We start from the raw sequence: 72,089 nt of genomic DNA, 5'->3' as shown, positions 1-72,089 counted from the left end.
GTACTAGCCCCTGGCTGGTAGCTTAGCTGGGGTCTCTGTCATCTTCCACCTGGGCCTACCTGCATGACTTCTTGGGCGTCCTCAGAATTGGGGTCCAAGAAGAGGAGTATTTCAAGCGGGTAAGTCCTAATGTGCAAGTACTTATCAAGCCTCTGCTTATTTTATGTGTGCTTGTGTCCCATTGGCCAAGGTTGGTCACATGACAAGCCCAGAGTCACACGAGAGACTACTGGGCGATATGCTTCATTGAGTGCTGTTGACGTCTGCCACAATTTTCCTTAAGAATTTCTTGTTCTCATTCTCTGCTTGTGTAGCTGTTTCTTTTTCTCTTCGTGTCTCTGTTTGTGATTCCTTCTACAATGTTAACTTCATAGTCTTGTAAAAGTTTCTTTTCTTAGTTTTTGGTCTTGATCCAATGTTTGAATAAAAATTTTAAGAAAGGTAAGGAAATTCAAATACATTTTTAAACAAATATAATTTAAAAGCAAAAAGATGATGTGAATATAAGAGATAAGGAGAAGGTCTTATCTTTTTCACTTTTTACTTATATTAACATGTTAAATTATCTCAAGATTAAACAAATATATGTCTTTGAGAAAACACAACATCTTGGTTTTTCTTTTTAGTATTTTTTCTTTTTACCTTCAAAACATTCAAGATGCTTAGAAGGAGTTTTTTATTTGGGAATGGTAGTGATTTACTCCTCTCTTTATGTAATTAATTTCTCCTAAGGTTTAAATTATAGAGAGGTGGCAATCAAAGTTTTTTCTGAAAACTTTTTGCTCTAATAAAAAGCCATAATTGTTCACACTATACAATGGTAACAGACTTTGATAATAGTGAACATCACTGTTTAAACACATTCTATTTTGGGATGGTGATGGTAAGTGAGGGAGATAGTGGATACTGAGTACATCTGCTTTAGTAATAGGGTGCGGATGATTCATATTTGAAATTTGTAGCTTGTACATTTTAAATATAACTTATTGGATAATCCTGACCTCCTCCTTCTCCCCCCAAAAGAAAACCACTGTTGATTCAAATATAAGTCACTACAGCCTTTTGCAGACTAAACTGATAGTATTAAACTTTGATTAACAGTAAATTAAAATTAAAGACCAAGCGCAGAGGCAACTGATTACTCTAACCAACTCAAGTCAATATCAAGGATGCACTGCTCACAAGCCATCCTGCTTAAGAATGTGTGAGAAGTCTGCTTAGTGCCTCACTGCTAAGCTATGTATGGAAGCCAGCTGATTCAACACTTTTCTTAGGAGTGCAACAAAATTCTTAAGAAACTTATTTTTCTATTCTTCTAGGAAAACCATTAGCATATGGAAAATTCCAGCACTTACTATTATGATTTTTACTCCCTAACTTCTGGAAAAACTATTTGTGCCCCAAAAGTATATTAGAAATATCCTAACTTCTAGGGTGGTCTGTTTTCCTTTTCTATAAAAATACACACATACACACACACTCCAAACTGTCTAGGCTTCAACATCAGGAGGGATAATCTACTTTGGGAAATTGGTTATAAAACCCTAAATGCATTGCAGTTGAATAGCTGTGAGATAAATTTTAATCTCACTAGTCAAACCGTGGCGAAATTGATGTCACTGGAAGTGATATAAAGTGTACTAGGTCCACCACAATAAAATGTTCATTGTTTCTGAATGCCACTAATTTTTGTGAATTATGGAAAAAAAAGTTTTCCTCTAAGACAGTGATTGAGGTGAGACAGGACAAACTGAAGTGGTTTTGAGTCCGTTGCTGTGTGTGAATGGGGCCCCAATGGATGTGACTTTCATTTTGCTACTTCTCAGTGAGTGGGTGGTCGTTGCCTTCTCTTTTTTCCCAGGAACTGAACAAGTATTTGGGTTTTTTTTTTTTTTCCTAAAGTGTTTTTTTTGTTTTGTTTTGTTTTGTTTTACTTAAACAAGGACCTGCGCAACTATTCACTAAAATCACATACCATATACACTACAGAGATATATTTGTGTGATTTCAAACTGTAAAGTCTTCTTGGTATTCTTAAATGCAGGAAAATTTTAAGTTTTGAATTAGTTAACAAAAACCCCAAAGTGAACACTTTTAAATGAAAAATCAACATTTAAGAAAATTCACAAATGCATTGTAAAAAACTTGAAAAATATCTTTAAAAGAAAGAAAGAGCAATTTAAAAGCTCAGGAGTCCACAATACACACTACTAATATTTGGGGGTATATCCACTAGGACTTTTTAAGCACATATATATAAGGGGTAAGATAATTTATTGAAATAATAATTTGTCTTTTGTTCTTTTGCTGTAGGTAATTTTCCCTTCCATTTTCCAAGATAGAGGCCAAGTCTTTTTTCCTTACCACAGGAAGTTAATAATGTCTTTTGTGTGGCAGGGCCAGACGTAAAAGTTGCCAGACAAAGAAAAAACAATACCCACTGAGAGCTTTTGTTGAAGGTAGATTCATGGAGGGTTGGAATCAGATCATCTAAGGAGACCAGGAGCTCTGGGAACTGGGTGAAGCTGGGGAGGAGAAAAGGTTCTGAGAGCTTCTCCCAGGAGGGGATAAGGGGATATGTATATGAGGCCTTCTCACCCTGCTGTCTCCCAGGACCCCAGGGACTGTCGGGGCTTCTGGAGGACTGGGTGGGTGATGTCTCTCTGAGGCTGGGTGCCAAGTACTACAATGCTCCATCCTGGTACTGATCCCTGGGTTCAAGTTTGGCATCTACCCAGCAAAGCCTCTGACTTCAAGGCACCAGGCAGGATGGGACAATGAACACACCCCCAGTGACCAGTTTGCACTAGAGCCCAAAGGGAACTAGAGAGCAAGGAGAGTTTCCCAAATATCCTGGCCTACCGGTGCCTCTGGGATTCTTGCATAAACCTAAAGAGGAAGAGGGCCCCACAAACTTGACTGAAATGAAAGCTTCCACCAGTCAAGTAGGTGGGCATTTGGAGGAAATACTGTGCTTTAGAGACAGATGGTAATGTGACATTTTAGAGTAAAATTCTGGGTCACTGCGTAGAAGAGTCCACCTGGGATGGCACCCAGGATGATTCACAACCTGTGGAACTGCAAACATTGGATTTGGTGCCCCAGTAGTCACTGGAATGGAATTTACTTCCATCTGAGGGCTCAGGGAGCAATTTAAGTTTATTTCAAGAAAATAAAGCGACTGTGCTGTTTCTTGAAACCTAGCACAGTGGTTCAGAGTATAAACTCTAAATTGCTGCATAGGTTCAGGTCATGTCTCTGCCAGTTATTGCTATCCATGCGACCTTGGACAAGCGACTTAGCCTTTCTGTTACTTGGTTGTTTCAGGTATAAGATGAGATCAATAATGGTACCCATGTCACAGGGTTGTTGTGAGGAATAAACAAGTTAGAACAATGTCAGGCACGTAGTGAGTGCTCAGTAAACCTTAACTGCTGGTGTCAACTCTTGTGGTTGTCTGGACTTGTTCCCACCACTTGTGAGTCCACAGCCAAGGTTGCTGAGCATGTTGTGCAGCACACATCTGCTCTGAAGATTCATTATTATCCCCAAAGGAGGTTGATTTGAATGAGTATTTATTTTTGCTGGGGAACTGCTGGGCTGAGATGAAGCAGACTCTCAGAAGGCATTGTGGCTTCTGGGCCCATCAGGAGACAGTATGAGAATGAGTTAGAAAGGATCTCATGGAATGCTTAAGAACCCCTCAGGGGCTACGGGGTGGTCAGCAGAAGGTAGAGGAAAGAAGGGAGAGCAAAGTCAGCCTTTTTCGTATTTGCTTATGAGGTGACTCTCTCTGGGATTCTTAGATTACAGAAGAATTGTAGAAGGTGAGCTCTAAGAGATCCACTTGCACACTGAATTTCCACAAAAATAAAAAAGCTATTCTTGGAGAATGAGGAGCACCCAGTGGATTTTTGGAAATAATATGTTCATTTGGAAATAATATGTTTTTTTCTTTTTGTTTCTGGTGGTTCTCAGGAGTTTCTCTTTTCCTTTGGTGTTTGAAGTTTCATTATGGTAAATCTAGAAATTGATTTTTTAAAAATTTATCCTGCTTGGCATTTATTGAGTATTTAGAACCAGAGGTTTGATGTCTTTCATCAGTTCTGGAATATTCTCAAATATTGTTATCTTCAAATAATTATTTCTGGCCCCTTCTCTTTTTTCCACATGGAACTATGTCTTGATATGTGTTAGACTTCTTCCTCTATTCTCCATATCTCTTATTTTCTCTTTGTCTCTTTGTGATACATTCTGGATAACACATCTATCTTCTAGTTAACTAACTATCTTTTGAGATATGTGTAAACTATTAAACCCATACATTTATCATTTTTACCATTAGATGTCTCATTTCTAGGAGTTTTATTTGATTCTTAAAAGTTTGATTAGCTATTTCTTATAGTTTCTTGATACCTGTGTATATTTTCATTAATATCTTTTATTTCTTTAAACATGATGAGTATAATGTTTTCAGAATATCTGTCTTGATATTTTTAGTTTCTGAAATTCCCATATTTCTGTCCCTTCTGTTTCTTTCTTTCTTTCCTTCCTTCCTTCCTTCCTTATTTCCCTCCCTCATTCCTTCCTTCCTTCCCTCCTTTCTTTCTTTCTTTCTTTCTTTCTTTCTTTCTTTCTTTCTTTCTTTTTTTCTTTCTTTCCTTATTCTTCCTCAAGGGCTTTATTTCTTTGTGTGGCTGGCTATTTTTGCCCGTGATTTGCACATTTTTATTGTCAGCTTATTTCCAGAAATTCTTTGAGGTCCAGGATTCAGGTGATTCCTCCAGATAGGATAGTCTTTGCTTCAGCTAAGCATGTGGGAATGTTACACTTCTTGGATCACCCTGAGTTACATTTATGAATTGGGTAATTTTGGTCTGCCCAGGTAGTATAGGTTCAGGCTGAAGAAGGCTACTTTCCAGTCCCTAATTTTCAACACTGATTCCCCCCGCTTTTCTCAGTGTTTAAGAAGAGGAGAGTTTATTTCTACTCACCTTTGAGCAGCTCACAACGTGAGAGTCCAAGTTTTCTAATCAGAGGAACTCTTCTCCCCTAAGATTCCCCCTTTCTGACTAGGCTTTGAATCTTTCCTCTTAGTCTTGCCTATCATGAGGCTGTGAAAACCAAGGTTTGGGAATTGTTTACTTTTCTGCCAGCTCACCTGTGCTTTTACGAAGATTTAAAAATCTTTTTTTTAACCTAAGACTTTTAGTTGATTTTAATGAAAGGATGAACCAGGTATCTAGCCTACTATATTAGCAGAAACTGAACAATGTTATATATTTATTTTAAGTGTTTCAGAAATCATGTAACTAGCACATCAAATCTATGATTTTACTGATATTTTACATAGTGTAATATTTGTTAAAATAAGGAGTGGATTTAAAATTGATTGAAAAGTAGCATGTTGTTCAGGCATAAATCCTGAAAACAGTAAGCCACATGAGTGCTATATGGACAGATGTCAAGAGTAGGTTTGCACTGATGGTGACAGTAGACTCAGAGACCACCAGGTTAGACCAACGTAACATAGTCAAAGGATGGAGAATGAAATCAGAGCAGCCACAATTAAGAATAGAAAGAGCAGCAACATTTCTCAGGTCACGTAGATATGCAAGCTTCTAGACCTCAAAATTTTCATCAGGAGGTCACATAGTTTCAGGTGATAACATGAGTCATTGAAGGGCACATCAGAACTTCTGGAGGCTCAACTGTCACCTCCAGGTCCACCTTAATACACAATGCTGGAGTCATTTATAGGTAGGCTAGTTTGGCTGTGCACTGGATCATCATGAGGTACCAGGTGCACCCCATCAGTTTCAGTGTTATCCAATATGTGGTAGGACTACAGAGTATATTTTAGTACAGAACACTCAGGCCAGGAACAGAGACCCCATTTATAACCTTCTCCCCATCTCACACTGGCCAAATATGGTTCAAGGATATTTTTGAACTGAGTGTTGTGACATGAGAACAAAGATCAGTTACTTAGACTTCTCTGGCCTCATATGAATAACTGAAGTTTTGGAGACACAGATCTAGTAGAAATAGAGTTTGTCAGGAATTATGGATATCAGGCAGGACCTCAAAGGGAAAAGATATCACACTCAAATTAGCATAATTTGAGGAGAGTTTATTTATAAAAGGGACTAATTACAAAGGTGTGTATGGTAGTGATGGGGAAACACAAGGAATAGTGCAGAAAGCTGGAGCTAGCAGAAGCAAGCTTTCAACACCCCTAAAGCTGAATGGACAGTGGGAAGAAGATATTACCAGAACCTAGAAGGTCACATACGGCAGCCACCTAGAGTGGAAAAGTGACCTGTCGAGGGACACAGGCTGCCCAAAGGCAAATTAGCAGCATGGGAATTAGGAAAACAATTATTCTGTCTTCAGTTTCCTCCCACTCTCAGTTTTCTGCTAGCCAAACCAAACTGGAAGCCAGAAAACTTGGGAACCCATGGATGTAATCCACGTAAGTCAGTTCTCCTAGATAGTGAGCAAGGTGCAGAAGGAGGGAGAGTCAATTTGGAGGAGGAATTAAGTGAAAGATTTCTGGCATATCAGAAGAACTGACCTATAATCCAAGATTCGTCAATAACAGCATCAATTTGTAAATCAACTGAAATCTTTAATATTTCACAGAGTAATCAGCAGTAAAATTTCTACACTCTTATTTCAACAGGAATTTACTCAGTGTGCCAATTGTACTGATTTTCTTCACATTTTGTAGTTGTCTTTCTAATTTCACCTACTTTATTCTCTTTGGATGTTATTCTGATTATAGGTCTTTCAAAACTTTTTCAAAATATTCCAGTTTTCCAGGATCTCTGCCACTAGCCTATTTTTTCCTCCTCAAAATTTCTGAACTGGCTTGGATAAAATCCATGTAGACAGAGTATTTATTGATATTGGGTCATACTAACTCATTTATCACTTCTGTCTTTCTGACTCTGAACTTAGTGCCGTGAAATATGTAGCCAGTTCAGAAGAATATTCACTAGGGTTTTACCCTTTTCAGGAATCATGTTGCTAATGATTGTATGGTGGCTTTTATTGATGTATATAATACACTTAGGTGTGTAGATGAGTAATATATAACTTTGATGTACTTTGGAAATTTTATTTAGTAATAGGATTTTTAAAACTTAGAACATTTGAATGTTGGACTATGTTGGGTTTCTGATGAGGAAATAGTAGTTTAAATGAAGTGGCACTAATATGCCATGTTGTAGAGACAATCACATAAAGAGGAGGTACGAAGGGGTTAATATTTTCTGATCACTTATCGTAGGCCAGTTGATGTGTTGGGTGTTTTACAAATGACATTTAATTGATTCACATAAACGTTACAAGTCAGATCATCTGTACTGACAGAAACATATTTTAAGCTTCCAGAAAAATATTATAGGATAGCATTTTTAAGGTCTTTACAACCAAAGTAAAGTAAATATTTGAGGTGAGAGTCTCTCTACACACTGGAAGTCTAGGAATCCAATTAATATTCAATTGAAAGACCTATGTGTCATGGGACACTTGAAGGTGGTGAGTCCCCTGGATGATTGTAGTGGCCTCCCAATTATTCTGTTTTCCCGGATGTTTCTTCCAATCCCTCTCTACACTATCGCCTGTGTTCTTTAGAAAAATTCAGTCTAGCCACATTGCTATTTTGCTTAAAACTTTAATTTCAGTAACTGTGATAGGACTTAAGCTAAAATCAAAATCCTCAACATGCCCCTATGAGGCTCTGGATGACCTCACTTTCTGCTTCTCTAGCTTCATTTCACATCATCTTCCCTACTTACATGGCCATTGCCTGGATTATTCTTATCAATGTTTATTCATGAAAAGCTCTTGTCCTTCTTTCAGGTTTCAGATTAAATGTCACTTCTTCAAGGAATCTATCACTTGTCCTTCCACTTCAGTAAGGTCCCCTGGTGCTTTCTCCAATAGCATTTTTCACTTTTCCTTCAGATTCCTTACTGCACTAAGTACATTTGTTTCTGTGATTGTTTTCATAATGTCTGCCTTTCCCATCAGATTGTATGTTCCATGAGGTCTATTTTGTTCACTGTGTTATCTCTGTACGTGGCACAAGGCCTAGCACTAACTAGGAGGCACTCAATAACCTTTGCCAAATGAATGAGTGAACGACTAAAGCACAGTCCCTAACCTCAAGGCATTTCATGTAACAGTCAGCAGAGTAAAGAAATAGTGTCACTGCAGCGTGGTAAGCGCTGGGAAAGAGGGCACATGCTAGCACACACAGAGAAGATCAGGAGGGTCCTCATGCAGGTTCAAGCCATTAATCCCTTGGAGAAAAGAAAGAAATCTTTCTTTTCAGTAAATACCATATTGAGTATGTGATAACTCAACTAGGAACAGGGGACTAAATGGTGGAGGTACTCAAAGGTGATAAGGACACAGTCACAGCTTTCCAGGCATTTATATCAATTTACATTATCAAGGACTAAGTATAAAGGTAAACAAAATGAAATGCAAAATGTAATAGAATCAAAAGAGAAGTATACATTAAGCTGTGTGAATAGTAAGAGGGGGGCAGATCACACTGAGAGGGATCCTTGATGGAAGAGTCCTTTGAAGTTGACCCTGAAGCATCAGCAGGACCTAGGTAGGTGAGGTTGGGCAATGGAACACAAAGGGAAAGTTGTATTCTAGGCAGAAGAGATTAGGTCAGAAAAGGTCAGGACACTAGCGGATGGTTTGAGGGAATGAGTTTTCTCAATTTGCCTGGGAGTATTGGTAGGGTCTTTGGTAGGCAGAATTCTAAAAATTCCCCCCACCCCAATTCAAGATTCCATTTCCTAGTCCTTGGAAACTGAGAATATGGTAAAATATCACAATTATGAATAGGTTACTTTACATAGAAAAAGGGGCTTTGCTGATGTAATTAAAGTTGCCAATTGGCTGATCTTAAAATGGAGAGATTATGCAGGTGGGCTTAATGTTAGTATATGAGTCCTTAAAAGCAGAGATTTTTCTCAGGCTGGTGGCAGAAAAGGAAGGCAGGAGAAGTCAGAGAGGTTCAAAGCACAAGAAGGATTCAGTGAAGCATTGATGGCTTTGAAGAAAGAGAAGCTGACAGCCAAGGAATATGGGCAACTTCTGAAAACCGAGAACAATCTCTGGTCAACGGTCAGCAAGGAAACAGACCTCAGTCCTACAATTGTATGAAACTGAATTCTGCTGACAACCTAAACACCCCTGAAAGTGGATTTTCCTCCAGAGCCTCCAGATAAGAGACAGGCTGGCTGACACCTTGACTTTGATCTTGTGGCACCTGGAGCAGGGTCCACATCTGCGCTCTCTTGGATTTCTGACCACAACACCTTGAGACAATAAAGAGGTGTTGTTTTAATCTGATAAATTTGTGATAATTTGTGGTTATGCATCAATAGAAAGTGAATCTGGGGGCATCCTGTGGACAATTTCAAATACCAGATTGAGATGTGCTTGTTAATTGGTGAGCAGTGAGGGAGAATGTCGTCAGGGACCTGCAGATTTAGGTCTTCAACTCTGGCCAAAGTCTGAATTAGTATAGTTGACCACTTGAGTTTCTCCCGCCTTCTCTCTTGCTTAGGAGTGGCCATGGACAAAAACGGTAGTCAGGCAGAGAAGGAAATCTTCTTGGCTCTCCCATAAACCTATTCTGTAGGTTTTCTTTTCCCTCTTCCAGATGAAGTTACTTCATCTCTGAAGGTCTGTTGAAGCTTAAGCCTGAGTCTCACATTTATTTTGTAGAAGAATGTCTAAGAGCCATGAAAGAAAAGAAAAAATCAGGGCTTTGAAGGCATTGCATGACTCATTTTACTCCAGGTTTTAGGGAATACTGTCCTCTCCGCCCAGAAAAACGTAAATCCTGAACCCTGAGCCTGACTTTGGAAGGAAAATCAGGGTCTGTTGTTGCCTTTGAGACCTTCACTTTTCCTCCCGGGGGTCTTCAGTTACAGCTGCTACCATCAAGCTGGGTTTCCAGGAGTTTATTCTTCTCTAGCCCTCTGCTCAAACATGGACAAAACCTCTTTCTCTTGCTTCCAGTAGCACAGTTTAGACAGACTGAGGCTTCAAAACGAGCAGAGAAAAGATAAAAAATATGCAGAGGATGTAAGCAATATACGCATTTTGGCATGCAAACCACAGGATTCTGAGTCTATCACCAGAGTGCTCCACTTTGCATCCTGTCCGGTGACTAGTGCAGGCACCCATAGTTCTCAGGACACTTCCTCACGTCCTGGCCCAGATCCCCATAGTTGCCACAATCCTAATGCCTCTCTCTTGGGCATAGTCCTGTAAATAATGTAAACATTGTCTGGTAAACACATTAATCTTAATGAACAAAGACTTCATTGTTTTCTTTTCTGATTATGAAAGCAATATTTGTTTATTGGGTAACACTTAAACAGTTTAAATAAGGAAGAAAATGACAAATCTCATAATCTAACCATCTGTTTACTTTATACACGGACATATTTTTAAAAACAGGGGATGATACTGTTCAGTAATTAGCTCTCCTCTCTTTGTTACAGATTAGATAGCTTGACCTTTCTTTCATCATCAAGACCAGGAGAGGTGGGTGCCTTCTGCCTCTCTTGGGATCTCAATTCTTACATCCTAAAGTCGAGAATCCAAGACATCATTCACCTTTTCAGCCTACTCTCTCTTTCCACAGAGGTGTGGCTTTGTTGTTATGGGCCTTCAAGCAGAGGACTCAAGCACGTTTAGTTTAGCCAGCATGACGTTTAAGAGAGTTGACTTTAAATGCTTCTAAATAGAAGTATGTACTGCCAGATTCACACATTTATTTCACCTACCTGGCTCTGTGGGCACTTCAGATTGTGGCCACCACCTTAAGGAGACAACTGTAATCTAAAATAACAAAATAATCAGTCTTGTTATAACATGAATTATATAAATATCTAATATGACATTGTTCCCTTCATACAAGCCCTTTAACTCTTTACGCATTAGGGAGGAAATAAAAATAATGGCCCATTATTGAAGGATTATGCCAAAAATATGGTAGAGGTATGGTTCAAATTTGGAGGCTGTGGAGTGGTCCTCTTGTCCCAATGCCTTCAGAATTCTCTATCCACTGCCAAGAGAAAAATTAAAGTTTTCATGTCCTACAGGTCTATGTTAAAATAGTAATGATTGTGGATGGAGTAACACACCAAGGCACTGATGTGCGCTAACATACTACTGAAGATTAACTGATTGTATCAATAAGTGTCATCTAGGATAATGAGGGGTTCTGGAGGAAATGGAACCCAAGATGAAAGGACAAAGAGAAGAACAGGTCCAGTTTGTAGTTCACTGTCTGAGGTTACATCCAAGCTGAGCCTCACAGTGAGGAACTTAAAGAGGGGAAATTAGTGAAAGAGAAGCCATCAAGAATGCTGAAAATAAATCTCACCTACTACACTGTTTTGCTTGAACTCAGTTCTGCTTCCCAGGCCTCTCTAATTTGTTCTTCAGCTTTTCTGGTGAAATGAATCATTATTCCACCGGTGATGATAACTGTTCCAAAGAGTAAACTTTCAGACACCACCCATCCAACCATCTAGTTCTCAAATATGCCAGAATATTCTTGGCCTGGGCTAGGAGGAATAAATGGATGAGGAGAATTAAGTGCTGCTGACTGGAAAATGATTTCTTAAATGCAGCCAAGGAGACATCAATTTTTTTTTCTCAGGAGGTCATTCAAAGAAGACAGAAAGACAAGCAGATTGACTTTCTCTGAAAGGAACTATAGCAGGGGCGTTCCGTAGAGTCCACTAAAGCTATCTGATCTATAATGTCCTTATATGTCAAAAATATTAGAAATATACAATTGAGATATTTTCTTTCATAGTTTAAAGTTTTTCTCGATTACAGTTTAAAACATTATGTTCCTTTGGGACATTTAAAGAATTTTTGGTGAAACATATTAAATTAATCACTTTAAATATTTCCTCCAAATTGGATTTGGTTATTTCATTTCCAAATTGTAAATTAAGAAGAATGTTTTTAGAGCTCTAATTTATATAATTCTAGCTTGGTTTTCCTTGAGAGAAACCTCCATGAAGTATATTATCCAGATTTTTAATTGTTATTCTGTTATTTTCATATCACGTTTGGGTTTCATAGTCTTCTAGACTCTAAAATAAACATGGATTGTGTTTCTGTAATCTCTATCTTTGTGTAATAAAAACCTCATTATTTGTCCTTAGTTTTAAAAAATCAAACAAGTCAATCAACCAACTGCGTTTCTTCAAGTGAAAATCAGTAATAACAATAAAATTTGCTTTAAAAGTCACCATGACTCAGGGCTTGTCTCCCGAAAAGGTCAAATTTGCTAAGCAGTTCTTTTCATTCCTATAGAAGTAATATCTACATTCTATAACTACAAGCGTAATACCAGGGAAGGTGAGTTTCAGTGCACATTATAGCAATGAAATAGCTTGTTCATTGGCAGCAATAATTCAGAATACATTATAGTACATTACAGGAAAAATTCAGCTTCATTCTTTGTGTTAAAGAGGGCAATAAAATTTGGAAGGGTGAAAATCTTCCTCTTACCTCCTCATGCTTACTTCTAAATATCATTCTAGGACACAGGATAAGTTCATCATTGTGTGTTAGAAGCATATGCAGTAAAGGACTTCTGTGGAAGAGGCTGCTTATGTGTTCATTCAAACTTGCTTCTTCATCTAGGCCACACAACTAGACTACATATCTCAGTGTTCTTTGCAATTTGATGTCACCAGGCAACCAAATTCTGTCTAATGCAACATGGATAGAATTGATGTATGCCTCTTTCATGTCTGGTCCATTAAAACTCTTGCACCATTTCCCATGCTTATTCTCTAGATCAAGTTTCTGGGTTTATGCAGAAAATCCAGCAGAGGATTCCCAGGCCTTAAGGAATGACTGAGCCACATGATGGGAGAAGCCTTGGTTCCTGAATGATGCTGACCAGGAACTCAGAATTAGACATTTTATGAGTGAGAGATGAACTTGTATTGTGTACATCACTGAGATTTAAGGATTTGTTACAAGTTAATTTACTTATCCTAGCTAATGTATCTGAGAAACAAGGTTAGAATCTCTGATATGAAGTTCTGAAGTCTTGAATTTTATTTTCTTAGTAAAACATCAAAGTTAAAGAAACCGGGTTTCTGCAAAACTTTGAACAATTCAGCCTTCTATTTACAAAGGAGATTGTGAAAGCTGGTAAACTTAAGACAGGTAAAAAAACTTCTCTTAACAGACAGTGAAAATTTAAAAACATAGAAAACATATACTAGATCTAAATCAAGAATTATTTAAGAAAAGGAGAAACTCAGCAAAATAAGTTAAATGGTCTTATTTTATAGTAAGTTGTGTGCAGAGCAATAGTAGTCTGAATCCACCCTCTGCTTTTGGTTCCCAGGACATGAAACAGCACTTGAGTAGAACGTCATTTAATTCTCAGAGGCAGCCAGGGCAAAGCAAGAAAGGTGAAGGTTGTCTTGGTGTTCCTGAAAGATATCAGGACGTTTTACCCCCTAGAATGTAAGTTCCAGGTTTGATTTCTTTAAAGAGAGGCAAGAACTTCAAGACAGTTGTGAAAGAATCTGAATGCAGAATCTTTTTGCATTTTTGTTCCAGCCTTGTACAATTTTATCACGTACACTTAAATTGACAGTATCTTTTTATAGTGACTTGTCTTTATTGAAAAGTTACTTAACTATTTTCAGAGAAGCAATGATTTTTCCCATTCATTTTTCATTCTTTACATAATGTTTAAGAAAAATTCATTTTCACAGTCATAGATATAATGGGTTTTCTAGCAGAATGATGGATTCTTGATAACCACCCATGTGGTAGTAACCAAATTGTGTGGCCTTGGCGGAGACTGGCTTCACAGCAGTGGTGTTCAGCATGCCATGGGCATCATTCACATTGTTTTACAGAAGAAATACTGGACGTTAGTGAATCCAGAGAGTGGGCTAAGAGGAGCTGGGTTACGAGAATGCAGACTCACGTTTTGATGGTGTTCACTCCACCTGCAGGGGCTCAGCTCCCTGAACTAGTCCCTCTGATGCTCAGAGCAGGCTTGGGAAGTTGTTACATCTGCTCTCCTGGGATGACCACATGCATCTCCTGTTTGATTCACCTTTTCCTCACCATTTCTACCTGTTTCTGCCAAGCCAGACACCATTAAGTCAGTGGGCACTGACATGGCTTCTTGTCAAGTTCTGCCTCTCCTCACTGTATCACTGGTCCTCCTGAAGATGGTTGTTACCTGTTGGGTTCTATTCCTCTGATGTGCTGAGGCTTTCAGAGTACCAAAGCTGTGCTCTGTAGTGAAGCAGACACATGAGATGCTTGCATTCTATATTTTACAGAAATTTAGCTGAAATAACTCCTTCAGGCTTTGATTGTACGGTACTCTTCCTTCCCGCAACTCACTCCCAGCCCATGGCAAACCCATCTCTGTAAAAAGGATTAAGGCACTAATTAAGATGAGGCTGGAGAAGTTCATGCATAAAAAGACTAAAGTGGGTCAGGATTATCTGCAAGACTCTAGTTTCCCTTTAGGATTGTTTATCTTCCAGGAGTCTCCTCAGTTTTTCATGCAAAGGTACTTCGACAGATTCAAGTTTGCCTACTCTCAGAAAGGAGCAAATCTTAAGCTCCTGATGAGGCTTGATAACCTAAAAATAAGCTTAATTACAACGTGACTATCTCCTTAGTAAAGTCTAGCTTAATTAAAGACAGTGCTCAGTTATCTCTTCCTGCATAAAGAGCTACTCCAAACTGTAGTGGCTTAAAACAACAACCTTTTTATTGTATTATGATTTTGTGTGTCAGAAATTCAGGCAGGGCTCAGCTGGGCAATTCTTTGGCTCTACACAGTGTTGACTGGGTTTACTTGGTGGTATTCAGCTCATGACCAGGTTGGACTGGAGGATCCAAATTGCCTTCACTCACATGCCTTGGGCCTTGGTAGGGGAACTCTCAGCTGTTCCCTAACCACTCCATGTAGTCTCAGGGCTGCTGTATTTGTTCTCTGCAGCAAGTAGTTGGACTTTTTACCTGGAAGAAGCCTATCTTCATGTGAGGATTAACTTCATGGGTCAAGTTGGCTAGATTATGGTGCCCAGATGTTTGGTCAAATACTGGTTTAGATGTTGCTGTGAAGGTATTTTTTAGATGTGTTTAACATTTAAATCAATAGATTTTGAGTAAAGCAGATTATCCTCCATAATGTGGGTGGGATTCATCCAATCAGTTGAAGCCCTTAAGAGAAAAAGGCTGAGGTCCCCCAAGGAAGAAGGAATCCTGCCTCCAGATTGCCTTTGGACTTGAGACTGCAGCATCAACTCTTCCTTGCATCTCGAGCCTGCCAGCCTGCCCTGATGGTTTTGGACTTGCCAGACCCCACAATCGCATGAGCCCAATTCCTTAAAATAAATCTCTCTCTCTCTCTCCTATTGTTTCTAGTTCCCTGGAGAACCCTGGCATACTCCAAAAAGAGCATTCCAAGAGACAGGAAGTGGAAGCTATCACTTTCTTAAAGGCCTAGCCCTGGGAAATGGAATATCATCCCTGTCATCAGGTTCTATTGGACAAGTCGTCACAGTGTGCATGCAGATTCTAGGGGAGGGGTACAGATCTCACCTTTCAATACAAGGAATGTGTGGCCATCTTTACCACAAACAATCGTGACATTTGTAAAATGTGCTGTCCCATTCTATTCTTATCCTAGGAAATGTGTATTATTATCCCTGTTTTACAGATGAGAAAACTGATGGTCAGAGAGATTAAATGGGAAAGATAGTACTTGAAGTGAAATAGTATGACACCAGGATCCTTGCTCTTAGTCACCTGATATGCTGCCTCTAGTGGTGTGGTGCTGAACTGGCTCTCCAAAAGAAAAGAGATGCTACTTTACAGTGTTTGCTAAATTATCTTGTGTAAATTATCCCTTTATGGCCAATTTCAAGTTACTAACATATTGTTACTGAACTCAGAGTTGAGATGGGATGTGCACAAGTAACTCTAGTGAGCCAGTATGAGCTACCTTCAGAATGCCACTGACCGGTTCCCCAAAATAGAGAAATATAGTTACTGGTCTTAATGCAGTGAGAGAGAAGTGGAGCTGAAGGTGGAGGGTAGGGGAGGGAGGAAGAAAGGAAAGGAAGAAGGGAGGAAAGGAGAGAGGGAAAGGAACGGAAGAAAGGAAGAAAAGCAAGAAAGCGAAGGGCAAAAAAAGAAAGGAAAGAAAAGAACAAGGCCTTTCTAATGGAAATCCTGACTATGCTCTATGTGCGAAAGGGGAGGAGAATAACTGTATAGGGGAAAAATGCTAATTCATTTTAAGAATCAAAATTTCACAATAAAATTTTCACAATCAAAATTCACTTTTTTTGTGTGAAAAGTTCACAATCAAATTGTGAAAAGTCAAATTTTCACAGTTGCATTTCTGTTATTTCAGGATTGCTCATCTACTTGGTCCAGGCTGACTTCTAGCTTGGTAGCCAGGGGGCCATTTGCTTCTCTGAGCCTTCATTTGTTATGTACTTAGGAAAGACACATTTTATTATTATCCCAAAGGAAATGCAAATGAAGTCAGTAAAATTGATCATCCCCTTCTCTTATCAGTTGGGCAGTTCCAAAGGTACAGAAAGCATTTTCAGCAAACTTGAATCTCTTCGGAATCTGAATTTTGTTCACCTCCTCAATTAAACACATGCCTTATACACAATTATTTGCCTTTTTAAAGCAGTTACTTCAGTGTTACATTAAATTATCACTTAGCATGGCATAATTAATCAAGCGATGACAAAGAGACCTACTTGATAGAAAATATTGTTGCTTACCTGCTCCAGAGCTTTGTTGATAAAAACCTAATTTGACTCTGGGCTAAACCTTGGCTGGTTCTAGCCAGTTGTGGAAACCCTATTGTTCTTGACAGTGACTTCTCTGGAAAAGGGTATATAGGGGCCGACCCTGTGGTGTAGTGGTTAAGATAGGCATGCTCTGCTTCAGTGACCTGGATTCACAGGTTCAGATCCCAGGCACGGACCTGCACCGCTTGTTAGCCATGCTGTGGTGGTGACCCACAGAGAACATAGAGGAAGACTGGCACAGATGTTAGCTCAGGGTAAATCATCTTCAGAAGAAAAAAATATGTCTCCTAATTGTTTAGGATAAATGATTCAGGGTTTTCTGGTCATTGCAGGCCAAAGCAAAGACCTCTTCACTGAAGAATGAGAAAATTGGGGCCCACAGATATTGCCTTTTTGACCATTGCACATAGCCAGTGGCAGAGTTAGAGCTAGGAGCTTCATGGCCCACAAAAGAAAGAAATCCCTTCTTCCCTACTCCTCTTCACCTGAAAAATGTGGAGAAGTCATTTTCAAGAGTTGGAGACTTACTCAGCAGGTCTGGGCAAAGACTTACGCCTGGGCCTGACGCTTAAACTTATCCCCCTCTGTTACTTAATAGAAGTGTGTACACAATATCAGGTTTCAGTATATATAAATGTATATTTCAGAGATAATTACCTTAGAATTATGACTTAAATATTTTCACCATTACAGATATTTTTTGAAATCTCATTCTATAATTGTAGCAAGATATTTCAAAGCATGTGGTGAAGAATATTAAATACTTGTCAGTGTGTAAAATGTATATTCATATGTATATACCATATTGTGTACATATATGATATATATCTTAGGTGTGCAGTGTTTAGTTGCAAGAAATTTTCATGCGATTCTTGCAATCAATGAAAATCTCTAGTGTCCATTAAACATATTGATTGATGACTTAGAGCTGCTACATGAAGGAGGTCATTTAATCCTCATAAGAGCCCTATGAGGTAAGTATTGTTATTGTTCTAATTTTAGAGATGAGGAAACTGAAGCCTGAAGGCTAAAGTGACCTGCCTAAGGTCACACAGAGAGTGTGGGTGACAGCAAGTATTGTCCATGATTAGTCCTGTGCCCCACCTTTGGAGTATCTTGCTTGGCAGAGCCTGGAGTGAATCAGGTGGGGACGGAGGGTGATGGCTGATGGGGTCTGTTTCCAGTGGGGCTGGAGTCAACCCTTTTAAGGGGCCTAGGGGCCAGGCCAGCAGGCAGCAGGGACTCACATCTTGGTGAGAGCCAGCGAAAGCCTCACTCCACCCCCTCACCCAGTCACAACGAGCTTTAGGCATTTCCAGCCAGAGGATAGAGCTTCTTTTAGGTCTAAAAGGAGATATGTAAAAAGGTAAATATATGGCCAACATCTGAAGGAGCTAGCTCTTCAACATGACCATTTGAGAGAGACTGATGGTCTGGGCATACTACCTTCAGCACACTGTCCAGACTCTTCACACTGGCTGTACCAGACATGTGAACTAACATAAATGTCATAGTGGCTTGCACCACCAAAAGGCCTGAAACACTAATAAGCCTGACAGTCTTGCTAATTTGTACTGTAATCCCAGACCACCATGGGCAGATTGATTACCTGAACACACTGGTCGTTTTGGACTTAAATGCTAGGAATTCCTGCTGACTTAATTCAGGCCACATGCAAGGGCCAATGGGGCCCAGATGGAAATTGTTCAAAGGGTCATCTTGTTTCTTCTACTTGGAAGTATTTATTAAAGACTTGAGTGTGTTTTTGCAGTTCTACTAGACCTGGTTTTGACACCAGAAGATGCAAAATATCCAGTAGCCACATGAAAGTCAGGCCTTTTAATTTATAAACATTTAATGACACAGGTGACAGCTAAGTCAATTTTTTAGAATTGTATACACTTCTTGAACTATTTACACCATCATTACTTGGCATTTTACTGTTTAATCTTGGTGTGTGGAATTATTGGGAGTTGATACTGCCAACAAAACAGTTGGTAACTGAAACTGTTAATATGGCATGCCAAAGTGAAGTGCCAGTACAAATGTAAATACTTAAAGGAGAAAGCAGAAAATCAGATACAGTGCTCTTAGACCTTTCATCCACATCTATAAAATAAAAGGGTCAGTATGCAAAGGGTTCAGAGATGATCTGGGGAGAATTTCTTTAGAGGGATCTGTTGGAGAGAGGGTGCTACTTCTTAAAATGAAGCTAGGGAAAAGGGTCTTTAAGGAGAAAACACAAGGAGAATGTCTTAGGAGAGAACTGGGTGCTGTGAATAACCATGTCTCCTCTCAAAGGTGTAGGGATGAGGCTGCATTACCGCTGAGTCTCACAGGTAAAGAAGAGGTTTATTGATTGATTGATTTTTTTTTTTTTGAGGAAGATTGGCCCTGAGCTAACTACTGCCAATCCTCCTCCTTTTGCTGAGGAAGACTGGCCCTGAGCTAACATCCGCGCCCATCTTCCTCTGAGAAGAGGTTTTAATGAGACCACTCCAAGAGTGAGGTCTTACTCTCACCTGTGAAATCTCCAGAGTGAGTGATGTCAGGCAACACACTAATAATTAGCAAAGGAGGGTAGCCTCATTTGGGGTCTGCACTCTCAGATTTTATTGGGTCTAGGGAATGTAGACATGTTACCCATGAATCAGATATGGAGAAGAAAGTCAACATGGGGACGTTCCTGTCTAAGAAGGCAGCCTAAACTGAGGGATCAATAGACATTAGCAGAGGGAAGCTGACAACTTTGTCGTATTTCTACAAGATGAGAAAGGACAACAGGAGGGGTAGGAGATGCCTTATTTTTAAAATAAAGTCAGAATTTTAACTATTTCATGGTTCTGGATATTTTAATGTCTGTATTGAGACCGTTACCTCCAAAGATAGGAAAAATCTAGTTCTACCAAATAAAATTAAGAGACAGTGGAAGACGAAATAATGTTTTAATATTACATCCTGAGAATGAGTTGTGTTTGTCCATACCACTCTATACAGTGGAGCATTAAATGCTGGTTTTCAGTAATCAAATACATTAAACTCTTTAGGAGGGTGATATATGCTTTGAAGTCTATCACAGGCACAGACTTATAGTATCTATTTATATTTTCAAAATTTAATTGTCATTTTAGTTTCTCAAAAGTTCAAATATTGAACTCATTAAATATTATATAGAGAAAAGAATCTTCTAAATGACTAGTTGAAATAAACTAAATAAATAAAATAAAATAAAACTAAATTAAATATGTCAACCACTAATATCTAAGATAACTGGTTTATTTTCCATTTCTAAGCCAACTTTCTTTTATATCTTCATAAAACCTACCCTCTTCACCTCTAGTGGCATCATACTTTTTCTTATGTTTGTGTCTCATTTTTAGTATGATTATATCTGCTGAGCATATATCATGTCTGATATTTCAATTAGACATTAAGACAGAACCTAGCTATTATAAATATCTCAAAACGATAACCTCTTTTCCATTAGTGTCACAGACTAATCTGTCATTATGTAGACATTATATTTAAGTACAGTCATAGCAACATCAAAACAATGTTTTATTTCTATGGAACATCTGCATCTCCTCATTCACAGTTACTTGCTGGCTCCTTATTTATTTATTATTTTTTCATTTCCCAGAGGATATCCGTGGCAGTTGCCTCTATATTTTTCTAGTAATAAATCCAAATACTTCAACAACCTCGTATTTGAGCACTTTAATTGCATCTTTGTTAATAGATTTCTTATCACAATATCTTTCTGATGTTTGTTCAGATGATATTTTCCTTAATTCAGGAAGTCAGAAAATAAATGGCTGCTGCTCTTCTTGCTGATATAATTTGCTATTATTTTAAACTGACTTGGAAGTAACATTTTCTTTTTTATTACTAGGGGAAGAACCTAATGCGCACTGTTTTCTCTAAGTAGATTAGAATCTCAGGATTTGCACAGAGAAAGTGAAGTATGTAAGTCTAGAAAAGAAAGGTAACATAAAAGGTGGGTGTTGAAGTGACCATGAGAGTATAAGTCTTCATGAACTTAAAGGAGAGTCCGTTAGGGAAGGAAGGGACCCAAAAGCACAGGGAAAGCACAGAAAGGAAGCCAGGGCTCACCCAAGGGAAGGGAAGGTTTACGGCTTTTAAGAAAAGGACATGACAAAAAAAGAGGGATGAGGAAATCTTTAATGATTCAGAAATACAGATTATATGTCACAAAATTTAAGGAAAACTTGTGAAAATATTCTATGAATAATCATGATTCTGGGATTGTGTTCACCATCATCAATTTTCTTGTTATAAGTAGATTTATCATTTTGAAAGGAAAAAAAAGCTTTTACAGAGCAGAAGAGGAGACTGTAGGTGAGCTGTAGTTAGCCAGGCAGGAGAGGCAAGCAGAATTTGCAACTGGACAGACGCTAGTGACAGTTAATTTCAAGGGCACAATGGTATAGTGGAAAGGTTTTGGAGCAAGGTCCTTGGGGCTGCTGTACTGCAAACGATCCAAAACATGAACTGGGCCTTTACCTTTCTGGGCCTCAGTTACCTCAGGTGGAAAATGAGAGATTTTTGTCGAAAAAACTTTTAAGCTAAAAAACTTTTAAGGTCCTTTTTTGCATTTTCAATTCAAGAAAAATGATTCTCGAAGTCTTATAAGATTGCAGATCTCTGTCAAAGATTGTGTCATGCATTTACAAGATGTTGTCTTAGAACCCTAAAAATGTAAGGAGCTTATTTAAAGAACGTGTGCACGATGGTACTGCAATGTAAATTGATTCAGACTGTGTAAATTATTTGTGTCTTACTGCTTATATCAGATAGGAGTGTTAGTCAAACTTGCAACTCTGACATAATTTATCACTCGTACTCAAGAAAATGGACTATCTTGCAGTGCTCCCATCTTGTGCACTGTGATGGGATTCAAGCTTAGCGCAAATTCCTCTATGGAAAAGTCCTTGTTGAGTCCAAAAGTTGATGGCTTAATTATTCATTCTTGACTTTGAATTCTTTATTACGTGTGTGTGTATGTGTTTACCAAGGATACAAAAGTAGTTTCTATTACACAGCTGTTAGAATGACTAAAATAGAAAACATTAAAAGCATTAAATGCTGATGAGAATATAGCACAATAGGAACTCTCTTTAATTGCTGGTGGGAATGCAAAATGGTATACAACTGCTTTGGAAGACAGTTGGGCAATTTCCTACAAAATGAAAGATACTCTTACCATATGATCCTGCAGTCACACTCTTTGGTATTACCCAAACGAGTTGAAAACTATGTCTATACAAATACTTGCTTGTGGATATTTATAGCAACTTCATTCATAATTGCCAAAAATTAGAAGGAACCAAGATATCCTTCAATAGGTGATTTGATATATAAACTGGTGTATATCCACACAACAAAATATTATTCAGTGCTGAAAAAAAAAGAGCTATCAAGCCAAGAGGACATGGGGGAAGCTTAAATACATATTACTAAGTAAAAGATGCCACTCGGAAAATCAGTACACTGTGGACTCCAAATATGTGACATTCTGGAAAAGGCAAATCATGGAGACAGTAAAAAGTTCAGTAGTTGCCATGAATTAGGGGTGTGGGATGGATAACTAGGTAGAACACAAAGGATTTGGGGGCAGTGAAACTATTCTGTGTGATTGTATAATAGTGGATACATATCACGATATATTTGTCAAAACCCATGGATCTACAACACCACGAGTGAATCCTAATTTAAATTATGGACTTTGACTGATAATGGTATTAATGTTGGTTTATTGATTGTAATGAATGTACCACTCAGGGGAGGAGACGTTAATGGTGGGGGAGGCCATGCGTGTGTATGGGAAGCGAGCATATGAGAACTCTGTACTTTCCTCTGAACTTTGCTGTGAACCTAAAATGCTCTAAAAAATGACATCTATTACAAAAAGTAATTTCTCCATTTTAGTAAATGGTATTTCTGTCTTCATTCTTGTTAAAACAAAATAAAAAATGAACAAACAAAAAACCCAACTCCAAAGTCATCCTTTACTTGTCTGTTCTGTTCATACGCTAGATCCCATCCATCAGCAAATCTCATTTGCTCTATATGTAAAATTTACTCAAAATCCACCTACTTCTCACCACCTCCACCACTACTCCCATAGTCCAACCCACCATAATCTATTGCATAGATTATTAAAATCACTGCCTAAAAGGTCTTCTCGTTCTACTTTTGGGCCTTCTTTTCTAAAAGGCATTAAAGTGTTCTTTTTAAAATAGGTTACACTGAACAAAAAATTCGATAGATGCAGAGAAAACATTTGATAAAAGCCAACCATCATTCATGATAAAAACTCAAGAATAAGGAATAGAAGAGGACTTCCTTAACCTGATAAAAGACATTTATAAAAAGCCTTACAGCTAATATCATGCTTAATGTTAAAAGACTAAATTCTTTCCCTCTAAGACTGAGAACAGATGAGGATGTCCACTCTCGCCACTTCTTTTCGACATTATATTGGAGATTCTACCTAGTGCAATTAGGAAAGAAAAATAACTTAATTCATTCAGATTGAAAAGAAAGAAACAAAACTCCATTTATTCTCAAATGATATGATCCTATACGTAGAAAATCCTAAGGAATTCACTAAAAAACTACTAGAACTAATAAATGGATTCAGTAAATTTGCAGGATACAAGATCAATACATAAAAATCAACCGTACTTCTATATACTGGCAAAGAACAACCCTAAAATCAAATTAAGAAAACAATTCCATTCACAGTAAGATCAAAACCAAGCACATCATATTTCAGTTGAGAAACTTCCAATGGTTTCCCTTTGTACTTTGAGTAGAATTCCAATGTGTTCATCATGCCTTCTAAAGCTCAGCAGTGGTCTTACTCCCAGCTACCTCTCGGACCTTTTCTCTTTCCATGTCCCTCTCACTCACTCTGCTTCAGAGTACCTGGTCTGCTTCTTCGCTTCACTTCACTTCGTTCTGCTGCTACCTCTTTGCTCAAATGTCAACATATTAGAGAGGGTCTCTCTCTTCACCAACGTAAAACAATACCGCCACCTCCACCCTCATTGGTCTTTATCCCTGTACATTGCTATACATACATGCATATATATACACACACACACACATACAACACAAGCACACATCCTGTTTGTTTATTATCCTGCAACATTTCACTTTGAAAATTTTCAAGCTTATAGAAAAGCTCCAAGAACAGTCAACACCTTATACTGTATACACCTGGTTTTACCTACTCCAGTGTGTATTTCCCAAGAACAAGATCATTCTTTTAAAATAATCATAATAAGGGCTAGCCCAGTGGCATAGTGGTTAAGTTTGTGTGCTCCACTTCAGTGGCCCAGTTTTGGATCCCAGGAACGGACCTACACACTATTTATCAAGCCATGCTGTGGCAGGTGCCCCACATATAAAATAGAGGAAGATGGGCACAGATGTTAGCTCAGGGCTAATATTCCTCTAAAATAGTAGATAGATAAATAAATAAATAAATAAATAAAATTGTTGCAATAAAATTATTTCATGCAAGAGAAATTGTATTGATCCAATTCTACTATCTAATCTTCAGTCCATATTTAAATTTCTCAATTGTTCTAATAATATTGTTTATGGCTGGTTTTTTTTTTTTCATTCCAGGATCCTGGCAAGAATCACTTGCAAAGATTCTAGCAAAATCATTACATTTTCTTACGTCTCTGTAGTCGTCTTTAACCTAGAACAGTTCCACAGTTTCTTTTTGTCTTTCATGTTTTTAACAATTTTGAAGAACATCTTTTAATTTCAATGTGTTTAATCATTTCCTCATGATTAGAGTCTAGTTCAGCACTTTTAGAAGGAATATCACAGTTAATGCCTCTGTCTCATGTCAGGAGGATGTAATGCTGCCTGGCTTTCCATGTCCCTCATTTTCTTGCTTATCTTGTTTCTCCCCATTAGAATAGAAGCTCTATGAAAGCTGGAACCGTGTCTCTTTTTTTCACTCTTTCATCCCTAGATCTCATAGTTTTGTTGGTAAATATTTGTTGAATGGGTGAATGAGTCCACAGGCACCAGATTTGTCTCCAACAGTTTAGAACAGCTGACTACCACAACTTGCCATCAGGCAGTGCCAGGCAGCAGGCCCACTGACCCTATACCCCACATTCTGAGATGATTGAGAGACCCCAGAATGGGCCACTGCCCTAGAATTTTGGATATCCATTTAGACAAACATTATTGATCATGTTTCCTAACATATGTATATCTATTTATTTATGCATTACACCCATATGCGGCTGATCTAATCTATTAGGTGCATTCTAAATGTACACACAGAAGGTGTTATTTTTTAAATGAGTTAAAAAGTAAGTATAGATAGAAGTTGTATTGTTTTCTTTCCAGACCACAATGGCTTATTTTCCCCATTCCTGGTGGGTGCATGAACTTTTGTTTTGGAGATCACTGTTTTTACCAATCCTTGAACAGAAATATTTTGGTGTGTTGAGTGTTCATTGAAGTCTCTTCACTGAATGGAGTTTTCGGCAGGGTCCCAGAATTCTTAGCAGGCTTCTGGACAGACAATCATATGTTGCCTTGTCCTGTCAAATCCAAACCTTATCTTTCGAGGCCTTTTTAAGAGCCTCCTAAAAGTTGCTCAAAGTTGATAATATTTAAGATAAAGATGCTCTAAATCCCAATTTTTGACTTCTAGATGTTAGGAAATTGCTTTAGTTCTTGGAAAATGGTAAATTCTCAGAGGATAGCCCTTCCAGACCAAGCTTTAAATGATGCAGCTCAGAATGTTACTAGGAATCTGAATCATCTAGCATGCCTTTGAAAATCAGTCCCATAATTATCTGAAGGGCTCCTGTAATTAAATCCATGTTTCAGGATGCTTAATCCAAACTGAAACATTCCAGAAGTGTACTTACCGAAAATAATACATTGTGACCGTTTAAATTCCTGGTGCTTTAAATCAGCTACACTACAGTGGGTCCTCCAGCATCTGGGTCTTTGTTCCCAATTCAAAGTCTCATTTAAGAAGGATAGCTTCCCCAAGTGTGATATCAATTCATGTCGCTGTTTCTTTACAAAAAATGTTTGCATGGCGTGTTCATATGCATCCTCCTTTTCTTCTGAAATTGCATGAAATATGTGTGTCTTCAAGGCTTCAGTAATTTACATTTTTAATATGTTTTAAAGTTATTCTTCACCACAGTTGTGTGATTCAGGGCACCATGGCTTAAGGAATAACTGAATCACCTTTGAAGGTACAAAGACCAAGACTTCCAGAGGGGTTAAGTCTATTTCCTTGTCAAACAGATTTCGGGGAAAGGATTTTGCTTCGTCTCCTGAATCACGTGTCTGTCAGCATTCTCAATGTTATTTATGGTGGTTGGGTGTTCAGTGAATGCATCATGACATTTGTTTAAATTCAGGAGATAGTTTCTTAATGTTTTTCTACATAATATTTTTAGAATTTAAAAAAGGCAGTTTAACATTTTGAGATTTCAGAAGGCACTGATGATATACTATTTACTTCAAATGAGTGTACAACCCCTAAGGGGAAGGAAGGTTCAGTCCGTGTTATAAATTATGTTTGGCAAATGTTATTGGAGAACATTTAAGATATTTTAGAAATAATTCCTGCTTAATCTTTTTTTGGGGACACGTTGTCATTTTCCCTGTGAGTCTGTGAGTGATTAAAAGTCTTTTGGCCCATCTCATTAAACGGAAATTGTTGACCCTATAAACAAGACATTTTAAAAGACAGATGTCCAGAGATTCATAAAGAAAAAGTAAAAAAGAAGCCACGAATTTAAAAGCATACACACACACATTTTTCATGTATAACCAGCAGCTGTAGTTGTTGGCATCTGCTCTGGGTGTACAGCATTAAACTTTACAGTTTTCTAAGCATCTCCAGTACCATTTTATACCATTTAGTTGTATCCAGCTCTCCATTATTGTTGGCAGGACATCCTTTGGAATGTCTGCTCCACTCAGGGGATGATCTGGTGCCAGCCTCTCATGGAGAAAAAGACAAAAAAGAATCTGTAATTTAAATAAAAAATAATGGTATAATAAAATTGGCAAGGAGGTAAATGTCCTTAAAATCTTCATATCCTGAACAAAACGCAATTTCAGAAGGGTAGAGCTTTCCCAAAACATTTAAAAGCTCGTGCTCTATGATAAAGGTTCTCAGAGAAAGATACCTTCCCCTAGCCTCAGTCAGAAGTTACTTGGGTTACTAAGTAAGTAAAACATATCAGAGACATCTAAGCATGTACTTTTTAAATTAAAAACTGGCTTTGATCAAAATAAACTAAGACAGAAATGGTCTTGGATATATTTTCCATAGAAGCACCTGCTTTGGGTGCAACCACACACAGAAGGATTTGGGCACAATAAATTGTCTAACCTATTCAAGAGATGATATTTTGGAGTTGTTCATGGCAACTTTTAAAGGCAATTTTTAGTGTTCTGTCTAGACTTATGTTCCGAGGTCAGCACACAGCCTTAGGATACTTTTCGTTGGTTGAAATCAGAGAAGAGACGAGGAAATTCAAACAAAAGCCCCACCCTCTTTAGTGAGGCTCTACCTCAGACTACAGGGCTTTTGGAAGAGCACCATTGAAAGAGGCCAAATATGTCAATATGAGCCAAAACAAATTGCCTTTGCAGCCAGGATTACCCTTGTAGTCTTATAATACATTTTAAAATCTAGGGAAAAACTATATTATGTTCTAAGAACATTACCTTTGTTATTTGAAACATAGGAGGGTCACTCAGGTCATTTGACAAAAATTATATCACAATTATCCTATCTTGTTTGTGAAATGTATATGTACATATATTTTTTTCTGGCAATGTTAAATATCTTTTTAGTCTAGCTACCTTTTGATTCACCAATATTAGGAACAACTTTGTGATACCCATGCCACTTTATGGGATACTTGAAATACTAACAATAATTAATTGTCCACCCTGACACATAGTATCCTGTCACTTGGTGACCTTGAGTGACCCCTAGAAGGTTCTCCCCCTCCCCACCTAGAGCTGGGCTCTACCTGAGCAATGTGTGTTCAACACATATTTCTTCTACTCAGCTCTGCAATTATAAAGTTGGAGCTTGAGACAAACTCCCTTTGATATTCTTAATCCAAATCTAACAGATTTGAACATGAAAGGCAAAATCTAAATGAAAGATTTTCATGCCTTAAAGAACCATTCCACTGAAGTTGTTCCCTGACATTTAAAACAAACATTGACTATTTATATTATATGTACTGGTCATATACTTTACTTTCTATCTGATTTAATCCTGCTCCAACTCCATTTTACATATGAGTATACTTAAGTTCTGAGTTGTTAAGTAACTTGGCCAAGAGGATCCAGCTACGAAGTGCTTGGTCAATACTTGAATCCAAATCTAACAGACTCTAAAACTCATTCTTTTGAATCATGGTGCTATGCTGTCTATGCTATGCTTTTAATTTTTCCTTTGACCCTACCATCAGTGTCCAAAAAGCTTATATTCCTTTAAATCAGGTGCTTTTTTAGGCCAAATTTTACGCAAAATTATATGTGCATTTAGGTATATGCATTTCTTCTAGGACCATGAAGCATAATTTCCATCAGTCCTCAAGCTTATCTGTGACTTAAACACGGTTAAGAACCCTGTTAAAGCAGCATTTTAGTAACTAGCAAAGAGTGCCTCCACCACTCTAAAGAATCAGATACATCACTAAAGACTTTTTAAGAATATGTAATATTTATGCAAATATACACATTGACATGTGTATAAGAAAAATGCATGGTTTCTTAGTACTTCTATTTCTACCAATAACATTTTATAAGTTGTTGCAGTTATGGTGTTCTTCAAATTTTAGATTTAGGTTATCTCGTGTTAGAAACCAGAAAGAAACTGTTGTGTTCCAAATTAGAAGTGATGGGAAATATGTAATTTATGTGCAGAATGTTACTCGGAAAACATTTTCTCCATGTTGTATATATTAGCATAAGGAGAAAACATGACATTCTTGGGCAGAGAGGCATAGCAATGCACAAAGAAGAAACTGATGAAACCAAAGTTTCATGAGTGCTTCTGTGATAAGCCAGATGTGTCAAAAGTAGTTAGTATTTCTTCTACAAAGAAAATTAGGGGGAAAATAAAGTTAAATGATGCCTTAAGATATGTAGACATGATCCTAACTGAAGTTTATTAAGAGTAATAAAATGCTGTTTTTATGAATTATGTCCATTAATACTGGCATTATATTACATTTCTTGTTCCAATCAACTTGTAGCTACAAGACATATTCCCTTCTCCCTGAGATCATGTCCCCCTCGCTCTTCTGTACCTTCAAATTCTCCTTTTGTCTCAGCACATAAACATGGTCTAGTCTTTCCCATCATATAACCCTCCCTTTAATAAGTCTTCAAGATATTACCTCTCTTTCTTTCATTTCATACCCATTATGAGTCTAGCTCATTACAATGCTCTTGCTCGGGTTATCGATAACCTCCTCAATGCTACCTTCTATGGCCAATTTTCAATGCTTGTCTTAAATAGTGGCTCAGAAGCATTTGACACTATTAAACGTGCTCTCCTTAAATTTCTCTTTTCATTTTGTTTCTTTTCTATGGTGCTTCTTCAGGTTTGATCATGGCTGCATTTTAATCTCTATCATGGGCTTCTTTTCTTTCGCCAACTCTTTAAATGTTGGTTTTCTTAAGGGTTCTGTTGCTAACCTTTGTCTTTTCTCATTCTAAATTGTCCTCTCCCACCTTCACATATCATTCCAAACCTTGGTTTCAACTGCCACCTAAACCATGAAAACTTTTTTTTATAAACAGGATCATTTCTTAGCAATAAAGTAGGAAACTCATCAAGAGGACATGAAAATCCCAAATATTTATGAAACTGATAAGTGAGTTTCAATATATGGAAGGCAAAAAGTGATAGAATTGTAAACAGAAATAGATAAATGCACAATTTTAGTTGGATATTTTAACACTTCTTTCTCAGTAATTAACAGAAGAAGTAGACAGAAAATTAGTAAGTATGTACAAGACTTCAACCAACTTGACCTTCAACTGACATTTATAGAACAGCAGCAGAGTAACAGCAGAACACACATTCTTGTCAGGCACACACTGAACATTTACTGAGATGGTCAATGCGCTACATTGTAAAAAAAAATCCCAATAAATTTAGAAAGATTGAAATCATACAGAGAATGTTCTCTGACCCAAACAGAATTCAATTAGACATTAATAACAAAAAAATTTGAAAAATCCTCAAATATTTGGAAAAAACAATGCACTTTTAAATAAGCCATTTAGCAAAGAAGAAATCACAAGGGAAACTAAAAATATTTTGAACTGCATGAAAATAAAAATGCAACATATCAAAATTTATGGATTGCAGTTAAAGGAGTAGTTAGAAAAGATATAGCTTTAAATGCTTGTCTTAGCAAAGAAGAAAATATATAAAATCAGTGATCTAAACTCCTACCTTAAAAAGCACAAAAAGAGGAGAAAATTACATCCAAAATGAATAAAAGGAAAGAAATGAGAAAATCAATGAAGTAGAAATAAAGAAAAATAGAGAAAACAAATGAAATCCAAAGCTGGTTCTTGGATAAAATCAATAAAATTGATAAGCTATTAGCTAAACTGAATAAGAAAGAGAGAGAAGACACCAATTACTAACATCAGACATGAAACAGGAGACATCAGTATGTATCTTACAGTAATAAAAATAACAATACAACAATGTCATAAGCAACTTTATACAATAAATTTGGCAACTTCAATGAAATGGGAAAAGTTCTTAAAAGATGCCAATTACAAAAACTAATACAAGAAAAAATAGGAAATCTAAACATCTCAATACTTATCCAAAAATTTGAATTTATAACTCAAAACTTTCCAACACACACACACAAAAACTCTAGGCAAGGTGGCTTCATTGGTCAATTCAACCAAATATTTAGAAAGAAATTTTACCAATCCTAGTAACACTGTTTGAGGAAATAGAGGAGTTGGGGACACTTTATGACTCATTTTATGAGTTCATCTTTACTCTGTGTCAAAAACCAGATATTAAAAGAACAGAAAACTTTAGACAAATATCTCTCCTGAACTCATATATATATACATTCTCAATAAAAGCAAAGTATTCTTGGTAACATATAAAAAGGAAAATACATCATGGTCATGTAGACTGTTTTCCAGAAATCTAACGTTTGTTTAGCTTTTGAAAAAGTCAGCATAATTCATCCTATTAAGAGCATTAAGGAGAAAGTCATATGACCATATTGATAAATGCTACTTGGAAACATATTTGCCAGAATTCAATGTCCATTTATGTTAAAAACTCTCTGCAAACTGAGAATAGAAAGGAACTTTCTCTAAGTATGTGAGATGATATGTTAATTAGCTTGACTGTAGTAATCATTTTACTGTGTACATATATACATCAAATCATATGTTGTACACTTTAAATATGTATGATTTTTCTTAAAAAATATATAAACCTTTAAATCTATACCAAGCTAATAGGTAGAAAATGTATCTCATTTTAATTTTTAAAATCTGTGATGGTGAATACAGTTTTCTTATATTTATTGGCCAGTTGCATTTCTTTTTGTGAAATGCCTCCTTGTATACTTTGTCTTGTTTCTATTGAGTTATTCACCTTTATCTTCCTGATTTATGAAAGCTCTTTATATATTAAAAACCTTAGACCATTTTCTGTCAAAAAAAAAAAAAACACCTGAAAAAAGGCATCTAAGAATAACTTAAAGCTAACATCATACTTACTAAAAGAAGACAACATTTTCCCATAAGATCAGGAAATGGCAAGTAGATTTGTTCTCCAGACTTCTTTTTTGGGGTGGTTGGGGGGTGAGGAAGATTGGCCCTGAGCTAACATCTATTTCCAATCTTCCTCTTCTGCTTGAGGAAGATTGCCCTTGAGCTAACATCTGTGCCAATCTTCCTCTATTTTGTATGTGGGATGCTACCACAGCATGGCTTGAAGACTGGTGTGTAGGTCAGCACCCAGGATCCAAACCCGCAAACCCTGGGCTGCTGAAGCAGAGCACATGACTTAACCACTATGCAATCGAGCCAGCCCCTGTTCTCAAGATTTCTACTCAACATTGTACTGTAGATTCTAGCCAATGTAATGAAGCAAGACAAAAAGTAAAAAGCATTCATATGGGAAAGGAAGATTATATAGATAAAGGAATCTACTGAAAAAGCTGCTGCAACTATTCAGTGCATTTAGTAGAGTTGCAGAATACAAATTGCAAAACGTCAAACATATTCCTATACTAGCAATGAACTAATGGAAAATTAAATTTTAAAAATATCACTTAAAAAGCATTTAAAATATAACATATTTAGAGAAAGATAAGACAGCATATGTGCAACCATGTACATTGGAAAATATACCAAAAAATACCCTTGGAGAAATTAAAGAATGCCTAAATAAATGTAGCAATATACTATGTCCATGAATTGGAAAGTTCAATATTGTTAAAATGCCAGTTATCTTTAAATTGATCTCCATTTAATGCAGATCTGATAAAAATCCCAGTAGGAATTTTTTTGGTAGAAATTGAGAATTTGATTCTAACATTTATGTGGAAAGGTGAAAGAAGTAGAATAGCCAAAACAATTTTGAAAATGAAGGACAAAGTTGGAGGACTTAGACAAACTAATTTCAAGACTTATTATAAAACTGCAGTTATCAAGAAAGAGTGGTATTGGTCTTAGGATAGTCATATAGATCAATAGAACAGAAGACTAATTCCAGAAAGAGATCTGCCCGTATATGGTTATTTGATTTTTGTAAAAGATTCCAATGTAATTCAAAGAGGTGAAACAATATCCTTTCAACTAACAGTGCTGGAACTGAATATCTGTTTTGAAAAAATAATTAACCGTAAGCTTTCTTCATACCACACTCAAAAATAACTCAAAATGGATATATAACTAAAAGTGTATAGCGGTCTTAAACGTCTGCAAATGTAACCTCCCTTTAAAATGCTGAGTCCTTTTGAGTATAGACCAGCTTTGAATATGACCAGCCTTAGCAACTCTCTCCAAGAGAATATAGGTGACTGTGTGACTTCCGAGCCTGGGTCAAAAGATGTGTGACGTCTTCGTTCTGGCTCTTCCACTCAAGATGTTGTTTGAACCCAGCCACCATATTGTAAAAAAGCCCAGACCACATGTAGGTGTTCTGGCCAATAACCTCAGCTATGATCCCACATGAGAGACAATATCAACCACCAGATATGTGAGTGAATGAACCTTGAGATCATTTCAGCCCTAGCCTTCCAGCTGCCCCAGCTGACATTGAATGGAGTGGACATGAGCCATCCTTACCAGGCTTAGCTCAAATTGCAGATTCATGAGCCAAATGAATGTTGTTGTTGTTTCAAGCCACTAAATTGTGGTATGTTTTGTTACGCAGCAATAGACAACTAGAACTATGTAAAAGCTAAACTATAAAACTTTGCAAAAGAAAACAGGAAAAATATTCATGGCTAGGGTATGGCAAAGATTTCTTAAAGGGACACCAAAACATAAGCCATAAAAGAGGGCCGTACGTAGAGGACCTTCCACAAAACTTCAATTTATATCACATATACAATTTCACATATAGTAAAGATCTTCCTGGATATATGTAATAAAAATTTTTCCAGAATATAACATAGAAAAATGTACCAATAGAATCAACTTTTTTAAACTCAGCTTTCTCAAATATAGATAAGGCATTCTCTTTTTTATCTACAGGGAATTGTTAAGCATGAGCAAAACAAGTATCTTGTTTTCTCCAGAGAACATCTACATATTAATAAAAAAATTTATATGCTTTTTCAATAAATAGCCTGGATAGGATTTCTATCCCTGATGACAGCCGAGTATCTGGGGTGTACCCCTCTACTGTCAACCTCACTTAAAGGACGAATTTGCATAGTTTGTGGACCGGTATTTCTTATAGAGAATTGTGAGAACCCCTTATAAAAGCTGGGCAAAAATTTCAAATCAATTCCAAATGTTTTATGCTTCACTTAGTGTTTATCTTGAATTTTTTATTCATTACTAAGAAGAATGGGCTGTGTATGCATAAAGAGTAATATCTTAAGTGTCTAAATTTTAAAATATATGTGCACTGTGACTGCCGACAGGCTAGTCTAATGACATTTTGAATTATGTTTTTATTATGTACTATTATTAAGAACTGCTTAAGTTTACTTTTCATTATTATGGAGTTAGGCATTTCATGTTGTCCATTGTTAATATAGGTAACAGTGTGGACTTTTCTAGGAATGGAGATGAATCTTTTCTATCAAGATGAAAACTACAAATGACTATTTACGCGAAAGCAGAAATAAATGGAAAGTTGAAAATTTTACTTCCTTCTAGAAATTTTTGAGAAAAGCAGCAGCTACGTTCAGTTAAGAAGGCTTTTAAGTGGAATAATTTGTTGGATGAATCCCTACAAAACCAGAAGCTTCAAAAAGAGAGACCAGATTAGAGGAAAAGATGCATACTGTTTCTAGGTTGATGGCACACAAAAACTTCACATTCCATGTATCTGAAACGTCTTTTTCTAAATCAGTTCTTGTTTGGTATTGTAGACCCACAATATACACTGGGACATATGACACAAATCTAGAAGTTATAATCTTTCCTTTCAGTCACCTGCCGAATTTATTTGCTTACCTTCTTGTTAATTTTACCTCTGAAATCATTCTTGAATCCATCTCTTCTTCATCAAGCTCTCCCTTTTTCTTCTTAATTATAATAAAACTTTTCTGTATAGGTTCCCTAAGCTTAAATCTACAAGGCCAGGCTGCTAACATAAATAACAAGTAAAGTGAAGGCTGGGGCAAACAAGAGAGTTTAAGCCCTATCTAAACATAGCAGCTGCTACTCAACCACATTGCTACCGTGAAGGACTATGGGCCCAATTTTGCAAATTTGCTATTTTTCCAAGAAACTCTTCGGCATACACACACACACACACACACACACACACACACACACTGTAAGAAAGCTCATGAATTCTAACTTGGCAGTTGTGCTCCTCCAGGAGCACTGTTCATCCTCTATCATGTCCTGTGCCTCAAAATGTTGACCTTTATATTCTATATCCATGTGATCCCTTGGTTGGGCTAATGGGATGTACGAACAGACAATTAGAGTGAGGGGAAGAAAGTGAGGTCAAAGCATTTGTTCCCTTGGAACCTCCCTACATATACTGGCTGTGTCCCTATACTCAAACCCACAACTCCTGTCAGGTATCTCTCACCATACGTTTCTCTAGGCTCCGGTGACAACTTCCTCTGGCTGTTCTGAAGGCCTTCGCCAGTCTTGGTAGCTGACAGTCAGGTCAGAGTGTGTGGCCTATACCATCAAGCTCAAAAGGGCCTCATACTTGGAGTTTAATGCTCTCTAAGTGCCTTCTTGAAATTCTTAATAATTTTATCTTTGAATTTGTGGTTTATAAGTGAAGTTTGATGAAACAATGGAACAAGTGGTGGGGGCTGAGAGTCTCAACTCAAGCATGTGCTTCCTACCACCTGCCTGAGTACCCTGGACAGGTTCTCAGCTGCCCAGTCCCCCGCCTCACCCCAGGACCTTGACTTGGCATCCCCCTCCCTACCCTCACTCAGACTGCTGCTGCAACCCACTGCAAGGCCCTCTGGGCCCCACAAAGCCTCCCTTCCCCATCTACTTCAGCAACCACTGCTGCTCTTTGCCCACAATGGGGGCCTAGGTGTGGACGTGAGAGAGGGCTGGGGCTTGGGGGGATATGGTGGAGGCTGTCCTACACCCTGGACTGGCAGCACCACAGGCGGTTTGGTGGGGTGACTCAGCAGGAGTGAACCACTTACCCATCCTTGATCTAGGTACTGAGTGTGTCCCAGCACAGAAATTGTCTTCCCTTGGGTGTTGCTTACCTATTATGGGTTGGAGAAGTGGAACCATGGGAAAGGGAATTGACCTTTCCAACCCTGGCGGGACATGGCACATTGGTGTCATGGCTGGCAGAAGGGGAAACAGCAGCAGGTGGGCTGCATGTGCTAAACTGTGGGGCAGGCTCTTGGATGACTGTGAGGGTCTGCACTCACCCAGTGAGTAGTCCGCTGCCTGAAGGAGTATGATACTAAATAGCAAATAAAACGCACAATGAAAGGACAAGAGAGAGATTATGGAAGAAAGGAAAAAGTTTGATGTTTTAATAACTTTGGCAGTACTTTTTCCCTGTTGTTTGAAGAAGGGGTCCCATACTTTCATTTTGCTACGGGCACCACAAATGAGGATCCTGTTGAGAATCCAAGGTTCTATTAGTCACTTGGGGCACCAGAGATATGGTCTCGAGACAAGAAAATTGGGAAGTTTGAATTGATACTCTTGTGCAAGTCAGGACCATTAGAAGGCCACAGTCTGTGAAAAAGAAAACTAGGGGAAAAAATCTATTGCAGAAAGGGAGACAATGTGGGAAATCTTTCATCTCAGCCTGGGCTTTGGGTAGAAAACAATAAATTTTCCTTGACATATTTTTAAAAGATAGACATACTCTCATGCAGACTTTGGGTTTGAAATAATTTCACTTTGTAGTTAAGGGAAACCTCCAATCAAGAAATTTACTCAAGGATCCCAGAGCGGTAGGGCAGTGCCTAGGGTCACCTGACAGAAGCAAACAAAAATTCTTACCTCAGACCTAGCAGGATTTCCATAGTGAAAACCCAGACATTCAAACATAAGTTCACAATCCAAAATTATAAAACACAATGGAGAGGAGTAAGTAAAAATAGAACAGAATAAAACTAAACAAAACAACAGTAAATAGGAGAATTAGTTCCATAAGAGCTTCAAACATTGAAATGATCTCATATACAGTGTAAAATAGTTGTATGCAAATTGTTTAAATATATGAAAAATACATAAAAATCTGAGCAAGGATAATATATTACAAAAGATAAACAGATACATATTTGCAAAATAACTAAATGGAACTTCCACAAAAAAAAAATACCATAAAATTGAAAAATAAAAATGTAACTCTTGGAGAGATAAAATAGCAGAGGAGACACAGCTGGAGAAAGAAGTGTTAAACTAGAACTCAGAACTTAAGATATTAACTAGAAAGCTACACTGAAGGGGAAAAGATGGGAAATATGAGAATGTAATTAAGCAATATTCCAAAGAGAATGAGAAGTTTTAATATTTGTTTACTTGGAGTTCCAGAAAACAGAATAGCAAGAATACAGGGAGAGTCAATTTCAAAGAGATAAGAGTTGAGAGTTTTCCAGAACTGGTGAAATAAAGTAGCACAAGAATCACAATGAATCCCAGTAAAATGTAAAAAGAATATATATCAAGATATAACGTATTAAAACTGAAGTAAAATAGGGAAAAATAAAAGATCTTAAAAGCACTTAAAGAGAAAAACAGATTATCTGCAAATAATCTGTTTAGAGTGATGTCAGAATTATCAACAGAAAATAGAAAACAACTGTCAAGCTAGGACATCATATTATTTTACATTTTCATTAAAGAAGAGTGTTGAAGCAAAGCCATTATCAGACAAACAAAAGAAATGACTTATTACTTACAGAAACTTACTAAAGGAACTCCTAAAGGATATATTTAGAAGAAAGGACAATAATCCCAGAATGAATGTCCTAAATCCAAAAATTTAGTGAACATAAAAATTAAAAATATGTGGATAAAATCTTAGAAAAAATGACTCTATACAACAACAATGATAATATCTATTTGAAAAATAAGATAATGGACAAAAATAACATGCAAGGTAGGAGTGAGATGTTTGGGACTTAAGTGTTTTAAAATCCTAATATTGTATTAATTACTTTTAGATTTTATTAAGTGTATATTATTAGAAATAAAAATGTTCACTTCACACTTAAAAAATTAAGTTCATAGGAAAAGCTATGAATTCTAAAAAAGTCACTCAATAGCATAGTGTGGGGGTTAATTTTATGTATCAACATCTCTAGGTTATGATGTCCAGACCTTTGGTCAAATACCAGTCCAGATGTTGCTGTGAAGGTATTATTTTATATGTGATTAATATTTAAATCGGCAGACTTTAAGTAAAGTAGATTACCCTCCATAATGTGGGTGCGCCTCTTCTAATCAGTTGAAGGCCTTAAGAGCAAAGACGGAAGAAAAAGAAGTTCTCAAGACTGCAACGTCAAAAACCTGCCTGAGTTTCCAGCCTGCTTCCCTGTAAAATTTGGACTCAAGACTATGACTTCAACTCTTACTTAAATTTCCACCTGCTGTTCTGCCCTACAGATTTCAAACGTACAGCCTCCACAATCACATGAGTCAGTTCATTAAAATAAACCTCTCAATCTCTCTCTCTCTTTCTCATCAGAATGGGACATTTTAATACACTCATCTCTCAGTATTTCAAGTATCAAGCAGACCAAAATTAGTATGGGTATAGACAATTTGAGTAACATAATTAACAATAGGACCCTGCACCTAACAATTAGGATATTTACTTTCTACTTAAGTACACATGAAATAGTTACAAAAATTGACTGTATGGTAAGTTCTTAAGGCAGATCTTACAATGTTAAGGAATTGGTATCATAAAGGCCACTTTTTGACCACAGAACAATTTTAGAAATCTATAAAAATACCTAAAATTTATTTAATTAACTCAAGACATAGTTTTAAAAACTCATGAGTTATTAGGAATCAAAAATAGAAAATCCTTGGAACTAAGTGATAATGAAAATACTATTTCTCAAAATTAGTGGGATATTGCCAAGGTACTTGTAATTTATAAAATTTATGTATATAATAGAAAAAGAAGAGCTGAAAAAATAATGCACTATGTGTTTAAACTTAAAAAGTTAGAAGTACAACAGAATAAATGAAAAGAATACGGAAAAAAATAATGAAGAAAGCAGGAAATGATATAGAAACTAAAAATTGCTTTAGATTTGTTTGGAATTAACATATTTGTAGGTCAAAAATAGTTGAATATTAGCAATTATGGTTTAACTTAAATATAGTGAGACAATTATCAAAACCTAAAGTTGAACCTTTGGAAATATGCGTAAAATGGAAAGAGAACAGCCATTGGTGGGAATGAAGCAAGGCTGGAAAAATCTCTTCTTGTCATTTGCTATTTGTATGACATTGAACAACTTAAGTTTTCTGACCCCCAATTTTCTTAATAGACAAGTGTGAACAATAATAATTGTCTTCCAAATATTATGTAAGAATTTAATGGGACGTAAAATGCTTATAATATATGACATAATTTGCTACGTATATTTAGTTCTCTTTATCTTAAATTACAAGATAATATTCATTCATCCATCTATTCTTTCAAAAAGCAGAAACATCTGCTAGATTTTACTTCTAGTATTAATTTAAAAAACAATGTCTTTAAACCCATTTTCTATAGAGGAACCTCAAAGAAAATAAAATGTGAATACAGATGATTTGTCCAATGCAGATCGCATTATAATTAATGTCATTATGTTCAACCAAATTATGTTGCTAAGAAGCTGTAGTTCCCAACCTGGTAATGAGACACCCCCCTTGTAGCATTTTAATATGGATTAAGAAGAAAGAAAGGGGAGAACACATAACAGAGAAAAAGACCCTCAAATACAGCCTTAAATCGGGAGTTAGATTCTAATTCTGTGCCAATTGGATAGGCCTCCTTCTGCCTTCACTGCGCAGCTCTCCATATGGCTCCAATTTTAAACAAAGCCACTCCCAACAGGAGCTCTACCTCAAAGAAGCCTGAGAAATGGCTGAGTGTCAGAGTCTTCAGGGTACTGAAAATACATTTGCTCTGACAGGATCTCAAACACCTGCAGTTATTTCAAAGGAATTTTGATCCAACAATAATTCACATAATTTATCATCTGGAGATGCCAAAAATTCTTTGAAAAACTGTGTAGTTAGCAAAAGGAAAAAAAAAAAAGAAAGAAGTGATGATGGGTGGTAGTATTTTCACATAGGATGTTTTTACAGGAATCATTAAATTCCTATGCTTTTTCTTTCTAGTCATTGCTTCCTCATAGTTGAAACAGTGACTTGATTTACTTTTGCAATTTTATTGTGTGTTTATGGTTAACACATACAAAGGACTATTCTTTTATTTCAAGGGACTTGGATTTTCAGTTTTGTTTTTATCTCAAGAGAGAGAATATCTGGGAGTCTCACCTTAAAAACATTGATAATTTTTAGAAATTCTGTGATTTTCCTTCTAACAAAATCACACTGAGATTTGAAAATATTTCGTGAATAAGTGCAGAAACATGTTTAATCAGAAAGAATAAGGATTTGGATTCTGTATAATCACAGTCATAAAATAAACTCCTTTCATCCAAAGTGAGGGCACTGGGCAAGCTGGAGCAGAAAGGATGCTGTGTTGCGATTCCCTTTGTGAAAACAATCAGAAGTGCTCAGGAAAACAAAACTATGTGGAGAGAGGGGCAGTTTGGACATTGTGGATTATAGAGAAGAATGCTGATTGAGACAAATTAGGGAACTATTAGGTCCATTCAGCATTCAGGATGAGCAAGAGAATTAATGCTTTCAAAAGCAGAGGAATGCAAAGTGGAGTTGATTGGAACAAATTTATAAAAAGCCTCTGGGTCATCATTATGGAAAAGTTAATTAGAAAATTTGCTTATAAAAGTTATTTTCTTCTAAAGTTATTTAATGAGTAACTTTGTACTAAATAGAAATACTAATATTAAATAGAATGAAGGCAGACAGTGCTATGTCTAAATAAACACATTTTAAAAACAAAAAAGTATTGATTCTGTTGAGAGGTGTTTACTTGCTTCTCTTTTAGCAGCTGATGACTGAGATAAGTCTAATTTCTCTGTTGGGCTGGTCCCCAGTGGAAACCACTGGGCACACTGTTGTAGCCTTCAGGGTGAAGGCTAAGTTTCTTGGAGAAATAGGAAAATCTCTACATTTTCCTGTTCTCAGATTCTTCCTGCTTGATAGAAATGATACTTCATAAGAGCAGCATTACCAAAAATCAGTGTTGTTTCATTCAGGTTAAACACCTGAGTAGAATTTTCAGTTCTTCATCCTGAGAAACCTGACTTTTCATTGATTTTGGGTGAATCAGGATTCAGAAAGGGTGGTTAAAGGATGTAGCGTATGCAAAAATAAAGTGCCCATTTTCGGATTGGATCCACTTGCTATAGAAATTATTGCCAACATCTTTTTCATTTGGCTCTTCCAAACCTCAAGATTTGGCTTTCCTACTTGGAAAAAAATATAATTGCATGACCATGAGCTTGGGAGACTTTGTTCTGCACCTCAGAAAACCAAGATACACCCACAGATATGAATGAAAGAGCACGCATGGCCTAAATGGATCTCTCTTCCAAACAGGTAAAGGGAATTAGACAGTAGAACATTGAAGCAACATATTTAAACAAGTGTTTCTTCTTCATTCTTTTTGTTTTTAAGTCCAGATTGACCTACCAGAGAGCAGAACTGAAGAATGTTGTGGTTTTACTTGGGAGGTGGCTTCAAAAGCCTTTTGCTGCTAAATAGTTTGAATAATTTTTACTTTATTTTATGATGGAAAAATAGACTTATCGTGAGTAACCCTTTAGCAAAAACCCAGTCCAATGTTTCAAATGGATATTATAGAATCAAGTGCTCTAAGTTAATCTTCAGCTTTCTGGCTTCAGGGAAAAAAAATGCCATGTCCATTCTGAAATGGAACCAAGTTTAAACACAGCTTTCTCTGCTGCTCCTGGGTGGTTTGACAGAATTCTAAACTAAAGACTTGTGCACTCACAGCATGACCAAGATTGCCTCCCCCCCTCCTGCTGTTTCTTTATGGTGGCCCTTGATTGCAAACCTGCTATTACAGCCTTCTGGAATCCTTAACCCTTTCAAAGTAGTTTTTCTTCTCTGTCTTAGTTTGCTCCATATTTCAGTATGGGTCTCAGAACTTGTGATTTTTGTAGACCTGTCATGTAACCGTAATGTTCATAAGCTTCCATGGTGCAACAGTGGAGTTTACTAAATTTTAATTGTTAGATTGTATTCTTATTGTTATTAGGGCCTGCCTTAGAGTTTATGAACAAGAGTATTGGTTCAGAGCAAGGGTTTGGGGACCAGATAACGTTATTTGGGTGTAAATCTCAGCATCTCTTGCTAGCTCCATGACTTTTGGAATGTTTGACCTCTCTGATTAGTTTCCTCATCTGAAAGAGTTGAGAATGAAAGCTACCTCAGAGAGCTGTGAAGATTAAATGAATCAATGTATAAAAACACGTAGAACTGTGCTTATCACAAATGAGCTCAGCAAATGTTAACTCCTAATGACTAAAGGTAGAACGTGACTCTTAAGATGTGGGAAAGAGTAAACTTTTCAAAATTTAAATGACTCTCAAAATCCTGTAAATGATTGAAACTATCTAGCCACATTGGTATATCATATTTAAAGACTAAGATACGAGGTATTCATTTCCTTATACGTACAGTAAGAATAGAAAAATTTTAACTTTATATAGAGCTAAGAAGTAGGTGGAATTAACCTATCATAGAAGAATTGGCCACATGAAAGTGTTTTTTAAGAATTATATATAGATATTGAATGAGAGTGTTCAGTCCTAGGAATGTGAAATCCAATCATACTCTGAAATAGGCAGGGAACTAGCTTCCTGCTGCCCCATAGTGGCAGTTGATGTCAGTGCAGTCTCCTTCTTGCAGGTGGCCAGTGGGACTCCATGAGAATTCACTAAGAGACTGCTAGAGAGGTAAACATAAAACCTACTGTAGGGTTATTGGTAAAGACCATTGGGGAAAACAGATGATAGGAAAAGAAGCAGAAGTGTCAGAAAGAGCTGTCCTGGGAAGTGTGTTGCCTGGGAAGATGCCATTAACCCAAGTGGCATGAACAGAATAACCCTAAATTGCTTGAGAGTCAACATACATGGCTGTGCAAATTGGCCCTGGCAAATCTGCTCCTTTGTTTTATCTATCTATCTAGTTTATTTTTCAAGTAGTACTACTCCTGTGCTTGGAGCCAATGTAAGTGAACTTGGAAAGCTGGTAATTTGGTGACACAAAGCCATTATATTGAAAAGAAATTATCTTTTATTTAGAAGAGAGGTTGAGTTATAGGGCAAATTCATGGCACTGAAAGCTGCAGCTGTCTTAATCTCTTCTCTGCCTTCCTGAGCAATTCAGCTCTGCCTCCAAACTTGCATTTCCTACTCAGTAAGCAAAAATTATATGATTAACTAGACTACCCATTCTTAGAAAGCAATTTGTGACCAACTGTTGTTGCTAGGGAACGCCCTTTTTCCATGCCAGGCAGCTTATATAAGTATTCACTCCATACATGCAGGTCCTGGTAGGTAGATTCTTCTTCATCTCATTGGAATTTCAATCAGGTATTTGGGAACTGTTTGACATTGGTGCCTCAGATATTGCCTGGCTCTGCTCTTTCCAGGCTTTTAAAAGTGAATTTCATCATCTCAATCATTCTCACATCCAAAATGTCAGATTTGGTCCATTTTGACTCTGTGGGTATCACTCCTTCCCCCTATGCTTTTCTCTCTGTTCTCCTGATGCTGCCAAGCGCAAGCCCCTATTACACCTAAATTTTGCCACGGCCTTAAAACTCACTTTCTTCTCAATCTCATCAAGAAACAGTGTGGTAGAGTAGAGATAGTAAGTGCTTTCAAGTCAGAAAACCCTCGGTTTGAATTCCAACTTCACTGCTTACTTTGCTGTGTAATCTTTGGCAACTGATCCTAATATTCTTCATCTTAAAATGACAAAATTATAATCTCTTCAAAGAGTTATTCTTACATAAGAATCGATCACAGTGTTGATACTTACCAAAATGCCAGTTTCCATTTTCCTTTCTCCTCTCTGTAGAGAATTTAAGAGCAGAGCAGAGCAGTGGAAACTGTTGCCTTGGATACAGGTAATAAAGGACTGCATTTTAAATTGCAGGGAATTTAAAGCAACAATATAAATGACTAAAAGATCGTTTGCTTGTTATTACATCAGGCACGTATAACTAAACAATGTCAGTGATAAAATGTTTCTCCTCTAAAAAATCCTTTGTTGGTATAGGTTCTACAGAATTGCTGCCGTTGCTATTGAATTTCAACAGCAACTTCAGATTACAGTAACTTCAAATTAGCACATTTGTATTACTTATCTTTTAATAAACATTGTATTGTACATAGACATTAATCCAGAGAACTTTCCATTATGCAGTCCGCCCCTGACACATGCAGACTAAGCTATGTGCCTTTGTTCCTTGAGTGCTCTCATAACAGGTTGGCAGTGTTCAAGCATGCTTCAGGAACAGTTTGGATCTTCCAGCCCTGTGGCATTACATATTCTTACATTTAAACAGTAGAGCTGAAATAAACAATGATAGCCCAGGGTCTGTAAAGATAAAAAAGCAGACTCTGAGTTAGTTTCATTCTGTCAGTCTATTGGGAACATTTGGAGTTTTTATTTGTGTTTCAATTTTCTAAAATTATTGTGAAATAAGATTTTTATGAATCTCTGCAAAACTTACCCTTACGTTTAAGGCTGTGACTGTCTATAAAATCTTGGTTGCTTCATGTGAAAGAAAAATTTCAATCTTAAAATTAATAAAATATATTCTTCAATCAACTCTGAATAAAGAGAGATAGACAAATCTGGCTATATTTGCTATTGACCAGGGATATGCAGAAAGCTCAATTTTGATAAAGTTGCAAAAATTAGGGCTCTTAATAGAAACTTTAATGTTAATACTCATTACTGTGGCAGACCAACATGTATACATAAGATTTTTCCCTTTTTCCAAAAATACATTTAAAGACATTAAAACGTTTATATATGTATGTATGTATATCTATTTTCTCAGTAATATTGATTTCACTTTTAATTTTTTTAGTGGTATAATTATATCACAAAGTTGTAGAAAAATTCTTAATTGCTGTTCTTCTTTCCCATCCATTATCATTATTTCATCTCATGGCTGTTACTGAAAATAATTTTGTCATAAAGAGGAGGTGATATTTAAAAGTGTCCACTTTGCATGTCAAATGTGGCAGTGACCCATCTTACCTCTAGGCCTACTCTCTTCATTCTGTTTATACATTGATACAGTTATATTTCCTGAAGCACAGATCTGATCACGCCATTTACTTGTCAATTATTTTCTGGGGTTTATTCTTTGTAGAATAAAATCACATGAAACTCCATTAGTGTCTGGCACCATGCCTTGCCACCTCTTTGAGAACATTCTCTCCTCATCTTCTTTTCCTGTGTCCCCTGCTCTAGCTACTTAGAAGTCTTCACATAAATCCTCTCAGGTCCTGCCTCACCCCCCTGTGCTTATTGTCACCTCAAGCCGGTACGCCTCAGACCCTCCTCTCTCTACATTTCTAATCCCAGCCTGGACTAGAATCAGATCTATGCTATCCTTTCATGAAGCTTTCCTGATGCCCTCAGGAAAAAAAATCCTGCCCTTTCACTCTGAATCCTCTTAGCTCTTTGGGCTGTGAGGATTTCCCTATGCTGAATTCTTGTGTCTCTCGTGGTCTTTGTACACTTCTATTTTTGTCATAATTTGTTTATATTTCTTTTTTCTCTTTCTTGGAGTAAAAGCTCCCAGAAGGCTCCCATCGTCTCTTACTGATCTAATGCAGACAACCATCACGCCTCCCCGGGTGGAGCATGCTGCCTCTTCTACATCTAGTTGCCCTTGCTGTGCACACTGAGATACTCGAATTTGGGCTCTTGCCTTAGCCTGGGATCTGGCAGAGCTCTGAAGGTGAACATACGATTGTGTGTTTACATGTGTAACTGTTAGATTAAATGAGCTGAACTCAAAGGGATTTAATGAGCCACTGTCTTTTCAAGCATGTCTAGTGGGCTAGTTTTTCTTGTTCTTGGATAAAATTTTAGCAACTTTCATAGATTTTCTGGTCCTTTCCAATCGTAGCTACAATCCTATTGCAGAAATTGAAAAGTCTTGACAATGCTAAATTTTGTCTGAGCCATTTCCTACTGGAAAACAGTGATGGTTAAGAAATCCGCCTCACCCCCTTTTGTGTTCTGGGAAAGCACTTCTTGCAAATTACCACCCTTCCCCATATGACTTAGATAAGACAAATGGATGCCCCCTTGTTTACCTATGACAAAGCCAGGTGCAGACCTGCAAATTCTCATTCTTTGCCTCACAAATGATTAGCTGATCTGCTTGTCCCCACTGATCAATAGGAACAAAATTCTTTGTTCATCAAATTTTGGTTAAGTTTCTCTCCTTCCTCCAGGCCCCCGAATTTCAACCCATCCTCAGCCTGAGCCACATGCAGCGTCTCCTGAGAGTAGACTGGCTTCCAAGTAAAACATTCTCTGCTCTGCTCTCCAGCCACACCACCCCTTCATCCTGCTTCCTAGCACCTGGTTCTCTCCAGCCTTGTTTACTCCTCCCTATAACAGAAAAATTCTTTGCCTAAACTTTGGGATGCTTGCAGATCTCCTGGCCGGAGTGTTGTCCCTACTGCAGTAGTTCCCCTGCCCCTGTTGCAATAGTCCTTTCTTCACCCTGCAATAACCCTTTCAAATAAAGTCTTTCCTTATAAAATCCAGATTTGTTTTTTATTTGACATTCCAGTTCATTGTAACAACCCAAACTGCAAACTCTTCTCTAATTTACAACTTCCTTCTGCCCCAGCTTGGTGTTGCTTTAGATCTGGAAGGCCTGTGGCTTCTTTCCCCCTTACTTTCTCAGCTCTTCACCACTTACTAGCTAAGGTTCTGGCCCCTTCCCAGCTGGTGGGGGGAACTCCAGATTTGTGGAAAGAACTTCAGCCAATATTGTTGAGATTTGGTATTGATCATCTCTGGGCTTTTTCTTCTTAGTACATTTTTGGAGATTTCTTGGAAAGTTCTACCGCTGCGTATATCCAATGCCATCCTCTCCTTCCAGTGGGTCATCTCAGCCTCCAGGCCACTGAAGGCCACCTTTCTGCTGGGTCATTTGCTTACCTACTTCCTTCCCTCCAGATAGTACTTTTGGGTGGAGTCTCTTTCAAAAGGACCCCAAACCAGTTTCCTCCTGTGGTGCCATTTCTTTAGAGAAACACCTCTCACTCCCAGTGCACCCCAGTCTATCTTTCTCTGCCTCAGTCACTTAGTGTCTTTGTATTTCTCAGTCATGAGATAGAGCCTAGCTTGCTGTGCCTGCCAAGTACTCTGAGTGGATCCCTTATAGCCCTCTCACTTGGCTTTACCCCTCCCTCTGCTCTTCTCTTCCCCACATGAAACAATGAGGGAAATACCTCTGCCCCACACAATTCTCCTACCTTGTGATAACATCCTTCTCCTCCTTCAAACCTCTTATATGACCTCAAGCCACATGATGAGCAAAGAAATTCAAAACCAGTTTCTGCAAATCCTGCACAGGAGGTATAAGACCTTCATTTGGGTCTTGATACCTACCTTTGGGCCTTTGCCAAAACTATACAGAAAAACATCCTCTTACATATATTGAAGGATATTTTCTTTCTGGAGCAATTTGGTCAAAGTGGTCACCAAATTCTCAAAATGGTCTCCAACCCGGGGCTGGTCCTGTGGCGCAGCAGTTAAGTTCGCACGTTCTGCTTCAGTGGCCTGGGTTGCCAGTTCGGATCCCAGGTGCAGACATGGTACCGCTTGGCAAGCCATGCTGTGGGTAGGCGTCCCACATATGAAGTAGAGGAAGATGAGCACGGATGTTAGCTCAGGGCCAGTCTTCCTCAGCAAAAAGAGGAGGATTGGCAGCAGATGTTAGCTCAGGGCTAATCTTCCTAAAAAAGTAAAAAAATATAAAAAAACCCCAAAAGTCTCCGACCCAAAGAATGGTAAGATTGATTGGTCGTACCAGATGGCCTGTCACACCCTGTGACATCTCACATGTTGTTCACTCAGTCTTGACAGCTTTTATTCCTTTCTCAATTTAATACCTTTCTATTCACCATTCCATTGAGTAAAGATGCTTTCTCTTTTCTGAAGCCATTCCTTCCCCTGCGCCCTCCTGCGGAACAAATTCTTGCCTTCCATGTGCTTTACCATCCGCTTTACCCAGACCTCTGTAGAGTACATCATTTTTAGTTAATCTTTTAATTCAACAAATACTGAGTGCCCTAGGTGTGCCAGGACCTGTCTCCAGCTGTGAGGACACAGCAAGGAGCAAGGTAGACATGGTCTCTGGCCTCATGAAGCATTGTTTCTCCTGCTACATCAGGAGCTCAGAGAGGGAGGGGTTTCCATTCATTAATCTTTTATGCTCAACAAGTACCTTATAGGAAGTGCTCAATATACATGTTAATGAATGAATTAATGAATAGACACACAAACCCTTAACGTGTTGGCTTTTTGGACCCTGAATATGACAAGTTTGTTAAAACTGCTCAGGTGAAAACATAACTGTCTCAGAAAAAAGAGAATAGGCTCATGAGGCCTGAAAGAAGCTGGTGAAACCAACTTTACATTGAAGACTCAGAATCTGCTGGCCTAGTAGCTTGTGTGGTCTTGGTGTGGCTGCTAGCCTCTGGGGCTGTTCCAGAGAGAGAGAGAGGAGTAAGGTCTGCTCATTTATTTTTGTCCCATTCTTTTGCATTTACAACTGTAGAGCACTGTTGATAAATTGTTGTAATACTGGATTTACTCAACAAATACTTGGTGAGTATCTACAACACGGGGAAATGTGCATTTAGCGATGGGGATGATCAAAGAATAATAAAGCAAATTCTTTACCCTAGAGTAGTTTACAACTTGATCAGAAAAAGAGAGGCAAAACACTAACTGTAGGAGATAAAGCAAAATATGTGTCATAAGGAAAGTGTAAATGTAAATGTAAGTGTAACCATAAATTTGTAAAGGATGGAGGCTCCAGAGGTGGGAAATAATGACTTGGATGACGGTTCTGAAGAAAAGAAAATATTCACAGAGATGATGCCTTTGGAGCTGAAACTTGAAAACTGTACGAATTGTGAAAAGCAGAGCTCTTCAGGTAGAAAAGAGCAGGAAAAAAGCAGGAAGATGGGAAAGCACAGCTTATATTAATCGATCTGTGAATATTCACGTGTGTACATTTCTCAGCACTATTTTCCACGTACAGTTTGTCATTGGTTCTTAAGCACTTACTTTAGTCCCTAAAGAACAAAGTGATGTCTTTAGAGCCTATGATGCCCCTGAAGACCCTATAGAGTGGTCAATCTGGGATGTGTGTAAAGGCTCTGGGAGCCCAGGGGCTCGTCTCTTTTTTTGATGTCTGCTTTTAGTGGGAAGCATAGCATGTAGACAAATTTCTTATTTAAAACCAACAAACTATTTGCAACAGTTTTCCTATTATAGCTAAAGTCTTATCATGTTTTAAAATTGCCATTGACTTTACATATAGATGCACTGAAACCAGAATCTAGGTCAGTATGTTCTTGGGATCATATTTAAAGCCAGTGACCACCGTCTGCCCTGCCTGAGAAGGGTCACAGCTTTATCACTCACATACTTGACTCAGAATCAAAATAGTTTTCCTCTTAGCTTAGCCTTGTTCTCCCACATTTATCTGCATTCTCCTGTGTTGATTTCTTCATGTTTTTGTCAACCACCTCTCCCTAGATTTTTTCTTTTTGGCATACTTCCACTTTGTAGGCTGTCTGCATAAAGCCGGGAAAATGGCTACTTGCCTGATTTATTTCTCTCAGTCTTTAAATCTGCATGGATTGCTGTTCAACAGATAAGGCTAATTCATATTACTTATTACCCCTACTGTGGTGTGGCAGTCATTGGGCTAATTGACTTACATTGTGTAATCTTCATCATAATCCTTAAAACAGACAATACTAGCCCATAGATGAGGAAACTGAGGCTCAAAGAGATTAAGTAAATCCCTTAGCAATGGTCAAGGCAGGACATTCAGACACACTCTGCCTGCCTTTGAAGACTGTTCTTTCATTGCACAGTCCTTGAGCTTTGAGATGTATGGTTAAAGTTGGGTGTAGTAAAACAATTGGCCATAAGTTTAAAAAACTGGTAAATGCTTATGAAGAATATAAACTCAAATAACTATTTATATTCAATAAATAGTCATTTTGTTTAGGCTACCACTAGAAACTTTAATATTATAGATCATCTCCCCTTTTTACACATTTCATGTCACTAAGCTCAAATAACAGAACTAGTTATTTCTGTTACATACATGGTTAGTTCTGTAAACACAGCTCAGAAGTTACTTAGACTCCTAGGCTAAGCTTGGAGACTGTCTCAGTCTCACTGCCTCCTCTGCAGATCGGGAAACTGAGGAGGGGAAGGCTGAGTTGTTGCCTGAAGATGAGTTCCTGACCTCTACTACAGGACTTTTTGTTACTAATGCATACAGAAATTCTTATTTTAACAATGTTGAGTCTTCCAATCCATGAACACAACATGTCTTTCCATTTATTTGTGGGTTCTTTTATTTCCTTCGCCCATGTATTGTAGCTTTAAGTGAACAGGTCTTTTACCTCCTTGGTTAAGTTTATTCACAAGTATTTCATTCTTTTTGGTGCTTTTGTAAAGGAGATTGTTTTCTTAATTTCCTCTTTGGATAGTGCATTGTTAGCGTATAGCAATGCAACTGATTTTTCTATGCTGATTTTGTATCCTACAATTTTACTGAATTCATTTATTAGTTCTAACAGGTTTTATTATTTTTTTTGGAGAGTCTTTAGTTTGCTATATATAAGATCATGTCATCTGAAAACAGACAATTTTACTTCTTCTTTTCTGATTTGGATGTATTTTATTCCTTTTTCTTGCCTAATTGCTCTGTCTAGGACTTCCAGCACTATGCTAAATAGAAGTGGCAAGAGTGAGCATCCTTATCTCATTCCTGATCTTAGAGGGAAAATTTTCAACCTTTCGCTGTAGAGTATGATGTTAGCTGTGGGCTTGTAATATAGGCCTTTTATGCTGAGGTACATTCCTTATATACCTAGTTTGTTGAGTGTCTTTACATGAGAGGATATTAAATTTTCTCAAATGCTGTTTCTGTACCTATTGAGATGATCGTGTCATTTTAGTCTTTCATTTTGTTAATGTTGTATACTATATTTATCGATTTGTGTATATTGAACCATTCTTGCATATCAGGAATAAATCCCACTTGACCATTGTACATGATCCTTTTGATGTGCTGTTGATTCTATTAGATAGCATTTTGTTGAGGATATTTGTATCTATGTTCATCATGGGTACTGGTCTGTAGTTTTCTTGTATTGTCTTTGACTCGCTTAGGTACCAGGGTAATGCTGGTCTCATAAAATGGATTTGGAAGTATGCACTCTGTTGGTAGAAATGCAAAATAGTGCACCCACTATGGAAAACAGTAAGGAGGTACTGCTAAAAAAAATAACTACTGTATGATCGAGAAATCTCATTCTTGTATGTATATCCAAAATAATTTAAATCAAGACACATGGATGGACCTGGAAGATATTATGCTAAGTGATAAGTAAGTTGCAGAAGGATGAGTTCTGCATGATTCCACTTACATGAGGCATTTAACATAGTCAAACTTACAGAAGCGGAAAATAGAATGGTGATTGCCAGGAGATGGAGGAGGAAGAAATGGGGAGCTGTTGTTCAATGGGAATAGAGTTACAGTTATACAAGATGAATAAGTCCTAGAGATCTGCTGTACAACATAGTCGATAGTTAGCAATATGATGTTGTGCACTTAAAATTTTAAGATGGTAGATCTCATATTTTAAAAACAGAAATAATTATTTAGAGAAAACTCCATTCAATTCAGTGGTGAATTATTCTATAATCAGCTATAAAATACATATAAACATAAAGTACATGATTTTCTCCTCCATTTATCTTATTTACGTGTTGTATCTCCTCTTCTTGGTCTGTCTAGACCATTTCTTTCATTTGTTCCTATGTACGGAATTCTTATTCTAGTCTCACGTTTTCTCCTTGGCATCCATAACTGTTCAATTGTTTCTTTAAATACCAATCTCAGTATATTTCTAATTTATTTATTTTTGCAACTTTCATAAATTATATTTAAGTTGCTCTCTATTCATTTTTTGGTGTGGTTTACCTTTGTGATATCATATCACTATTAGTGATCCTTTTGGGATTATCCCTAACATTTTGATATTTTTTATCTATTCTTTTGAGTCTTTCTATGTTACCTTCTATGTATTTAACACTAGCTGTCACTTTGCCATTGTTACATGACCTATAAACATTCAGCTTTCATTTCCATAAAGTAAACATTGCTGCTGTGTTTCATCTTTCCTAAATATTAGCAGCATAGGTGCTGTGCCTAAAAAGTGAGCTGTGGGTTCAACATCTGCCTCCATAAGTAATTAGCTGGGTACCTGTGGGCAAGTTACTTAATCTCTCTCTTCTTTATTTTCCTCAGCTGTTAAATATGGATAATAACGATCCCACTTTGTATATTTGTGAAGATTTAATAAGATAACACATTCAAAACCATCATTACAAAATGCATTCCCAACTTAAAAATCTATCCAAAAACATTCACTTTAACCATATTCAGGGAACAAGAAACAGGGCTTCTCCCCTGCCTCTCTATATAATTTCACAAAAATCTGTGGAACAGTGATAAGAATTATATTTAGAATCCTTCATAATCCTACCACCACTTTATCAAATAAATCTTTTTTTTAGTTTTACATAATAGTAATCACAGGATGGCTACAATTTGGAATTCTTTTTACACGTGGACCGATTATCATAAACATTGCCCACGGTATTAAATTTCATGAGCATAATTTTGGTGCTATATAATGCTCCCAGCAGTTGGTAATTTGTCATTTATCTTAATTTTCCCCCTTGTTGTCGGACGTCTACGTCGGGCAGCAGAAAGTGCATGGATTTTGAAATTAACATAATTGATTTGAATACTGATTGAGCAATATTGGGCAGGCTATTTAACATCTCTGTGCCTTAATTTTCATATCTATAAAATGAGAATAATTATTCCTATCTCTCAGGATTATTTTATTTAAAAAAATATACAGGCAAGGCCATGATGTAAAGTAGTTACCAAAATGCGTATCTTTTATCTCACCCCAAAATAATTTCCATCCATGTCACTCCAACTTTTGCTCAAATATTATTCTTAGATAAAAGATATGTCTGATAGTATGTTAAGAGAATAATTGTACTGGATATGTTATATTTTACTAAGAAACCATTGCCAAGCCTAAACTAAGCTCAGTTAGAAAATTTTTCTTTTAAATGTTTTCTATGTATTCAAAATTGACCTTTTTAACTTAATCCATAGTATTGGATTGCTGTCACAGCAAAAAAGAACAAGCAAAAACTGATTTCTTATTCATATTATGTTACATATCTATTTGATATAACAATTATCTATTTCATTATTTTGTCTTCAAACATAAAGGATAGTGGCAGATTTAGAAGTTTGTGACTTTGCCTATATATTTTTTACTATATGTTCCAATAGATTAAGGCAACTTTCCAATTGATTAAATCAACTTGATCATCCTTTTTTTAACCTAGAAGAAATTGCATCAGAATTTTTACAATAAATTCACAATTGGGGTAGGTGATAATTATTCAAATCTGCTTCCTTACTTGCCAAAGGTATATTGAGATATCATTAATTTTCTATGTCATTTCTCAGAGGATTTTCCAATTTCAAAGATATCTGTTGATAAAAGGGAAAAAATATTTACAATAAACTAAATTCCTGGAATTGCAAATGAGATCACCAGAGTACGAGAAGTGAGTTTTGGATCCATGCCAAATGCTACTCAACCCTATCTAATTTTTTGTTTCTTCATGATTCTCTCTCAGAATATCATTGCTTAGGGCATTGAGTAATTCTCCTGGGTAGGGTTTTTTTTTTTTTCTTATCAATATCTGACCTATAATACAAATGGCATTGAACTAGCAGTTAATAAAATATATCACATCGTACATTTTATCTCTGAGAAGACATTAGCATGAAATGTTTTCATCTAAAAGTATGTGTAAGGATTGACTTAGAAAAGTTATTGCAGACTATTAAACACACAAAAGTTCTAGGAGGTGTAACATGTGCACAGCTATTTGAAAGACTAAAAGTCCATTTTAATTGAGAATACGATGATTGTATTTATTATTAGATATGAAGTATGTTAAAATTGTTCCTGAAAGTGTTTGTTAAGCTTCCAAATTGGCAGGGTTCAGAGTAACCATTGCGAGGAGGAGACGGTGCAGGGACCGCAGCCCAGCCTCTGAAATGCTCTGGGAGCTGAACTTGCGGTGACTTTCAGCTTTCCTCTCCAGGATCTGCCTTGCAACCTTTCAGCACTGACTGCTGAATTATTGACAGAAATTGAAGATTCATGTTTCTGAAGATAAACACAGGCTTATATATTCAAACTCATATTTCAGATACAAAAAGGTCAGAACTCAGTTGATGCTTCAGGCAGATCTACGATCTTTCTTGAATTGTTGGCTTTTTTTTTTTTTTGCCCAGGTGGTTTTCAGTTACAAATCCAAGGAAGAGGCAGCATTCAAACGGTGTGATCTCAGGGGTAACTAGGAGCCCTTCTCCCCGTCCCAGCTTGCCCGAATTTCCCCCATCTGCTCTCTGGTACTTGAAATTCCCTTAATAAAGAACCTAGATTTAAATTCCACACTTGGAGATAAGCGAAGTGGGGATTAAAACACAAATACTCCCTTTGAAAGAGAACACACTGACTTAAAGTCACACTAACATATCTGTTTCTATCAGATCCTTGACTCAAAGCAGGTTTTGTTGTCAGTGTAAGAGGAGAAGAAACAAACTTCACAGAAGGAAATACGTGTTAGCAGAGTTTTATAGTGAAAAGTTTCCACTTTTTAACCTTCCTTAAGCAAATTCATTTTAGCTACACTCAAGTGTAGGTGCCTTTCTTTCGTTTGGTAAAAACAGTACTTTTCGTTTTTATTCACAACGGTTTGCTCTGAAATATTGGATGCTCTAAGTGCATCTCATTGGAAAAACTTACTGAAAAAAGCACTGAGAATGTGTTTTTGGTGTTATTAAGCTTCTGCTTGACAATCTAGAAAGTGTTATAAAGAAACATAGATATCTGAAGATGAGATCTTTTTGAAATGAACAAGAAAGTAAATTATGCAAACTTCTTACTGGTCTTGAGAAAGATTCCAGAACAGATTATTAGAACATTGGCTGTATTAGCTCAAAAAATAAGTGATAATCACTGGGTTTATGAAAAGAACCATGACCAGTTTTGGATTCATTCCCTTTTTGGCCTGTGGGTCAGGGCATGGTATGGCCATAGTGCTCCCTAATTTCAGTAAAGCATTTGATAGACTCTCAAGGTGCTAGATGGAGAAATTTGAGCTGGAAAATTGTACATTTATGTGGATTTGTAACTTCTTGGGGAACCATGTGTGAAGATCACTGATTAAAATTAACTTATGTTATCTTTGGCCCTTTTCTGTTCAATATTTTCAGTTATGACTCTGATAAAGTTGTAAATGATGTGAAACAGCAGGGTGATGTAATGTATCAGACAATGAAATCAATGTTCAAAATTGATTGGCTGGCATTCTATACTGTCAAGCTTACAGTTAATAGGAGTAATTTAGGACCCCAAGCTCATTTTGTAAATTTAAGATGAATTACATATGGCTTAAGAGCAACATGTGTGAGAAAGATTTATGGGTAGAAGTTCCGCTTGCACAGCAAGCATGATGATAGCCTTGTTCTACTCTGCGCTGGTCAAACCATACAATATGGTGTGTTCAATATATGATGTCACATTTTCATTGGAACACAGATAGACTATAACGTGTCCAAGAAAAGAGACTGAAGTAGTGAAGAAACATTGTTGTTTATATTATGAAGTTTTCCTGTATATACAGTTTTGATATTGCTGTCTTAATTCTCTGTTATGTAGGAGTTGTTGTTGAAGAGCCAGGGGAGTTTTCTAGAATTTTAGTCAATGCTAAGGACAGTGATCATTTCTAGTAAAACAGTATCATTCTCTCTCTTCCTCATGGACTATGGGAAGTCAGGGAATATACCTCTGATGAATTAGAGAAAACATTCTTTGCTTTCCCAAAAATAAGGACAGAAGAAATGAGAGAGAATGCACAGATCCATTGTACATCAAAAATCAGTGCAGAAATCCAAATTTTGTTTCATGTCAAATTGTTAAGAACTAATGAAAGTTCTTAACTTTTAAGAATCACAGGAGTCAGTGAATTCTGCCTTTCTTTTCCCCTATAGTAATGGTAGTTTCCAGGTTGTCTTTTTTTTTCTGTATTATTCCATCATTAATCTGAAGACTATCTGCGTATACTCAGTATATGTTAATGAAATTGTTAATTGACATCTTTTAAATGTATACCAAGTAATAATGACCTAAATATTTTTCAAAGGACAAAAGGATTTATTTTTCATACAAAGACTGTAGAATAGAAAACCTGGAAAGTTTGAAGTGACCCATTTCTGGAACAACAAGACCAAATCCTGTTTAAAAAACCAAAGTCCAAAATATTTTGGTTTGGGTGTTTCTTTAACCTCTGTCAACTTAAAGAAACTTCATTTAAAAATATAATTTGGAGGCACATACTCGCCACTTCATAGCACAAAAAGGAACGGAATGGTGAAAAATAGCAGCAATTATAGAACTGTCATTTCAGAGTCTACAAGGTAAAGTATTAGCAACCAGGAAGGATAAAGTTACATGTCCTTTTGTTGCTGGCACCACAAAGAGAAGGAAAAAAAACTGGGAAAATAAAAGAATAAGGTCTTTGCAATTTTGTGGCTTGCGTTACTAAGCGCTTACAATAAATAAAGCTTCAAACACAAGCACATCATCTAAGACAGCTGTGTATTAAAACCCAAAAAGAACCTTAAGGACTAAATCACTTTTTTTCCAGAGACTGAACTAAATTTTTCTGTAGGAACAAAGTAGTCTGAATGATTTGATCATTCAGATCATTCAAAACAGTCATATTTGTTTTAGCCGAAATTCTTAAAGTACTCAATTGGATGATTGATAAGATAAAACCACAGATTGAGTGGGAGCCACTTTAAAGTGGACAAATGACATTTATGTTTTCTTTGATATTTAAGTGGCTAGTCAGGGTCAAAAATTAAATGCTTGATCTAGATATTAACTTCTTCTGATAGCTACTAAATCTCCCCAGAAGAAAATGTTTTGCAATTCATCAGTAGGTAATTAATCTATGATTATAATATAAATACAAGACAATTCACCAACTGGGAGAAAATATTTGCAAATCACATATCCAACAAGGGGCTAGTTTCCAAAATATATAAAGAACTCATTCAACTCAACAACAAAAAAGAGAAACAACCCAATTAAAAAATGGGCAGAGGATATGAACAGATGTTTTTCCAAAGAAGATATACAGATGATCAACAGGCATGCGAAAAGATGTTCAACATCTCTACTTATTAAGGAAATGCAAATCAAAACTACAATAAGATATCATCTTACACCTGTGCGAATGGCTCTAATTATCAAGACAAAAAAATAACAAATGTTGGAGAGTTTGTGGAGAAAAGAGAACCCTGATACACTGCTAGTGGGAATGCAAACTGGTGCAGCCACTATGGAAAACAGTATGGAGATTCCTCAAAAAATTAAAAATAGAAATACCATACAATCCAGCTGTCCCACTACTGGGTATTTGTCCAAAGAACCTGAAATCAACAACTCAGAGAGACTTATGCACCTCTATCTATGTTCATGGAAGCATTATTCACAATAACCAAGGCATGGAAGTGACCCAAGTGCCCACTGACTGATGATTGGATAAAGAAGATATGGTATATAGATACAATGGAATACTACTCAGTGATAAAAAAGACAAAATCGTCCCATTTGCAACAACATGAATGGACCTTGAGAGTATTATGTTAAGTGAAGTAAACCAGGCAAACACTGCATGATTTCACTCATATGTGGAAGATAAACAAACACATGGATAAAAAGAACAGATTAGTGGTTACCAGAGGGGAAGGGGGTGGGCGAAAGGGGTAAAGGGGCACATATGCATGGTGATGGATAAAAATTAGACTATTGGCAGTGAGCATGATGCAGTCTATACAGAAATTGACATGCAATAATGTACACCTGAAATTACACTGTTATAAAACAATATGACCTTAATAAATAGTTTTAAAAAATTAATAAAAAAACGATTTTCTCTGAATCTGCATGTCTGCAGTTAGAAACTTACAAATTATTAAGATGTTTTGCATTTAGAATCCCAGAAATTGTCCATTGAACTTAGCCTGTGTGTGGATGTGGTACTATAGTAATTTTGAAAAGATCTAGATTATCAGTATTATAGCATTATTTAAAACTCTTACTTGCTATGTAAAATAATAATAATAATAATAATATAGAGAAATTACTAAACCTTCAGTGTGATAAAAATTGATATGAAAGTTCTTGCTTCAAGAGAAATTCTAGTTGTTTTTACTCCTTAGCTAGGTAGGATCCTCAAAGCAAATGGAAATAAGTCACCAGAGCTTGCAACTTTATTTTTATGAACTTGAGTACTTTGGCTATTGGCAGTTGCAAGGTTTGGTCAATCAGAGAAAGAAGAATTAGTGGGAAACACCAGTAAAAACCTGTCAATGTGTGACAGTGCAAAGGTAAGAGCATTCTAGAAACCAGTGAAGATAATATTGTCAAATAAGGGCCAGCTTCTAACTGTTGTCATCATTAGGAGGTGTTGGAAATAACACATGGAGATCAGCTGTGGTGACTACTTATCTCAAGAAACTTCATTCTTACCAAGTGCAAATATTGTAAGGGATAGATTTAAAAAATTCCCTAAAGAAAAACTACTAGACTTGTTCTTGGATTGTCAAGAAAGAAAGGATTACAGACAACACTCTGAACAATGATGAAAACATTACTATGAATTAAAACAATTTTATTTTCGAGGTGCTTCAGGGAATTCTAATTTCTTAGAAACTATGATAAGTTTAGTAAAGGACCTATAGAAGTAATTAAATGTAGTAGAAGACAGAGGAGAAATTTACTTCACATTAAAAATTACTTGGTAAGGAGAAAACTCGTATGATAATTCTCAAATATACAACATTGCAAAGATAAGTATGCAGTAGAATTATTAATCAACAGGAATCTGGGATCTTGAGAAAAAATTATATTGTGAACATGCAGATCATTTTCAATAAATCTCCATTTTTAACATTTAAAAATGTCATGAGCGTTTAGGAAAATATAGAAAATATAGATGTATAACAAAGCAAATATTTATGAAGTCAGCTTCTATAAAATTCCTCCCAGGTCATGACATAGAACATGATTAGTACCCAAGAAGTCCCCTGTGTGCTCCACCTGATCACAACGTCTTTTCAACTTTTGTTATAAATATTGTTTTATTTTCCTTTGTAGATTTACTCTCTCTGTTTGCATTTCTAAACAATATAATTTAGTTTCGTCTCTTCTTGTTATTTATGTAAATGGAATCATAATGCATACATTCTTTGTTGCTTGCTTCACTTGCTGAATCTTATTTTTTTTTGAAATTTACCTGTTTTGGGGAATACGTGCAGTAGGAATTATCATTTCTGCATAGTATTCCACCTTACGAATATGCCACAATGTATTTTTTTCCATTCGACTATTATTGGGCAGTTTGTTTTATAACTTTTTGGCTATTATGATCAATTCCTTTATGAACGCTCTGTATGTATATCTGTATATCTTTGATCACATTCGTAAATTACTCTAGAGAATACACCTAGAGTGAAATTTCTGAGTAGCAGGATATGCATACTTTCAACTCTATTAGATGACTCCAAATTTTATCCAAAATGGTTAAAGCAATGGACATACATCGTAGCATTGTATGAGAGTTTCCATTGCACTATTGATTTTGCCAGATCTTTTAATATTTGCCTATTGAGGAAATAATGGTATCTCATTGTCATCTTAATTTGTATTTCCCTACAAATAAGTTTGGATGCTTTTCATGTATTTATTGGCGATTTGAATTTCCTCTTTTAGATGTATTTGTGCAAATGTTTCAACTATTTGGAGAGGCATTTCTTTTCTTTTCCATTTTAATTTCTGGAGTTCTTTATATATTTGAGATACTAGTCCTTTTGTTAGTTTTAAGTACTGCAGATCAAACAGAATAAAAAACAATCAGTAGCTTGTATTGTTTTCTGTCTCTTTATGGTGTCCATTGATGAGCAAAATTCTTAATTTTAACATGGTCATATTTGTCAATTTTTTCTTGTAAAATAACGCTTTTTTTCTTACTTGAGATGCTTTCCCTACTTTATAATCGTTAATACGTTGTCCTATGTTATCTTCTTAAAGCTGCCTTTTTTCTAGTCTCTGAAAAATTTTGTGTAAGAATTGAATTTGTTACTTAGGTTGTTGGTAAAATTTCCTGAGAAAGCCATTTGAGCTTGAAGTCATCTTTGTGGGAAAATTGTAAACTACTGACTCACTGTTTTATGATTATAAGACTGTTTGGGCTTTCTACTTCTCCTTGAATTCATTTTTTCAAGTTATATTTTCCTAGGAATTTTCCCATTTCATCTACACTTTCAAATTTATTGCTAAGGTTCACAGCATTCTTTATTATCTTTTCATGTCTGCTGCACTTACCATAAGTATATTTTAAAACTCTTGCTATTGAATATTTCTTTATTCTCTTTTTCATTGGTTACTATATTCTCACAGTACTTTGTCAACTGTTCTTTTCAAGAAACAAAATTTTGGCTTTATTTTTCTCTATATGTTTGTGTTTCATTTCATTAATTTTGGGCTTCTCTTTATTATTTCCTTTCTTTTACTTTATATTATCGATATTTTTCATATTTGAGCTATATGCTTAGTTTTATGCTTAGCTCATTAATTTCAATTATTCTTAATTTTTTATATTAACATCTTAGGCCACATATTACTTCTTAATAACATCCTTAGATACATCACAAAAGCTTTGATTTATTGTATTTCATTATCATTTGATTAAAATGTTTATAATTCATTTCACAATTTTTTTCCATAATCTATGTGTTTTTGAGATGTTTCTTATTTTCAAGCATTATTATATTTTTTCAAACACTATATCCCAATATTCTGCTTGACAATACACATTTTGGTTTTGTAAATACATAGATAAATAATCACTTTGACACTTAAGATTATTGAATTGGAGAAAAATTAAGACAGCAAATTAGAGAAATTAACTTACTTTACTTTGGCTTCTCATATAAGTTACAACCGTCAAAAGATCAAACATGTGAATCCCAGGATTGCACATCCCAGATCACACCTCCACTGGCTCCATGCATCTGCTTTTTCGACTTTATTTCCCATCCATCTCTAATCCTTAAAATCTGTCATCTGAGCACCCTGAATATCAAGGTGAATCAGGAATGATATTTTTTACATGTTTAAACCTTTTTGATGAAAATTCCCTTTACCTTCATGTTATTGCTGAGACCTGGCTCAACCTCAGTGGAGACTTTTCTCTCTTCCACACTCCTTTACATCTGGGCCTGAAAGCGGTGTAAGTGCCTCTTTGCATCCTCATTGATGTTTCATGATCATTTGTCTCATCCTGCTTTTTAAAATCACTTTGATTCTCATGTCGTTAAACTATATCAGACATTTTCCCTCTGTTGTTTTCATCTACAGTTCCGTTGGTCACTCTTCCATAGTTTTCAAAAATTTTTAGTTCTTGACTCACTGCCACTTTCTCCAACGCCACTCATCATATTTTTTGGTGAATTAAATACCGTTATAGAGGATCTTTCCAAAATTCTGCACTATAGGTTTCATCTCTCTCCTCCGTTGATCTTGTTATCTATGTGCCTTGGCTTTTACTGTCATGGTTATACCCTTGATCTTGTTATTAGTAGCAACCCCCTTCTGTAATATCATTTTAAAGCATCTCATTCACCCATAACTGCCTCCTCTTTTCTCGTTTATTTCCTCCAGTATCCTGAAGCAAAATTGTGTTATATCTATATTCCTTTGGCTCAACTTTGTTCACCTGAGGCCGTGATTCCCATTATGCTGACAGCATCCTATCTCAATCACTTGTGGTTTTATTCTTCTTTCTGTCTCCTTTTCTGAGGGCTTTCTCAGAGAAAAAGAACTTGTGTCATGGAAACTTCCTCCGTTATATGTAGGCACACCCCAGAAGTTTAGGGGGACAGCACATAACATCCCCATGGGCAACCCTCAGGCAATGGGGATAGAGAGTCAGTGAGTAATGTCTGGTCTCCCTGTCTCTGGTAGGACAATTCTGAGGCACATCCTACATGGTTTTCAGATTGTACCTTATGAGACTGAACTCTGATAGCCCAGCTTTACCGGATTTACTCGCTTGTTGTCTTATTTGCCCCCCTTCATTTCCTCACTTGTTCTTCCTGGGATTGTCCCCCAAGTACACTGCCTACACTTGAAGTCCTTGTCTCAAGGTCTCTTTTGGGGAGAACCCCATCTAGGATATATAACAACGTCAACAATTCTTCAGCCTCGTCTGGGACCTACATCGCACTGATCCTGCTGTCTCTCCTCTCTTCCTGCATCCTCTCATGTTCTGATGTCTCTTCCTACTCACTTTAGAGTCCATGGTACGTGGTTATATCCACTCTCTTGCACATGCCTTCAATTCCCTTGTCCTTCCCAGTCTTCATCTTATTGGCCTGACCAACCTTGACTTTTGTTAAATCTAACTCAGCTTAGTGTGTATCTCTTTTTCAGATTTATTATAACAAACCTGGAAGAATATATAATCTACTTATTTATCTGTCTGTTGCTGCCTATTAGAATCTAAACACCAAGAAATCAGAAATTTTTGCCTTTTTTCTTAATTTCTTTGTCCACAGTGCCTAGAAAGGTGGCGGGTACATAGTAGGGGCTCCATAAATATATGTTGAATAGTTGAATTAGGCTAGGCTCACCCTCATAATACTCTTACAGGAAGTGCAGGGCTCAGAGTTTCCTCAGGTTGTTCCAGAGGAGGACGTCATCTTTCCATATTTTTCCTTTTCTCCACTCTAACCTTTTTCAGCTCACATCTTTTCATCACAGGTGATATCATGACTGAAAAATCTCTTTATAAGAAGGATTTTTTTGTACAAAATCTGGTATTTTGGGAATTATTTTCAAATCTTTAGCATCTGCCAAAGTGATTTTTTCCCCTTTAGAGTGGATCAAAGCATACAACCAGTTTAGAATAGTTCAGAAAATCTTTTCCAGTTGCATAAACAAGGAATAGCACTGACTTGTAATGTTGTTTTCATACAAAATAGTAAAAATAATTTATTGACCACTTACTATGTAACAGGCACTACCATAAATGCTTCATATACGTTGCTTCATTTAATATATAAGCACAGTCCTATGAGAAAGACATTATTTCCATTTTTATATGAGAAGGAAGATTTGCAGAGAGATTGAATAGCTTTCTCCAAGTCTCATAACTAGTGAGTAAGGGAGGTGGTATTCTGTATGCCAAACATCAAAACCAGGTTTTTCTGATTTCAGTTCTAGCCTCTTAATTATGGCTCTGTATTACTATTCTCTTTTACTTCACATAAAAAATAAAATAAGACAGACAATATGTTAGTGGGCATTTACAATGTGCCAGGCATTATTTTACACATTAGATGAGAAAGCCCCTGAACATCAATATGTCGTTATAAGAACGTTGGATTGCCGGCTGAGACCAGAACTGTCTCTGTCACCCCTAGCACCACAGCCAAAGCATTTCAGTTCTCTGGTCTGAATTATTTTCATCCATCCATCCATCTGTTAGACACCTCTGAAATGCTTGGAATGGTGACCGATCTTAGGAAAATGATAGTGAAGGAGAAAGTTTTCAACCTATTGAGGTGATTATAGTCCAGTGGGAGAGACAGTTGTAAGTGGCCAATTACTACCTAGTGTAAAAGGTGCTGTGACAGGGGAAGCATGGGATGCTTTGGAAACACAAGGAGGGACATGAATTGGGGAGGATGTCTCCTCTGTAAAATGGAGTCTTTGTACTAAGTAAACTCAGAGGCCCCTCCCAGTAACCCAGGATACTCTGTATAATTAAGGGAGGAGTCTCAGGAAGGGTAGTCACACCCCTTTGCCTCTAGTTAGTATTTGCAGAAATTTGGGGACTCTTTATGACATTATCACTGTATACTTTTAGCATCTTCTTTTTAACCAAGGATGGATATTTTATTCACCCTGTCTTTAGGCAATCTTTCCACTTGAAGAGCCCCTGCATCATTATCACTTTGTATTCCAGTAAAAAATGCCAGGGGCTAGCCCTGTGGCTGAGTGATTAAGTTTGTGTGCTCTGCTTTGGTGGCCCAGGGTTTCCCGGGTTCGGATCCTGGGCGTGGACATGGCACCGCTCATCAAGCCATGCTGAGGCAGCGTCCCACATAGCACAACCAGAAGGACCTACAACTGGAATATACAACTATGTACTGGGGAGCTTTGGGGAGAGGAAGAAGAAAAAAAGAAAAGAAAGAAGATTGGCAACAGATGTTAGCTCAGGTGCCAATCTTTAAAAATGAAAAAAAGATTGATCTAGCTCAGTTTGGAGAACAGATAGATTCTATTTAAAAAAAAAAAAAAAAAAAAGCCAAGGTCTGGGTTCCTCCCCAGACCTACTGATTCTGACTCTCAGGTGTTGCAGCCTCCAACTATGACTCTTTAACTAGGTTCCTAGGGTATATCCCAGAACTTACACTGTGCTGAGAAACTACCTCATAGTAGGAACTCATAAAATAAAGCCCTTTGGATGGTCAGAAATTCAACCTTACCAGCTTCAAGAGTGGTGGTGTATGGTATGCCATTATTTTCATTTAAGAATGAGTATCTTTGTTGTTAAAGTGGTTCCATTTTAAACTAGCTTCTCTGTCAAAAGGAGAACTAGTAGGGGCCAACCTACGGCTAAATGGTTAAAGTCCTGTGTGCTCCACTCCGTTGGCCCAGGTGTGGACCTACTCCACTCATCAGGCCATGCTGTGGAGGCATCCCACATACAAAGTAAAGGAAGACTGGCACAGATGTTAGCTCAAGGTTAATCTTCCTCAAGCAAAAAAAGGGGAGGATTGGCAATGGATGTTAGCTCAGGGCAAATCTTCCTCACCGAAAAAAAAGAGAGAGAGCTACTAATTGATTTAATACTTCCACTGACAAAAGTTCTTGTTGACCTGAAGCTTAGACCTAGGTTTTTCAACATTAATCTCAAAAAGTCTTGTCCATATGGAGAGATATATTAGGCTTCTCTTGAGAAAAGCTGGAATGTTGTTACTTTACATCATGTAACTTTTCCATTTTGGAAGGCAATTTTAGAGAGGCAAAGGTCATGTATGCAGCTTTTATCAGCAGACTCAAGAGGCTCTCCTTAAGTATTTGCAAAACATTAGAAGATCTGGAACTCCTGATGACAGCCCTTCAGTTACCCCAGGATTCAAATTTAGGAAATGGGTACTTTGCAAGATTAAGCTATCAGGATTCGTTATGGTCCCAATGACACCAGCAAATAATGATTACTCTTTGCTTAATGTGAGTTAATTATGGTCAATGCCTTTTCTATACATGGTCATATGATCCTTATAAGAATACTGAAAAATAAATATATTAAACTTATTTGAGAAATGAGGGAAAGGCACAGAAAAGTTAAATGATTTGCTTAAAGCAACACAGCTCTTAACAGAGCCAAAAATATCACTTCAGTCCCTTGGTATCGGTTCCATCCCATGTGACTTTCTCTTTGAATAAGTCACACAACCTTGAGAATAACTTCTTGCACAATGAAGGTTTGTCACATGGTTAAAAGGAATGAGGCGTTAAAAATTTATCTTGGTGTGGCATATTAAAGATGGCCACCAATTCTTTGCTATTCCTCCCATGAGGAGGTACAGTGTATTCTTTCACTACGTTTGATTCTGGTCTGGCCTTTGTGGCTTTCTTAACCAACAGATGAAGTAGAATCCCCATTCCAAGGCAAGGTTGTGGCTTCCACCTGACCTGTGGAACATGCGCTCTCAGAGCCTTGAGCCACCATATAAGAAGTCAGACTACTCTGAAGAGACCATGTGGAGATATCCTGAGACTGATTATAGAGGGAGAAATGCTCAGCTGAGCCAGCCATCCCCACCAAAGTGGCATCTTACATTCTCCAGATCTACCCTGCTATTAGTAGATGCCAAATGGAGCAAAAGAGTCAACGGTCAGGTCCTGCTTGGATTGCTATCCCACAAAGTCACAAAACATAATAAAATGGTTGTTTTTATAGCCACTAAGTTTTGGGGTCGTTTGTTAAATGGTAATAGATAACCAGAACACTATTGAAAACACTAAAAGAAACACTAAAGGAAGTGCTATTGAACTAAGTATTAAACACTCAGTAAAATCTCCAGCTGCAGTGTTCATCTAAATAGCCATTGTTTCTATCCCCAAATGACCGCTGCTTTTTAGGCTTAAGAGTCACAGTGAACTCTAGGCTCTTTTGAACTGGTAGTCAGTTAACTATAGGTGTTTGGGGAGAAGAGTAAGCTGTGTATCCCTTGATGCTCTCTACCACTGGTTGGTCATCATTCCATGGCTGTCCTTCAGACCTCATACTGTCTGCATCATGTTCTCCTCTTAGTCTTTGACGGTCTTCCCGGAAACTCTCCCCACTTTCTCAGTGACTTCAAAACCTGCTTCTAAATTTTCCTTTCTATTCCTTCCATTGTTGTTATCATCAATGACTTCAATACCCAGATTCTTGACCCTTCTGACACCTGCTCTTATGGTTATCTAACCTCCTTAATTCTACTTAATTTATCCCCACTTGTCGTTACCCCTTCACTGGTATGTTTGTCTTTGACCTAGTCATTCTTGGGAAGTATTCAATCTCATCTCCAATTTCACTCTCTGATCACAATTTCCTTTCTCACACTGCTAAAATATAGGAATTCTCCAAAGTTTGCCCTTAGGTTTTCTCTTCTCTTTACATTATTTCTAATCTAATTTATTCCTGATTGCCTTGATGTTGATGACCCAGGTCAAGAAATCTCATATCATGTTAAAAATTACATGTACCTGTAGTGAAACCCTTTATAGTCAACATAACATGAATTTTACTTTTCTTTCTTTTTCTGTAAATTTCACAGCCAGTTTTCTAAAGATTGGACTCTACTCCTCGGCCATCTAGACTCTTTCCTTCCTGGGTCTGAGCTCTTCGGCCTCATCTGATTTCCTTTTCCGTATCTGTTCACCCCTCCAGTCATACTGTGCTTCCCTCAGTTTCTTGAACAGATCTCAGTCTTGCCCAACTCTGGTCCCTCTCGCATGCAACTCCTTTTCTTTCCTAGACTATTCTTCTCTCTGTCTTTGCCTAGCTCCCTCCTGTTCACCTTCTGTATCTGTGGCTGTCATTGTCACTTATCTCCCTCACAGCCCTTTTGCTCTTCCTTTTTGCTAACAGAACCCTCCCTCCAATTTTATTCAGATACTGGTCACAGGTGGACTTCATGAGCTCTTCTCCATGTGCAAAGCTGAATGTTTATTAATAACAAGTCCATAGTAGTAATTTCATTTTTCTCACCAGTGGTTGGTTTGGATATCAGCACATGAATGATGTATATCAATCAGGGTATATTCAGGAGACAAAACCCATATAAGTTATTTTAACCGAAAGATCTAATATACTGATTACTAGATATTGGAGAACTGGAAAGGCTAAAATGTAATATTCAGGGGTCATTTAGAAAATAACTGCAGGAGGAAGCAAAGAGAAAGAGTTGCAACTATTAGAAGTACAGAGATGGGGCTCCATGGAGCTGGGCCCCAGACGTCTGCAAAGTAGACTCTGGCCAGCTGGCAGTAGTGTCTCTGAAAGAGCGTAAGGAGGTTCGTTCTGGTAATGTAGCAAATCAACAAACTGAAATTATTTTGCTGGCCCTCCAGCAACAAACAATAAAGAAACATTGTTGGGCTTACCCTGACAAGAACGGAAAGCAAGGAGGAAGGCAAAAACTCCTCTCTCCTCCAGCCTCACAGTCTCGTTCTAGCACCCTTCGCTGGCAGAGCATAACAGGTAGGAGAACTTGTTTCCAAGCATGTCCAACGCATATGCATTTTCCTGTTATGCATTTTTTTATGCCATTCCTTTGGATTGCCCCATACACAGACTCCTCTCATAACTTCATAATCCTCTCCATCCTACGTAGTCCAGCTCATGACCTACTATGTCTATTATACTTTCCAATTTAATGTGACTTTTTCCTTCTCTGATTTGCATGCCTCTCTTGAGATGTTTATTTTCTGCCTCCTGTTATAGAGAGTTATGTCCATGCCTTGACTCAGACATTAAAAGCATGGATTTGGAATCAGACAGAACAGGGTTTAAATCCTAGCTCCATTACTTAGTGCCTCTGTGTCCTTGGATAAGTTATTCAAACTCTCTTAAGTCTCAGATTCCACATATATTAATTTAGAAGCACGAGGTTCTTACACAATCTCTGCTCAATAAAACTCCTTTACTGAATAAGGTTAAAAAAGATCTCTGTGTATTTTAGTGGTCTCTCAGTACTACAACATATCTAAATGTTAATTGTTTTGCATAATATCCTTATCTGTTAGTAATCAAAGTATAGGCTTGTCACTGGAAAGACTGCTCTGCAAATTTGGTGAATTAATATGGAAATAGAGTATATTCTCTTCTTACTTGAAGAGTTAATACTACTAGATTCCTCTTGATTCTTTTGCAGAATGACAGACTGAAACAAATGGCTCATTTCAAGGATGATAGACTATTGAGGTTCTAGCCATTGAGAGTTTCTCTACAAAATTTGGGATACATTTTCACCAGTAGAAGTCAAAGCCCTATCATCTATAGCTTTAGAAATTATAAATAACTCATAAAAAGGTTTAACATAGGTTACAAGAGAACGTAATTTATTGCTGCGTTTTGTTTATAACACATACACCTAGAAGACTATTAGGAGAAAATACAGAATTCTGATAATGTTGAATTTGGGGGATCCAAAGAAATCCCACGGATTTGTTGGCTAATCTTTTGTCCTTTCAGAAATTTGCTATTAATCATGAGAAATAGAATTTTCCTAACGTTTCTGCAGCTGTTTCAGATTGGAATTGGTGCTGTCCTGCCAAAGTCTGGCTCTGTAAGAGCCTACTGCATTTAACAACAATGAAAAGGAGAGGAGGAAATATCACCAACCTGGACGTGGGCCAGACTGAACAGGAATTAAATTCCTGCTGTTTTATTCTTGTTATGGACAGAAAATGGTCTAGGTAAAATAATGAAAGTTTTGCATAGTCTAAAGGGAATTTAATTTGCCTAAAAGCCTAAGCTGTTTCTAAAGTATGGTGAGGTGGGGTGAGGGGTTAAGGTAAAGGAGCGTTTCTGGGATAGATTGGAAAGAGAAGGATGTCAAATATTGAAACCTAAATTTTATATGCATAGTTTAATGGGTCTTTGAAAGCAAAGCTTAAGTTTCCCTGCTATGCTTTAGAGTTTTTCAAGAGTGAATTGCATCTTTCCTAAAAGCAGGTTTAACCTCTAGTAATAAGGATATAATCTAATCTCCTGCAAGGACTATATTAGGAAAATAAAGGTCGTATTATTCCACATGGTTTGAAAGTGAATGGAAATTCTACCCCCAGCTCCATCAAGATTGGCTTAACCACCAATGTAAATTACTCTTATTTGGTTATTGATGTCATATGCTAATGCTTTTTGAAGCAAGAACAGACAACCAGTTCAACATTGTGTGAAGCAGACATGGGCCTCAGCGCTGTTACAAGCTTGGTGATCTTGGCATATTTCCTTCATTCCTCAGCCTCGATGTCCTCTGTAAAGAGACAAAAATGCATAGATTGTAGAGTTGTGAGAGCCCTGTAAAGTGCCTAATACAATTCCTATAGCACAGAGGACACACTCAGTAAGTGATAACTAGTACTGTTGTTATATTTGTCTAGTGTTCAGGTCTGAATTATAGATTCTAAAGAGACTTTGATTAAAATGTAATAACATATTTCTACTATATCTAAAATGGCAGAAACTTACAGCATACTTCTCATCGGAAGAGTTAAACTATAAAAGATTTTCACCTGCTTCCAGCCTGCATTCACCCATAATTCTGAGTTGCCATCACTGAAGTTGTTCCTATTGTCCCTGTCAAGTCAGCACAGGGACAGCAAGGTGGACTCCTCCTTAGGCCTCACATACTCTTAATATTGTTATGGAGAAAACAACGAAAAATGACCAGGACCAGCTTGGTATTCTTAGGAGGAGGCAAAACTATTAGACAAAAAAGGTTTTCTGAATGTGATCTTTATTTTGAAACTGCGCTGGAAATTACAGAGCTTGCCTCTTCTATTCCGTGAGCCCCCTGAAGTTAATTGAAGCTAAATTACATAGTGCAAACTTAGACCAGGAGACTCCTGGGAAATGTTCCCCTCTGTCTGTAATGTATTATTCTACATGCCAACTATGAGACTTGCAGAAGTGAATAATTAAAGTTCAGCTGGGTCGTAAGTAAGGGAACATGATATAATTAATTCTCTACAATTTAAAACAAGTCATCTTTCCTTTGCCTTCTTTTTTCAGGTCCGATGAGGAATAGTTAGGAACAAACGGGGTGGGAGGGCAGTGTGGGGAATCCCAATTCTTTGTAAATACAATGATTCTTGTTTTCTATTCTGATTCATGTATGCACCCAAAGAAATAAAGGCCAAGAGGCAATTTCATTTTATGATTGAAGAACTAAAGATTGTTAACGGTCTCTCCACAGTATTCTAATATTGCTTCCTTGTACATTTCTTTTTACTTGATCATAATTATTCATTCTTACCAGAAAGAACTTTTAATCAAATCAGAGTAATTTTTCTCACCCTTTTTTCACCTCCCTCTCTCTAATCTCATGGTTCACCGAAAAAATGGATAAATAAGTTCCTAAGAGGCCACACCCAGGGCCTTTTGATGATACAGAGGGAATCCAGATGTTCACCCTGCCCCCTACCTCCAATAAAAGATTTCATGGAATTTGTTGCTGGTCATACTATAACCACTAAAAGAAAGGAAACTTATACATTTACAGATTATATTAAATTAATTTTCTACCTTTTGTTTTGAATAGCAGACGAAACACATATCTTTCAGTGAAGGCTTGTTACCTCTCCTGACTAGATTCTTTATGTTCTCATAGGTGCACTATCTCAATTATGATGTCATTTATGAATGACTTATATTTGAGACCATTTCTTTCCAAGTCTATAGTTTCGTGCCTCTAACTAGTCATATGGACACGTTGCTGTGTTCTGCTGCCCTTTTAGAGGAAGGTAGATGCCGGGATGGTCACCAGCATAAGAGCATAGATGGTAGGATGCAGCATCGTTTGATGTGACTTAATTTAACTCTGTGGAAATTATTTTTTTCTTGACTAATTTCAGACAATTATGTCTCAGAGTTGCAACAGGCTACCTCTCCTAGCATTTTTCTAACTTTAAAACATGTATTTTTAAAATTCATTTATGACATATGCTTGTGGTAATGAATAAGAGCACTAATAAAACATTCAATTATTCTCCAGCACCGTGAACTGTTTCCTCATCTGACTCTACCCCCACTGGGATGTAACTGAATGAACAAGTGGATCTTACCTTATATTTGTAAAGTTAAACAACAATAGGAAGTTTTAAAGATGAAATTCTTATTACTATCTCCATGGTAAAGCACCCAGACTCCAACCCGTAGAAATTCAAGCCCAATAAAAAAAAAAAAAAAAAGAATGAGTAAGCTCTAAGGAGTCCCAGAAAATAAAGGGGATGGGATAGAGAGATAACCCCCAAAGCAGGACACTCCTACATTGGCAGAGGAATTTGAACAAGAAAGTCAATAAAGTATATTAGTTCAGTAACTGATTTCAGGAGACAAGTCACTCAGAACCTCTGTTTTATGGGTGAATGAAATTCTGAAATTCGAGATAGGTCTTCACGAATTTCAGGGTAGCAACTAAGAAATAAAATCACAGCTGGGACCCTTACTTAAAAAAAAGTCTGGATTATTTAATGGGTTAATAAT

The sequence above is a fragment of the Equus quagga genome, chromosome 7, assembly GCF_021613505.1.
Source record: "Equus quagga isolate Etosha38 chromosome 7, UCLA_HA_Equagga_1.0, whole genome shotgun sequence".
Classification (NCBI taxonomy): domain Eukaryota; kingdom Metazoa; phylum Chordata; class Mammalia; order Perissodactyla; family Equidae; genus Equus; species Equus quagga.
The sequence above is the reverse complement of the archived record's forward strand: the minus strand, read 5'-3'. Positions refer to the sequence as shown.